The 72,089-nt window shown below is 40.4% G+C and overlaps 2 protein-coding genes across 7 annotated transcripts in view; both read right to left on the bottom strand.

The window, feature by feature from the left end:
- Positions 1-12,661, bottom strand: part of LOC306871403 (DNA ligase 3-like) — a 141,617-nt gene extending 128,956 nt beyond the window's left edge. For 3 of the 6 annotated variants that reach the window (XM_079419297.1, XM_079419298.1, XM_079419302.1), the window contains exons 1-10: positions 11,085-11,653; positions 9,702-10,286; positions 9,471-9,599; positions 6,831-7,043; positions 6,574-6,725; positions 6,316-6,482; positions 6,139-6,216; positions 5,888-6,056; positions 5,348-5,503; positions 5,116-5,247 (exon numbers count right to left, since the gene is read on the bottom strand). In XM_079419297.1, coding sequence (XP_079275423.1) covers positions 5,116-5,247; positions 5,348-5,503; positions 5,888-6,056; positions 6,139-6,216; positions 6,316-6,482; positions 6,574-6,725; positions 6,831-7,043; positions 9,471-9,599; positions 9,702-10,239 — 1,734 coding nt within the window. In that variant the 5' untranslated portion in view covers positions 10,240-10,286; positions 11,085-11,653. Of the gene's footprint in view, positions 1-5,115; positions 5,248-5,347; positions 5,504-5,887; positions 6,057-6,138; positions 6,217-6,315; positions 6,483-6,573; positions 6,726-6,830; positions 7,044-9,470; positions 9,600-9,701; positions 10,287-10,933; positions 11,654-12,515 lie in introns of those variants that run through there. The other 3 variants (XM_079419301.1, XM_079419300.1, XM_079419299.1) reach the window with 2 other exon arrangements.
- Positions 12,662-41,855: 29,194 nt separating this feature from the next.
- On the bottom strand, positions 41,856-43,623 carry LOC306870726 (uncharacterized protein F54H12.2; the record flags this gene model as incomplete). Its single annotated transcript, XM_079418153.1, has 2 exons — positions 41,856-42,742; positions 43,533-43,623. The coding sequence occupies 2 exons, from the start codon at positions 43,621-43,623 to the stop codon at positions 41,856-41,858; spliced, it is 978 nt and encodes a 325-aa protein (XP_079274279.1).
- Between the last annotated feature and the right edge of the window lie 28,466 nt (positions 43,624-72,089).

Here is a 72,089-nt window from a genome sequence, read left to right as displayed (position 1 = left end):
CTGGCTTGGGCCCTAATTATTATAGTTACCAAAGGTTTTAATGATTTATTTTTCCATTAACTAACATGAATATTTTTTTCTAACACAAATGAATAAAGTAAAAAATATATTGTTAATATTTAATGTTATTTGTGAATTAACCAATGTTAAAAAACAACATTATTTAACTGTTGTTAATTTACATCATTAATAAATATATACCATTTAATGTTGATCAAAATCAATTCCAAAATGTGTTAATATATTATTACATTTTAAAGTTTTATCTTTTGAACATGACTATTTTTCTAATATTAAAAATATTTTGTTCATTGTTAGTTCGTTGTAAGTTCATACTATCAATGAAGAATTAACATGCTGTAAAATATATATTTTTCATTGTTAGTTCATGTTAATTAATGCATTCCCTACTGTTAACAAATGAGACTTAATTATAAAGTGTTATCAAAACCTTTAATGCTTTATAAGCATTTTTTAAGGATTTTATTGAGAAGTTTAAACAGACCCTCTCTCTCTCTCTCTCTCCCCCTCCACACTCACTGAACTCACACAGTCAGTCACTCACCCAGTCACCCACCGCACACATTAGAAGCAGTGACAGGAGAACTCTGATAAGTTTTAAATTTTCTCCTCTCCATAGTGTATTGTAAATTCATGAAATTAATCACATATCCTCAGACTGTATTGTTCTGTGTATGTAATTTTTTATGAAGTGTTTGGAAGCTGCTCTTAAAAGATAAAAAAAAAAAAGTTCTCTTTTTTCTGTAACTTTAATAAATTGCCATTAAATCATCGTTCAAGATATCCTAAATCCGTCCACAATTTAGCATCTTCAGTATTTTGGCATCATGAGAAAAAATGTTTGGTGTGATTTCTGTGTTTCTGCTTGAAGGAGTATGAATTTGTTTACAGCCTGTTTAAAAAAAACCCACATTAAAATAAATATAGCCGACTTCCTGTTGGTCGTAACTAATGACTGTAAATTAGAAAGTTGTCCGGATTAATAAGAACAATTTATGTACCGAGTTTGGTGTCTGTAGCTATCATTATATATATATATATATATATAAACATTAATAATTATATACCATTTAATGTTGTTCAATATTAATTCCAAAATGTGTTAATATATTATTAAATTTTAAAGTTTATCTTTTGAACATGACTATTTTTCTAACATTAAAAAGATTAATAAATGCTTTAAAAAAAAATTGTTCTTTGTTAGTTCATACTATCCTGGAAGAATTAACATGCTGTAAAAATATATTTTTCATTGTTAGTTCACGTTAATTAATGCATTTCCTAATGTTAAGAAATGAGACCTTATTATAAAGTGTTATCAAAACCTTTAATGCTTTATAAGCATTTTTTAAGGATTTTATTGAGAAGTTTAAACAGACCCTCTCTCTCTCTCTCTTTCTCTCCCCCTCCCCCTCCACACTCACTAAACTCACACAGTCAGTCACCCACCCAGTCACCCACCGCACACATTAGAAGCACAGAGACAGGAGAACTCTGATAAGTTTGAAAATTTTCTTTTCGCCATAGTGTATTGTAAATTCATGAAATAATCACATATCCTCAGACTGTCTTGTTCTGTGTATGTAATTTTTTATGAAGTGTTTGGAAGCTGCTCTTAAAAGATAAAAAAAAAAAGTGTTCTTTTTTACTGTAACTTTAATAAATTGCCATTAAATCATCGTTCAAGATATCCTAAATCCGTCCGCAATTTAGCATCATCAGTATTTTGGCATCATGACAAAAAATGTTTGGTGTGATTTCCGTGTTTCTGATTGGAGGAGTATGAATTTGTTTACAGCCCGTTTAAAAAAAAAAAACACACATTAAAATAAATATAGCCGACTTCCTGTTGGTCGTAGCTAATGACTGTAAATTAGAAAGTTGTCCGGATTAATAAGAACAATTTATATACCGAGTTTGGTGTCTGTAGCTATCATATATATATATATATATATATATATATATATACAAATTAATAATTATATACCATTTAATGTTGATCAATATTAATTCCAAAATGTGTTAATATATTATTAAATTTTAAAGTTTATCTTTTGAACATGACTATTTTTCTAACATTAAAAAGATTAATAAATGCTTTAAAAAAAATTGCTCTTTGTTATTTCATACTATCATGGAAGAATTAACATGCTGTAAAAATATATTTTTCATTGTTAGTTCACGTTAATTAATGCATTTCCTAATGTTAAGAAATGAGACCTTATTATAAAGTGTTATCAAAATCTTTAATGATTTATAAGCATTTTTTTAAGATTTTAAAAAACAGACCCTCTCTCTCTTTCTCTCTCTCACCCACTGCCTCAATCCACACTCAATCCACACAGTCACTCACACAGTCACTCACAGCCCACCCCCACCCCTCACTCAGCAGCAGTGACAGGGAGCTCTCACTCAGAGGCAGGCTGGCAGGGAGCTCTCACTCAAAAGCAGCTCTGATAGTTTTTAAATTTTCTCCTCCGCATAGTGTATTGTAAATTCATGAAATTAATCCCATAACCTCAGACTGTATTGTTCTGTGTATGTAATTTTTTATGAAGTGTTTGGAAGCTGCTCTTAAAAGATAAAAAAAAAATGTTTTTTCTTGTTTACTGTAACTTTAATAAATTTCCATTAAATCATCGTTCAAGATATCCTAAATCCGTCCGCAATTTAGCATCATCAGTATTTTGGCATCATGAGAAAAAATGTTTGGTGTGATTTCCGTGTTTCTGTTTGGAGGAGTATGAATTTGTTTACAGCCCGTTTAAAAAAAAAACCCACATTAAAATAAATATAGCCGACTTCCTGTTGGTCGTAGCTAATGACTGTAAATTAGAAAGTTGTCCGGATTAATAAGAACAATTTATGTACCGAGTTTGGTGTCTGTAGCTATCATTATATATATATAAACATTAATAATTATATACCATTTAATGTTGATCAATATTAATTCCAAAATGTGTTAATATATTATTACATTTGAAAGTTTATCTTTTGAACATGACTATTTTTCTAACATTAAAAAGATTAATAAATGCTTTAAAAAAATTGTTCTTTGTTAGTTCATACTATCATGGAAGAATTAACATGATGTAAAAATATATTTTTCATTGTTAGTTCACGTTAATTAATGCATTTCCTAATGTTAAGAATTGAGACCTTATTTAATGATTTATAAGCATTTTTTAAAGATTTTAAAAAACAGACCCTCTCTCTCTTTCTCTCTCTCACCCAGCTCCTCAATCCACACAGTCACTCACACAGTCACTCACACCCCACCCCACCCCACCCCTCACTCAGCTGCAGGCTGACAGGGATCTCTCACTCAGAAGCAGTCTAAGAGCTCTCTGATAGTTTTTAAATTTTCTCCTAAGCATAGTGTATTGTAAATTCATGAAATTAATCACATATCCTCAGACTGTATTGTTCTGTGTATGTAATTTTTTATGAAGTGTTTGGAAGCTGCTCTTAAAAGATAAAAAAAAAAAAAATTATCTTTTTTACTGTAACTTTAATAAATTGCCATTAAATCATCGTTCAAGATATCCTAAATCCGTCCGCAATTTAGCATCTTCAGTATTTTGGCATCATGATAAAAAATGTTTGGTGTGATTTCCGTGTTTCTGCTTGGAGGAGTATTAATTTGTTTACAGCCCGTTTTTAAAAAAAACCCACATTAAAATAAATATAGCCGACTTCCTGTTGGTCGTAGCTAATGACTGTAAATTAGAAAATTGTCCGGATTAATAAGAACAATTTATGTACCGAGTTTGGTGTCTGTAGCTAAAACTAACCCCCTCATTTTTGACAAAAGGTGGCGCTATAGAGTGTCTCTTCCACGCCCGTTTATGAGCTTTTTCCAGTGTCTAACTATCATTAATACTGATATGTGTGTTGAGTTTCATGACATTCTAAACATGTTATCTGCCTCAAAATCACCAGAAACGAATTTTCAACTTTGACACGTTGCCATGGCAACATAATTTTAGATATCAATATTCCCTTCACAGTTTTACATCGGCCGTGTTTTGACATTATTCTGGTGAAGTTTGAAGCAAATCGAGGTAAAAGAAGATGCTGAATTCAAAGCATTTTGAAAACGACACACTTCCTGCAGCCAGTTGGTGGCGCTATAACTTTCAGTCATAATAGTCACATCTATCCGATCGGCATCATACAACGAACAAATCACTGAAGTTTGATATACATCATACAATGTATGTGGACGTTATTAGGCATTTCCTGGGTCTCATTTTTCGCCATAACTTCATCGCCTCGCCACGGGCAAACCGTTCGACATATCAAAAATATCTTGTCCCCAATGTCTTGAGATCATGTTCACCTAGTTTGGTGGCAATCGTATGGAAATCCTCAGAGGAGTATATCAAATTCCAGAGCATGCGCTTTTTAAACAGCCCTGAATAGCCGACTTCCTGTTGGGCGGAGCCTATGACATGCTGCGCGGAAGTTGTTCGGCTCAATGAGTTCTATATGTGTACCGAGTTTCATATGAATACGTGCAAGTATGTGTGAGCTATACATCAAGCTTTCTGACAATTTTCCAGGGGGCGCCGTAGAGCCCCTGTGCCACGCCCGGGTCCCAGCCTCAGCGGCGTCCTAATGGCCGCAGGTTCCAACGTGCGTGCCAATTTTCGAGAGTTTTCGGGCACGTTAAGGCCCCCAAAAGTGCCCGGATGATTGAAATAAAAAAAAAAAAAAAAAAAAATAAAAATAAAAAAAAAAATAATAATAATCCTTAGAAGAACAATAGGGCCCTGCGCCTTACTGGCTTGGGCCCTAATAATCCTTAGGGGAACAATAGGGCCCTGCGCCTTACTGGCTTGGGCCCTAATAATCCTTAGAAGAACAATAGGGCCCTGCGCCTTACTGGCTTGGGCCCTAATAATAAAAATCTTACATATGCCAGTTTTTTGAACAGCAGTGTAGTGCATGAGTTTGCATGGATTAATTTTAAATTGTGCCTTTTTTTTTTTTTTCCAAGTCAAGTTACATCAGAATGAGTAAATAATGCCATTTTAGGTATATTTAACTAATCCTTTAAAGAACATCAAAACACATTGCTTTCTGGTTTACCTTGTGTACTCCAAGAGTCCCAAAAGGCAGGGGTTTGCTAGTCTTTGTATCAATAAGAAGAACTTCAGCATCAAGGATCATACTTTGGCCACCAGGAAATGCCTGCGGTATGAAATCTTTAAAATGGGCGACCTATGGGAGAAAATCAAACTCTTTAAAACAGATATTAATGGTTTTAAACAGGTATATAAACATCCCGTGGTATTGATTTTAACAGACTGGAGGTCCTGACCTTGTGTGGGAGTACTGGTTTGAGACTTCGACTGAAGTAGCTGAAGTGATTGCCGTTCTTATGGACCTGCACACGCTCCCCATCATACTTGATCTCAGAATACATCCCATTAGGACATTTCTTCATGGCATACTCAATGGACTTACACGCTTCTGCCTACAAGAATAAAGACATTCAAATAAGCAATAGATAAGCATAATCTTTTGGGGTTTTTTAGTTGTAATTGAAGAATATTGAATTAAACTGACAGCTCATCCAAAAAATTTAATTCTGTCATCATGCCATTTCAAACCTGTCCGACTTTCTTCTGTGGAATATATATTGAGATATATTGAGAAATATATATAGATCTATATACATCTATTTAATAGAGATATTGATACAGTGGTCACCAAAATTGTTTGGCTACTAACATTTTTCAAAACATCCACTTATGTTCCACAGAAGAACGTAATTCATACAGGTTTGGAGCAACATGAGTAAACGACAGAACTTGATTTTTGGGTGAACTATCCCTTTAAGAGCAATAGCGATTCAGACCAGCATTGGCTGTACAGGGGTCATCAGAGACGCCTCCACACTGAGGATCTTTCTGGGCCCTGTCCCATTAGAAGCATCCTGCTGGTTCCGTAGCACCCGGTCAATTACGTCACCCAGGTTACGAGAGGCTTTAAAGGCATCATAGGCATTGGGGTCCACAGCATCCAAACTGATGAGAGAAAATTCATACCGAGTAAGACAGAATAAACACCATTAGGTGCCATTAGGTATAATTTGCTTGCAACACTTACACATGCTTGGCCCCAGAGTTGATTTTCAGATCATGTTTGACCAAACGAATGTAACACTTCAGATCATTTCCGGTGCATCTGGGAATCAAGAAAGACATTAAGTTAACATTCTCAAAATTCAAACATTTGTAATAAGAATTTTATATAATCTAATTCTAAAAATGATTTATTTCTGACTTTTTAGCAATATCCTGCAGCTCTGCCTGCTGATCATCCTCCTTTGTGAGTTGCGACAGACGGCTCAGTGAAGCATCAACCACCTGAATAGTTAGAAGACTCTTGGCTGCTGGAGGGAAAGACTTGCTGTCTTCGAAAAACATCCGCACTGTCTCTGAAACATCACCCTTTATGAAACCGATAAATATCAGTAAAGGAAAAGGTCAAGTATTTCTCAAAATAATCGACTTCTTTTTGTATAAGAAATATGTGACAAACCTGTGCCAAGTCTTGCACCATCTCATCCTGACTGCAATTCAATATACGGCTGAAAAGCTTGACAATTTGTTTGTCATTGAGGTTATACACATTCTTAACCACTCCTGGGAGGAGAAGCTTCACTGTCAGGTACAAATCTCCTTGGAATTTGTCTGTAAAGATGTGGGAGGCATATTAACAGATAACAAAAAAAGATGCTTTTGAATACACTTTTTAATCTACTTGTGTTCATGTTGGCCCATATTTTGCATGCTCACCTCCACCAGAGCCTTTTGTTAAGAAGTCTCTGATGATCTCTGTCTTGGCGTTATAGCTGGACTTCTCTGCAACTAAGGCACAAAGTTTGCGGAACTCCCGCAGTAAGCAGTCTTTGTGGTTGGGATCACATAGCTGAGCTGATAAGGCGCTACTCTGAGTGGGTTTGGCTGGAGATGGTCCAGGACTGGAGGAAGAGGAACCGGCCTTGGTAGCTGTGGACACATGAGTGATAAACTTTGTATTAAATTGGCAGAGCATGACAGTAATACATGATAGATTATAGCTCTATAACATCATAGCTGTCCAAAATTAGCTTTGGTGGGTCAAGCGAATTACTTCCCAGTTGGCAAGACATTTTATAAAATGAAATAATGAGAATGATAATCTGATACTCGAACCATGCAAATTTAAACCAAGATTCACTAACTGTCTATATCAGGGGTTCTCAAAGTCTACATTCAAAGGTCCAAATTTTCATCAGTGTCAAAGGTCCGGAACAATTGGTTATTACAAAACGTGTTTTTAATAAACATACATAACATATAACAAATAAACACTCATTTAAAAAAAAAATAAGGTTCCCTTTGCATTCAAAATACTTTAATAAGTGCAAAAGTGGCAAAACAATTAATTTAAGTGTCAGCAGTAGAAGTCGACCTATAATGTTTTTTCTCTGGCCAATGCCGATATTTAGAAATCAGGGCAGCCTATGGCCGATACATGATGCTGATTTTTTGGGCCGATTTTCTCTTTTTTTCCCTTTATATCAAAAGAGAGTTTGCGTAAATGGTTATTGCAGGGCACAAGATAGTAATAGTATTAGTAGCCTAATTCATAGTAATAATACATGGCTCAAAACTTAAGCACCTTCTCAAAACAGTTCTGAAGAATGCTTTTTTGTTTATGTTTGCTGACAGACACCAGTGTTTCCCGCAGACTAGCAAATGCAAGTTGATTCTCTGCCAGCAGGAGGCGCTGTTGGAGCGTGATATATAGCTGTTTCCCCGGTAACGACTCAAATAAGCGCTACTTTATCAGCCATTACAGGAAAGACCAAATGAAAATTGACATCAAAGCTTTTCTGAAGAAAACGGACGGTTCTTTTAAAAGATACATTCATATAAAAACACCCGCGCAGCATTTTATTTTTGAAACGCGCAGTGCTCAGTTTATTCAACGAAGTATAAGCCTTTTGGAAAATCTATTTGTAGCGGTCAGTTTTGATATTGTGACAAGCCGCCACAAATAAATGTATACACTGGGCACTGCTATAAGACAAATTGTCATAATATAAATGATAGCAAAACAAAACAAAAAAATACAAATATTAGCAGTGAAATGTCGCCCGATTACGTCAAACGTCATACGCTCACTGGATGTCATGATGACAACAAATGTCATGAAGGAAAAGTTTCAATATCTCACCTGCAATTTCGGACCTTCTCCAAAAAGACATAAAAAAATAAGAATAAATAAACAAATGATTTACAAGTTTAACGGGTGTTTATCAAAGTAGGAAATATAATTAGTGTTCTTGAAATATGAAATAGAAGTGGGTCCGGATTGAATTCCCTCCGGGTCCGGATCCGGACCGGAGTCCGGACTTTGAGAAGCACTGGTCTATATGAAGACTTCAGATGCAAAAACCCCATCTGTCCATCTGAGATTTTTCTTTTAAATGTGCATTTTTATCAGGCTCCAATGAAAATAACAAAAATAGGAAATTTTTGAAAATAAGCCATTTAATAACTGACTAATAATTGTTTCTGTCATTAAAGTGAAACTACTGAACCAAAACATAGGAGCCTGATAAAAATCTGCATTTAAATGAAAAAAATCTTAGAAAAAAAAACTTCTGCATCTGAAGTCTTCATATACAGTACTAAGTGACTACAAAATAATTTGTACAGTTTTATTTCTAAAAATAAAGAAAACATATGCATGCATACACACATATATATATATATATATATATATAGAGAGAGAGAGAGAGAGAGAAAATATATTTATATATTTAGATAAAATATATTTAAAATATAATATACAGCACAAAAATACAATATTGCAGGAATCAGTAATATAATTCATTTTCAGCAATATTTATGGCTGGTAAAAGTTCATTTTGGACAATTTATATTATTTTTAAATCTCTACGGTCTCTACAACAACCAAGTTACATAACCATTCACAGGATTGGAGACAATTACGATTTTTTTGTTGTTATTTTTATTTTTTAGTAAATAAATACTTTTATTCAGTATATATGCATTAAATTGATCAAAAGTGACAGTAAAGACTTTATTACTAAAAAATATCTATTTCAAATATTAAGCAGCCAACTGTTTTAACATCGATAAAAAGATGATTCCTGAGCAGCAAATCTACATAATAGAATTATTTCTGAAGGATCTGAAAATTGGCTGCTGGAAATTTGCCATCACAGGAATAAATTACATTTTAAAATATATTTCGACAAAATAGTTTCATAGAATTATTATTTTTATTGTATTGATCAAATAAATAGAGCCTTGGTGAGCATAAAAGACTTTTTGAACCACAGTGTACATTACAAAAAGCAAAAGCAACAAAAAATATCAGAATATATATATATATATAGCGCAACTCTCTTAGTGTTGTACCTGTGAAGCCAGAAAACTTGCGAGGAGCATTGACTGTTGGATCAGCTAGTGGTGCTGACAGCTGCCCACTGTTGTTTAACTTTGCTTGCACTTTCTTCTTTGGGGTTGCATTAGCTTTGGCTGCCAGCTCTGTAAGAAAAGAGAGACTGCTCAGCATATGTCAAGTCTACAGTGACAACTGATGCAAACTAAACAAGGAGTGTAAAGCAAGAGGTAACAACGGCTGGATACCTGAAACATGTTTATTGATTAGTTCTTTATCCTCATCCTGAAGTTCCTCCCATCCCTCCAGCTCTGTGATGTCTTCGATTTTCTTTGTGGTGGCACGTGCTCTCTCAAGCTTTTCAAAGATGCATTTCACGTGGTACCACTCCTTCATTTCTCCAGCAGACTCACTGAATGGGTTTGGCACTATCTTGCCAATCCGGACCAGACCCTTCATGATCTTGTCTTTGCATTTCTTGCAGCCAGCCGTGCCACGTTTGGCATATTCCACACAGTATCTCTGCTCTGCCATGACTGGTCGTCCACTTTGCCACTCAGGCCAAGAAACGTGGAAATAAGAGCTGGAGCTGAGGCTAAACTGGCAAATTCGTGGCACACAGAAAAAGATGCCACTAGATGCAAAGCTCCACGAAAATATAAGAGTCCTCAAGCACTGGAGAGATTGATGATTTGGTGTTGCTCTAAATGAAGTTTCCCTACAAAGTTTTGGCAAAGATGATCTGCTGAGTGTCCTCACTGCCCTGCCAAGCCAAAGACTGGGCATAAAGTTCAGTAAAAGAGAGTTTCCATCTTACACAGCAGAAGTGAATTCTGCAAGAAAATAGAAAATGCTTGTGTTTAAACAGCATTCAGGGGTATTTTTGACAAACTAGAGTTGTGTGGAAATGTTAAGCTTAGTCTGGCAAGTATAGGCTGGGGAGGTGGCAGCTAAATAAATAAAAAATAATAATAATCATAATTGTGTGTATATATATATATATATATATATATATATATATATATATATAAAGCAATAACGTTTTAAGAGAGAAACTTAAAGAAAATAACATCCAACTTCTTTTCTATTGAGCTGCGCTGGAAAACATTTTTAGATGACAGAAAAAAAGAGCAAATGCATAAACATAATTAGCCTATAATATGCAACGGTATAAAAGTGAAATGCTATCCATTCAAATCAATACGTGTTGCAATTTTATTTTGAGCTTCCAGTACTCTCAATACTCAGCCTGATTTCACTTTTTCACTACTAGTGGAGTTACATTTATGTATATGTCTATGTATACACACGTATAACAGTTAAACATAATATAAAACACCTGCAGTCCAGCGCAATATATTGCAGAAGAAATACGAGTTAACTTCAGTTCACTTCAGTATAAAAAAAAAATACTAGAAATGTCATTTTCAAGCAGCATGTGCCGAAATTGTAATTTGATACTGACAGAATTGTCACTTACAAATCTGTTTTTGTGGTTCTGTTTACGTGTCGCTTTGTTGACCAAAGTGGAATTAGCTCCCATGCTAATCTTAGCTGAACTCTGCAGCCGCAGACATAAGACCAGCTAACTGTGAGAGGCTATACACATACTCAACTCAATCACATTTTACCTCAGTTTTCATTGCAAGATGATCCCAGGCTCCTTGCGTAACGATTTTCATTTTTAAAACTATTTAACGTTACTAATGTGTTAGCAAAAAAGAACATGGTTTATGTATTGTGTGCGGTCCCCTTTAAATCACATGAGCGCTTCCTCTTTGTTTGAAAGTGTTTCCTGTGCACCGCATGTTAATTTTTGCAAACATTTATCGACCTGCCTTAGCCACGAATCCAAGGTGACCACTCCCAAACTTATCTTGAGACTTAATAATAATAAACAGGTTGCTAAATAAGGACTAATGTTACAGTTATCTTGTCTCGTCAAGCACGTCGACTCCCATTAATTACTTGTGGTAGCTGTAGACCTTACGCAGCTTTCAAGCTAGAACACCAAACAGCCCAGCTGTTCTGACTATGGGTTGCTAAGTTATATCTTTTCAGACTGATCGGACTTACGGTTTTCTTAAAAATTAAGATCAAAAGTCATAGACTTACATTGACGAAATGTTCAAATGAGCCAAGACTATATTCTAGAGATGGGGAGTCGACTCCAAAAGAGTCGATTCCTCGACTCTCACTAGCCCTAGTGTCGGAATCGACTCCAGGTCAGGAATCGACTCCCAGTGTCGAGTGTTTTTTTCAAGTTCAACACAGCAACAGTTCATTATAACGAAAATATTATAATGAATGTAAAGATACAGAAATCAAAAAATACAGATAAAACAAAAAGATAAAGAAATGAGAGGAAAAAATTAGTAATGCCAGGAAAACAAAGAACAATAATGTATAGATAGTTTTTTTCTGTTGGGTCTGTTTTGCGGCTCAATCAATCATGATGTGGTTCAATACAGTAAATTGGTTGTGATTGGCACAAAACACTGCAGTAGGTTTTACGAACCAATCATGTACCAGTCCTCAGGATGAGAGTGGGACATGCCCATAATTGGCAAGTGGTGTTTGATTGAGTGATACTGTTGAGTGATGACGGTTTTTGAATCCAGTAACGTTAACTTATAATGGCAACCCCGACCTCAACCGTGTGGAAATATTTAAACCAGACCGAAGACAAAACTAAAGTTCGTTGTGATATTTGTAAACGTTGTTATAAGGTTTAGTTGATTAAACATTTTAGTATAGGAAACATTTGTATCCTCGCTCTTGACTCCTCAGGAAGCCTCCTCGTTCCTCGCTCTCCTCCCGGTGGAATTAAAGAATTTAGATGTCCTACATGAGAGCGGAGCTCGATCGGTTTCAGGGTCGTAGGACATACGAGCGAGAAGTGAGGAAACGAGGAAGCATATTGAGACGCACCTTCTGAATCCTGACCCTATTTTAATTCAAAGTAAATGGAGTTGGAGTCGAGGAGTCGATTCCACCGACTCCAAAATTAGGAGTCGGGAGTCGGAGTCGACTCCAAAAAAACCGGAACCGAACACCCCTACTATATTCAAACTCCAACTGTAAAAAATTTAAATCTAAACACATTGAAGCCCATTAGACTCAGGCCCCGTTTACACTAGTGCATTTTCGTTTTAAAACGCATAACTTTTGCTACGGATACGCCTATCGTCATTCACTAGTAATCACCAGTGTTGGGGGGAACGCATTACAAGTAACGCGAGTTACATAATATTACTTATTTTCAAGTAACTAGTAAAGTAACGCATTACTTTTTAATTTACAAGAAAATATCTGAGTTACTTTTTTCCCATTTATTGACCAACAGTGCACTGTGTGTGAACATGTTACTGTAGTTCTAGACTAAATGCGAATGTGCATTAATTTATCCCACTCGCAAAAAAACTAAAATGAATTAAAACAGTGAAATGCAAACTCAGAATATGACGCAAACCTGCAATAATTAAATATGTTAAACAACACAAATGTATCTAATCCCATTTTATTAACCAATGTCTTTGCTGCTGACCTCTGATGATCCAGTTCAACCATACTAATAAGCAAAAATGACTTTAGATAAACTAACAATTGTGCTTCATTGTTCTTTTATTGCTGAAGAGTGTTGAACCTTCTTCTCCTGCATTTTACTTTACAGACGCCAATTTACTTTTCCTTCAGCCTGAGGTTTATTCATGACACTTTTTGGTGTAAAAGGGCTTTTACATTTGCACTAAATACAGCTTCTTGTATTAAAAACAATCAAGCCCTGCTCATATTTAAAAAAGTAATGCAAAAGTAACATATCTGTAATGAGGACTGGAGCGTGACAACAGGGATAAGATCCAAACGCAAGCTTTATTATACAGATCGTGGTCAAGGCAGGCAGGGTCGATCACCAGCAAACAATAATATCCAGGGCAAGGCAAGAGAGTAAACAGAAATACAGGCAATGGTCAAGGCAGGCGGCAAACAATCAGAAACCAGGAGAACAGTCTAGAGTCCAAAACACAGGCTAGGCAAAAACAAGACAATGACAACGCTCAGTAATGTCCAGATACAGCGGAACAAGACTTCGCCAAGGCCTGTTTGGCATGGCCCTCTTTATATGGCTGCCAAACAGGAAGTAACCATAGAAGAAGCAGAGGGAGCAGTAACAGTCAGTACTATGGCAAGAGCTCCCTCTGCTGGTGTGGCGTTACAGTAACGCATTACTTTCCATAAAAAGTAGCTAAGTAACGTAATTAGTTACTTTTTTAGGGAGTAACACAATATTGTAATGCATTACTTTTAAAAGTAGCTTTCCCCAATGGTTACATCCATAAAACAGCTCGTTACTTAGTTACTTTCGATTCCTCAACCCCTACTGATCTGAAGTCCAACAATTTAATAATTTCTAGACTTAATTTAATCATTTTCACAACTCATGAAGTTACCAGTGCAGCAGGCAAGCTTGGAATATGAAAAAGCTTACATTCAGCAGATGGAAATATTTCCATTACATTGATTTTGTCAGGAGAAAATATGATCTGAACACTGTTGCGTAAGTCGTGGCATTACTGATCCTGGTATAAATTGTATAAAATCTTTTTAGAGAACGAAACATTTTCTTATGAACTTATATGATTTCTTTTGATAAAATACATCATTGAATATAATTGTGTATGGGTAACAGAGAAATTAGAGCTACAATTAGCTTCAAGCTACACATGACAATTAATGAGATTAATACAACATTTTTACTAAAACGTTACTATTAATCACCACACAGTGTTTGTAATAACTTCTGACTGCGATCCAATGTGGATTTTGGTCAAATGATGAGGCAGAGATATATTGTTAATGACATTCTAGAAGAACTTTATGGGGGAAGATATGCAATTACAACGTATGTAATGTAACTAATAGTGTAACTAATTACTGTTGCCAGAAGGTAATAAGTAAAGTAATAATATTACTTTTGAAAGGAGTAACTAGTAATGAGTAAATATACAGGTCCTTCTCAAAAAATTAGCATATTGTGATAAAGTTCATTATTTTCTGTAATGTACTGATAAACATTAGACTTTCATATATTTTAGATTCATTACAACACAACTGAAGTAGTTCAAGCCTTTTATTGTTTTAATATTGATGATTTTGGCATGCAGCTCATGAAAACCCAAAATTTCTATCTCAAAAAATTAGCATATTTCATCCGACCAATAAAAGAAAAGTGTTTTTAATACAAAAAAAGTCAACCTTCAAATAATTATGTTCAGTTATGCACTCAATACTTGGTCGGGAATCCTTTTGCAGAAATGACTGCTTCAATGCGGTGTGGCATGGAGGCAATCAGTCTGTGGCACTGCTGAGGTGTTATGGAGGCCCAGGATGCTTCGATAGCGGCCTTAAGCTCATCCAGAGTGTTGGGTCATGCGTCTCTCAACTTTCTCTTCACAATATCCCACAGATTCTCTATGGGGTTCAGGTCAGGAGAGTTGGCAGGCCAATTGAGCACAGTAATACCATGGTCAGTAAACCATTTACCAGTGGTTTTGGCACTGTGAGCAGGTGCCAGGTCGTGCTGAAAAATGAAATCTCCATAAAGCTTTTCAGCAGATGGAAGCATGAAGTGCTCCAAAATCTCCTGATAGCTAGCTGCATTGACCCTGCCCTTGATAAAACACAGTGGACCAACACCAGCATCACTGACTGTGGGTACTTGACACTGGACTTCAGGCATTTTGGCATTTCCCTCTCCCCAGTCTTCCTCCAGACTCTGGCACCTTGATTTCCGAATGACATGCCAAATTTGCTTTCATCCGAAAAAAGTACTTTGGACCACTGAGCAACAGTCCAGTGCTGCTTCTCTGTAGCCCAGGTCAGGCGCTTCTGCCGCTGTTTCTGGTTCAAAAGTGGCTTGACCTGGGGAATGCGGCACCTGTAGTCCATTTCCTGCACACGCCTGTACACGGTGGCTCTGGATGTTTCTACTCCAGACTCGGTCCACTGCTTCCGCAGGTCCCCCAAGGTCTGGAATCGGTCCTTCTCCACAATCTTCCTCAGGGTCCGGTCACCTCTTCTCATTGTGCTGCGTTTTCTGCCACACTTTTTCCTTCCCACAGACTTCCCACTGAGGTGCCTTGATACAGCACTCTGGGAACAGCCTATTCGTTCAGAAATTTCTTTCTGTGTCTTACCCTCTTGCCTGAGGGTGTCAATGATGGCCTTCTGGACAGCAGTCAGGTCGGCAGTCTTACCCATGATTGCGGTTTTGAGTAATGAACCAGGCTGGGAGTTTTTAAAAGCCTCAGGAATCTTTTGCAGGTGTTTAGAGTTAATTAGTTGATTCAGATGATTAGGTTAATAGCTCGTTTAGAGAACCTTTTCATGATATGCTAATTTTTTGAGATTTTTGAGAATTTTGGGTTTTCATGAGCTGTATGCCAAAATCATCAATATTAAAACAATAAAAGGCTTGAACTACTTCAGTTGTGTTGTAATGAATCTAAAATATATGAAAGTCTAATGTTTATCAGTACATTACAGAAAATAATGAACTTTATCACAATATGCTAATTTTTGAGAAGGACCTGTATTAAATTTTTTGAGTAACTAGCCCAACACTGGTAATCACTGTATATTCGAACGATGCCACAGTCCTGCACAGCCGATGGTCTGCAAACCTACAGTATGGTGAATGATGTCAAGTGGACCGTTCCAAGATGACGGCCACATCTACGCGCCTGGAGCGGTTGAATAAGGTGTCTATACATGTCTATGCTAATAACTAGCTAATCATGCAAGCAACGTGCTAGTAACATGCTAATCATGTTAGCAACATGCCAATCGTGCTAGAAACAGGTTAGTAACTCGCTACTCATGCTAGCAACATGCTAGTAACACGCTAATACCTAACTACATAAATTGTTAGAAATTGCAACAATATAAAAATAGAAATACAATACATTTATACATTTAAAATTTTAATTAAAACAATAATATACAAATATGAAAAATGAATAACTACATTTTAAAATAATAAATAGTATAATTGTATATATATATATATATATATATATATATATATATATATTGTGACGAGTCGGCTGCCTCCCCCCTTTCTATCATCACCACCCCGTCCCGTATTCGCCGCCCTTCACCAGGCTCCCGACGGGAGTGGGTGTGTGAGAGAGGAGGGGCGCTGAACACCCAGGGCTGGCGGCGTGTGATGAGGCGCACCTGATGTTAATAGAGCCTCATCACCGCCGCTGTTTAAACGCCGAGCGCGCCTCTCCTCGAGAGACTGGTCTCTTCCCCGTGCATGCACGCTGGTGTCCTCGTGGGTCCAGGAAGGGTGCGTCGAGGAGGACTGCCGCACCCGTTAGGCGGCTGACGGGCCAGGATGCCGGGCCGTCGAGTCCCCCAGAAGCGCCGGGGGCCCAGAAGATGGAAGGAGCCGCGCAAGAGACACCGCCGCCACTCGCTCCCGGCCCCGAGAGGGTAGTGCGTGCGGCCACCGGACTCCGCCCCTTCCCTGGACCCTTCCCTTCTGAACACTACCTTCCTGCACAAGCCCCGCAGCACAACGAGGACACCAGATTCCCCGTTTATTTGGACACTTATTTTCCCCTTTGGACACTTTATTTTACCCTTTATTGTTTAATAAAAACCTCTCCGAGGCTTGACGCCACACCCACTGTGTCTGTCGTTTGCTCCTCCCGCCACAATATATATATATGCAACAGAAATATATTAAATGAATTAAACTATAAATTAAAATTATAATAAACAAAACAAATATATATTATAAAAATAGACAGAAAAACAATAAATGCATTAAACTATACATTACAATTATAGCAAATGAATAAATCATATAAATGAAAAACTTCAAATAATGAATAAAACACAAATATAACAAATACATTAAATTATAAATTAAAATGCCCCATTGGGAATCAGATAAGCCGCTTGCACAATCTGACATGGCTGGGGTTGGAATTGAACTGCGGGTTTCGTCTGGCCAGAGGAGAACTGGCCCCTAGTCTCAGCCTCAGATGCCCACAGAACGTTGGCTAAACGTCTGATGCATATGGCACACTTTTCTGGAAACACTTCAGGAATGTCGAAGTCCTCGTCTGACTGGTTGAATTCAACCGGATTTCCGGGAGACGCGAGTGTCGCGTTTATATTCGGTCCGCCGGGAAACAAAGATGCCGTGGCGGCAAACCCCCTCACAAAAGAGGAAAGCCTTGTGTTTACAAATGTGACGACGAAAGCCTATCAGGGTCAACTAAACGCTGGATTTCCAAAAGTATGTGAAATATTTAATGTTCACGGCATATAATCTTTAAAATAAATCAGAGAATTTCACACACCGGTTTGTTGTATTGGCGACATTTCCACACCCCTAAACGTGACGCTAAATGAAACGAACGATGATTGGTTGTTTGACATGTCGATCAAACGTCCTCATGGGCGGGCCTTGGCCAATGAAAGCGGCCATCTATTCCAGACCTTCAGCGGTCAGTCTGAAGGTCTGGCTACGAGAGACTACTGGCCCCCCAACTGAGCCTGGTTTCTCCCAAGGTTTTTTTCTCCATTCTGTCACAGAGGGAGTTTTGGTTCCTTGCCGCTGTTGCCTCTGGCTTGCTCAGTTGGGGACACTTAATTTCTAGCGATTATCGTCAATTTGATTTCACAGGTACTATTTAAACTAAACTGAGCTAGACAATGACATCTCTGAATTCAATAATGAAATGCCTTTAACTGAAAATTGAGTGTTTAATCTTATCATTATACATTACTGACACTCTATCCTCCAATTTGATACTGTTAAGTGCTTTGACACAATCTGTATTGTTAAAAGTGCTATATAAATAAAGGTGACTCGACTTAATCATGCTAGCAACATGCTAATCATGCTAAAAAAACATGTTAGCAACATGTTTTTCTGATAGACATTGCCTTGAAAACATAAAAACTTTAATCTTTAAAACTATTTTAAAATTCAAACTACTTCAATCTGAAAACCAACTGACTGCAAGCTTTTAAAACTTTTTAAAACTTTCTGGCCAGGCTTTTTCAAGCCAACTTAAAGTTTGTCTACAAACCTTTCAGTTCATCATATCGTTCTAGCGTCGTACTGTTACTATTCCTGCCATATATTTCTTTATTTTTTATTTATGCTCTTTTGTATTCAAGCTAATAAACCTTGATAAAATAAAATCCATAAAACTGTAATTTTAATTTAATGAGGTAATTTTTCAGTTGTATTAATCCTGCCTTTTGCAATGTTGCAATGATGTTATTTATTGCAGTTAGTAGTTTACTATAATTTGGCATTAGCAACTAATGCTTAACAGTATTGCCGTGTTTGTTCCAAAAGTGCAATCACAACAGTAGGCTACAATCATTTTGTGGATTTGAAAAATAAAATAATAAAATGCAGCAGACACAGCAAGACTACACTTTTTCTTCATACCAAGAGATGGCAGTAATTCCATCACAATATACACATTTACATTGTACTGAGATGTACCTCTATGTTAATGTTGACTTTTATCATTATTTTTTCTCATGTTAATAAAAGTTTTATTTTGTAAATGTAAGGATGTGAATGAGACATATTAACAAATCAGACATATTAACACTTATTGCACACACACACACACACACAAATCTGAATCCTCTGTAGGACAATGAGTTGGGAAACATTCATAAAATGCAAAACAGTTTTATGGCAAAATCTGATTTTAGTTCATGTATAAATGAGCCCCATTAATGTTTTGTTTGTTTGTTTTGGTTTGTACTCAGGAAAGTGAATTTAAATTCCTGCTAGATTCAGCATATTCTGACATATTAACCACTGTTGCTGAGCAAAGCTCAAAGCTACTATAATCACATCAGTCCAGGCCAAGTAAGCGCAGGCATTTCAAGGTTTCTACACTAACCACTCCCCTGTGTTTACTAAAATATAAATGCACTTTTGATTCACCACACCACATCTTTATGTGCCATATTTGGCCTAAAGCAGAATTAATTGTGCTCTATTAACATACCATTACAGAGATCAAGGGTTAAGATCATTTCTTGCATTGTATCATGGGAATAGCATCTGTAAATATGAGTTGCTTTCCATATCTAGACCATATTATGTTAATCAGATAACCATGTTATACTGCATCAGTGGTTACGTTAACAAGCTTGTTGAATAACAATCAGTGTCACTGGGTACAAACACCTTATTTTTCAATACAAATTTCATCTAGACAATTCCACTTCAGTCATAATTGTCTCCTTAATGGAATATCTTTTGAAAGTATTTCCATGTGAAAAAAAAATCAAGAAAAATTAAAGTTGATTCACTAAGGAATGACACAGCTTCTTCAGTATAATAATGGGCTGGCTGAGATATCTTATATCTATAATAATCTTTTTTTTTTCCCTTCAAAAATAGCACCACTCCAGTGAATCCTTTATATGTGAGTGAAAGATGACACGGAAATAAAAGATTAGGAAAGAAAGTTTCAAGAGGGAAATATTGATTGGGTTGTAAACAGTCTTAGTTCACTTACGTGCTGGGATGAGGTGAGATGTCTGCAGTACATTTCTCCAACTCAATTAGGGAGTAAAACATGGGTCCCAAAGGACAGACTGAAGGGAAACTAATTGAATGATTCATCAGTTAGTGATGGCTTGTTCACAATTAAAAACAAATTAAATGACAATGAAGCGAAATGATTAAAGAAAGAAAATGGTCTTTTAACAATATAGACCAAAAATGAGGGAGCACATTATTACTTTTTTAATTTTTTTGTTGCTCAATCAAAGATTAACAGGGTAAGATGAAGTCGCGAGAGGCCCCTGAGGTTTTTACATTGCTTTGTGCTTGCAGAGAAACCTGTGGGTCCTCATACGGTAAGGGCTACTAGTTTTATGCTTGCACTCTGTGCACTCTTGTTTTATGCTTGCACTCTGTGCACTCTTGTTTTATGCTGTGCACTCTTGTTTTATGCTTGCACTCTGTGCACTCTTGTTTTAGGCTGTGCACTCTTGTTTTATGCTTGCACTCTGTGCACTCTTGTTTTATGCTGTGCACTCGTTTTATGCTTGCACTCTGTGCACTCTTGTTTTATGCTTGCACTCTTGTTTTATGCTTGCACTCTGTGCACTCTTGTTTTATGCTTGCACTCTGTGCACTCTTGTTTTATGCTGTGCACTCTTGTTTTATGCTTGCACTCTGTGCACTCTTGTTTTAGGCTGTGCACTCTTGTTTTATGCTTGCACTCTGTGCACTCTTGTTTTATGCTGTGCACTCGTTTTATGCTTGCACTCTGTGCACTCTTGTTTTATGCTTGCACTCTTGTTTTATGCTTGCACTCTGTGCACTCTTGTTTTATGCTTGCACTCTGTGCACTCTTGTTTTATGCTGTGTACTCTTGTTTTATGCTTGCACTCTGTGCACTCTTGTTTTATGCTTGCACTCTTGTTTTATGCTTGCACTCTGTGCACTCTTGTTTTATGCTGTGCACTCTTGTTTTATGCTTGCACTCTGTGCACTCTATGAAGCAAAGGGCAGAGGACTCAGGCGGTCTGATAAATGTCCCAAGGGCCTCTGGTGTCCCTGACAGTCTGAAGCTCACTGTGCAAGGTTTTTGGACACTTAAAAGGTTAAAGTAGTTTTTATCAGCTGTTTGGACTCTCATTCTGATGGCACCCATTCATTGCAGTGGATCCATTGGTGAGCAAGTGATGTAACACAAAATTTCTTCAAATCTGTTTTTCAAAACCTAAAACCTAAAAGTATACTTTAAGGGATAGTCATTATTTAGTCACCTTCAAGTTGTTCCAAACCTGTAGTAGTTTCTTTCTTCTGTTGAATGCAAAAGAAGATATGTTGAAGAATGGTAACCAAACAGTTGCTGGTTGTCACGAATCTGGTCTATGAACTTCCGTTTACTTACCACCAGAGGTCACTCCTCCATCACATTGGCCTTCACACCACACAGACTGTTACATTTTACCCTGGACTGCATTTCCCATCATTCATTGCACTAAGTACACACAAGTGTCTCAATCACATGCTCACACCTGAAAACCATGGACTTCTTTTCACAGCGCGCCATGTATTGTTCTGCGTATAGCACTCCCCTAGTGTTAGCTGCCTTATAGAGCCATTCTGTGTTTTCTGTTCAGTTCCTGTATTGTTCTGCGTTTATTACTCTCCTAGTTTTAGCTGCGATACGAAACCTGTTTCTTGTTCTAGTCTGTGTTTCCTGGATTTACCCTTGTCTCGCCATTTGGACTCTGTTTGTACTTTATCTGGACTATCGCTCATGTTCCTGGATTACCCCTGTTGTCAAACCCTCTGGATTATGTTCGCCGATCAAAGACCCATGCTTGCCCTTTGGATTATTCTTGTATCTCGTCTGTGCCATACCTGTTTGCCAATGTTTTGACCCTGGTTGTGTTTTTTGACCAAGTCTTTGTTTAATAAAGCTTGCAAATGGATCTGCACGTCTCGTTCGCTCCATTACAGAGGTAGCCATTTTTTCCATTCAGTCAGTAGCTACCAGCAACAGTTTGGAACAACTTGAGGGTGACTAAATGATGACACAATTTTTCATTTTTGTGCAAACTGTCACTTTAAGCGTTAAGACAGTCATTTAAGTGTGCTTTCTTTACTTAAGTAGCCTTTAATTGCATTAAGATATTATCTGCAAATACATTTTTTTTTAAATATACTTTTAATACTTTATATACTTTTCACATTCACATCTCTACAAGCCAACTTTAGAGGCTCCTGGCAGTTCGAGGTCCACTGTCTTGACCCATAATCCAGCCCGGAATTTTAAAACAGGATGCATTATTTATTTATATGGCATTTGCTTATAAAGAGACAGTATGTCAGAGCAAAAACTCAAAACATTTCCTGTGATATAATCTGTTCTGAAGTGTGCCGCAAATTATATTCATAAAACAAATAAGAGAGTAAGCGCAGACCTGCTCGCTTTGACTGATACATTAGACATGCCTTCAGTCTCTCCCCAGACTAATGAAAATGTGCATTGTAACATTATTATTTCCATTGATTTCTGTCCAACCCAATGTCAGGACATTTAATCTTTTATTTATCACTTTCTCTCACCACCACACCCATCGCTGGCCTCATTTTTCTTTTCACCGTAAATCAATATTGGTCTTGAGAGTTTTCATTCTGTGCTTTTCCTTATACCTGTCTGCTTCTTTGACTCATGTCCCCTTTCCCTCCTTTAACATCTGTTGCCTTCTTTCTTTCTCCCTTTCTCACGGTCTGTGTTTGATTTCCAATTAAGCTGTCTCCAGGCATGACTCCTGCGTGACCTTTAGCGGGCTGCAATTCTGAAGGACACGGGCTGAAGCACAATAAACATCTCTCTTCTGAAAGGTTGTGATGGATGTTTTTCCAGCAGAATGCATGCAACTGCATTTCAATTTAATGCAGGTTAATGCAACTGAATAAAAGGTCACATTTGGGCACATTTCTCACTAATAAATAAAAACTACACAGATGTCAAAATACCACAATTGCTGTACTGCTCATATTACTTAACTTTTTCTTGTCATCAGTAATAGTTTGACAAAGGTGTGCAAATTACTTAGTCGAGATTATCCAAAACAAAAAACTTTAAAATAAACAAATGTTTTCTTACATAGGTACAAGAAAGTGGCCATTTTCAATATAAATATTTGATTATGCAATTTATTTTTAAAAATATGTTCCATGTTGGCTTCACATTCAACATGTTTCAGAAAAAAACAGATGGATGTATTTAAGGCTTTTAGAAGATGCGCTTCTCCAAAGTGATTTACAGAAGTGTTTTCATCTCATATGGGAGCAATGTAATCAACAGATGGCAAGCATGTCATTTGGAACGCTCTGCTAAAGAAGTGCTTCCTGTACAAAATAAAACAAGTACTATAAACTTCTCCTTGTGAAAAAGAAGCACACTTTAGCATACTTAAAGTATAAACATAAACATAATAAAGTACTAAATATAATATAATACACTCTTAGAAAAAAAGGTTCTTTATGAAGGTAGATCAGTAGCTAAACTCGAGAGCTTGTTGACCTGAATGTGAGAACTTGTCATATTAACATTCGTATTTGTAAATTGAAATTTACACTCACAGCTCTGATCTGAAAAGCTGAATCTTTCGATTAAAAAGTGATATTACTCTGCAATGTGCAGTAGAAAATACATATGAAGGATGTTGCATTATTTGTCTACCAGATAATACCTGTATGACAAGATGAATGCTGTGTGTTAAAATCCTGTAAAAGCTAAGGATATTCGATGAAAATAGTTTCCAGTGTTTTACAAATAACTGATACATATGCATAAAAAAACATGTTTCTTTCTGCAGGGCAAGTCGCGATGGCTGGCGTTGTTCATTGGTCAGGCATCGACCAATAAAATGTCTTCATTCGCAGCCCAGCCCCGCCCCCGGCTCTTAGCTCTCACATCTGCATTTACAAGTGCACAAGTGCGTTTTGCTACAGGAATACTGCAAAAGGAGTAGCAAAAGTCAAAGCGCTAAGATTTGAAGTTGTACTGCCAGACCTGAGAGGTTGTAAGTGCTGACTTGAGGTTTTACAGCGAAACTGAAGCAAAGCACAAAAGTACACGTTTGTGTGTGTCATTATGTTTATGTGAATGTCATTCTACACGTGTAACTATTAATCTGCAACTTCGACTCCAAAACACGGGTGTTTTGATTATTGTCTGTGTGTACAAATCGAAAGATTCAGCTTTTCAGATCAGAGCTGTGAGTGTAAATTTCAACTTACAAATACGAATGTTAATATGACAAGTTCTCACTTTCAGATCAACAAGCTCTCGAGTTTAGCTACTGATCTACCTTCATACTCATCCCTCTAAACAGATGCATAAAAGGATCTTTGACATAAACAGCATACAACCTGAACGTGTGTCTATGCGCTGATCAGTTTTGTCCCGTCTGCACAGCGGCGCATTTCAGTACCGCGCCTCTCGAGAGAGTGACCACTAAAAAGCGCGCGAGCGCCACTGTTTAAACTTCAACGGTTCACGGTGCGCTGACTGCGCTCAACGCTCAGGAGAACGACGGTTACATTGGTAAGTGAGAAAATTAATTCATTTTAGCTTATTTTAATTTCTTTTACCTAAACCCTTGTCATTTTTAGTTAGCCTAACATTACACGTTTATTTCAAGAAGTTAAAAGAAGAGAGGTAGTTTATCGCGTTGCCCAGGCCTGCGCAATTCTCCGCCGGGAGGTTTGTCATTTTTAACATGAATCCCTAAAATATCTTGATAAAAACTGTTGTGCATTGACTAATAATGCTGGCGAGAGTTCATGTTATGTAATATTTTATTTGCCCGGTAGATTGTATTGGACCTATAACTAACGTTGTAGGAAAAGGTGAAAAAAGTCTCGGTCAAATCACCGTCAGACTGCCTATAGAGCTTAGCAAACTACGTCACTGTGCATTAAATTATGGGTAGTCGCCGCCATGTTTTAGGTCACGGTCGTCAGCCGTCAGTATTACAAGATAGTAATATTAAAAAGAAAAAACAATGCACCGATCCAAGGAAAAGAAAAATCTTCCATACCAAGAAAAGCTTAATGAAGTGTCAAAGCTGAGGTATTTAGAAAAACAAAAAATAATCAACAGGCTCGATCCGTACGAGCATAAAGAGTGGTCGGACGATCTAAATGAATTACCGCAAGTAACATTCCCAGATGTGTTTTCCTACCTTGTTTGTGGTGTCAGTGCGTACACATCTGAACAATTTAGAAATTATAAATCTCTTGAGGCCCACCTGCAATTTACTAATGGATGGGTGAAGGACCTGCAGATTTTCCACATTAACGAGCAGAAAACTGTTGTTCGCACAAAGGTATGAAAAGAATACTCAACTCACCAATAAATGTCTTTTCATCAGCAGTTTGTTTTTCTGTCTCTCTCTGTATTTATGTATCTGTCTGTCTACATACCTATCTCTACATATCTGCTTATGTCTGTCTATCTGTCTGGCTGTTTATCTATCTGTTTATCTCTCTCTCTCTCTCTCTACATATGTATATATCTCTCTGTCCATCTAGTATCTGTACGTACATGTTTCTGTCCATCCATACATCTATCTGTCTGTCTGTCTGTGTATCTATATAGACAGATAGATACACAGATAGAGAGATAGATAGGAAATGTCGAGAGATAGATAGTTGTGTACATACCTATCTATCTGTCTGCCTGTCTGTCTCTCTGTCTAGTGTGATGCATTAGTTTATTATTAATTTGATACCTTACAGTATTATTTATGTTTTAGGTTTTGCACTCTCAATGCCTTAACGAACATCTGCTCAAGCCATGGGTGGTCCTCAGCTCTAGTGGCCAAGTGGAGTGTGCACACTGCACATGCATGGCTGGCATAGCAGAGTCTTGCACACACGTCGGGGCTGTCCTGTTTAAAATTGAAGCAGCAGTCCGGATACGGGGGACCAAGACTGTCACTGATGTTCCAGCCTACTGGATGATGCCCGCTAATGTCGAGAAGGTCCAAGCAGAGGTGGGCTACAAGATTGACTTCACCTCTGGTGCAGCTAAGAGGGTTGCACTTGACAAGTGTATTAGTGGGGAGAGAGGAATGTCAGGGATACGTACTCGTTCTGTCTCTGTGAGTTCTTGTTCATATGAGCCCACACTTTCAGACCTGTCACCCCTGCTTCAGATTATGCATACTCAAACCAGGGCTGTTTGTCTTTCTGGGATGGAGGAGTACTACCATCTTTATATCGAGCCTGTTAAGCCACATGTAGTGCCAAAGTCCCTACAGCACCTTCGTGACCCAGGAAAGGATGAATGAAACCTACCTGACCTGCTCCAGCATTGCAACACCCTCACACACCTGGTAGCGGTAACAGAGACACAGGCAGCTGCAGTGGAAGCTCGGACAAGAATGCAGCATCGATCACCTGTCTGGTACACATCAAGAGCAGGAAGAATAACAGCTTCCAATATGCATGCCATTCTGTCTGTTAGTGTTGACAAACCAGCTACATCAACTGTGGCAATAGTGTGCTATCCCAAAAAACAGCAACCTCAAGTGCTATCAGATGGGGGATAGACAATGAAGAAACAGCAAGGCAGGCTTATGTCTCACAGAAAGCACCCCATCACCTGAACCTAAAAGTGGAGCAATGTGGATTTATCATAAATGCATTATTTCCTGAGGTTGGGGCATCACCTGACGGCCTCATACACTGCACATGTTGTGGGAAAGGCTGTCTGGAAATCAAATGCACATTTAAGCACAGCAACAGCTCCATCCTGCCGGCTTGTTCAGATGACAGCACTTTCTGTCTCCAGGTAACTGATGGGACATTACACTTAAAAGGCACACACAAGTACTACAGTCAAGTACAAACACAGATCTTTGTTACCGGATCAAACTTTTGTGATTTTGTTGTGTGGATAGCAAAAGACTGTGCTATGGTTCGGGTCTTTCCGGATACACAATACTGGAGAACAGTTCTAAAGAAGGCACAGGACTTCTTCCACAAGGTTTCACTACCTGAGTTTGTGTCTTGTTGCTATACTCGACAAGCCTTCACAAAGACACCTAATTCATCAGAGTTGCAGCCATATCACACAAAAAGAGCAGGAACACAGGCACATGACAACAGAAAAATCCAGAAGACCTGGATGACATGGTGGCTTGTGACAATGACAGCTGTGCCATTCAGTGGTTCCACCTCAGTTGTGTGGGACTGAAGCAGGCACCGTCAGAAAGTGAGCCATGGCTTTGTACCTCCTGTACATCTTGACGCATTGGAGCCCAAGTGTTTTTGTACTTTAATTCAGTACTTGTTTTTTACTTATTGCATTGTTGACCGTGTTCTTGATACTTGAAGTTTACACTGCTGTTACACCCTACACCTGTTGTATCTATCTATCTATCTATCTATCTATCTATCTATCTATCTATCTATCTATCTATCTATCTATCTATCTATCTATCTATCTATCTATCTATCTATCTATCTATCTATCTATCTATCTATCTATCTATCTATCTATCTATCTATCTATCGGACTTGAAGTTTACAGCACTATTACATCTTACACCTGTTGTATTTGCACTATAGTATAACTGAACTTTTCTGTTCAATAGCTATTTATTTGCCTTTTTTACCTACTGCAGTTACCTGTGTTCTTGATACTTAAAGTTTTCAGCACTGTTACATCTTACGTTGTATTTGCACTACAGTAGAGCTGAACTTTTCAATTTTATTTATTCCTATGTTACTGTGAACTGTACACATTTACATCAATGTGTTATACACAAATAAAGGGATACAGAAATGTTCGTGTTTTTCCATTTATTACTGCAATGTGGTATGCAATATGCAAAACAGATAATGCATGTTTAACTGAAGGCTGTAAAACATTCAAAAGTATAAATTATATGTTTGTGTATAAGTACACATACATGTGTATATTTTATACATGTGTTATATCTATATCTACAGTATATATATATATATATATATATATATATATATATATATATATATATATATATATATATTTTGTGACGGGGTGGAAGAATCACGCGACAAGGAGAGCTCAAATAAAAACCCCGGAGGGTGGATTTATTAATAATACTAGTGCTGAGTGGAGTGTGGATCGCTGAGGTAGCGCGGTGCTCTCCATGCGTGATTTCCCTCGGTGCGGTGAGTCGGTGCTGTGCTCGTGGCAGGGCTGGATCGGTCACACGCTGGTATTTGAAATCAGCAAGAGATAGCACGTTAATTCTCAGCTTTGTGGAGACCAGTCTCACTATGTGTTAGCCTCACGCGGCTTATATGGCCGCGGGCAAATGGGCCACAGGTGTGGCCGATCCAGCCGTGATGAGCGAGTGCAGGTGTCCCACTTCTTTCTCCAGGGCAACGCTGATGAGTGCTCGGGACACTCGTCACACTCCCCCCCCTAAGCGTTGTCCTGGTCCTGGAGGAAACATAAGGCAGCAATAAGGGGGAAACTGGGGGTGGGTGGGGAGTGACCCCTGACAGACCTGCGAAGGCTGACCAGATCCGAGAGAGTCCGTCCGCGTTGGCGTTGGAGGCTCCGGCTCGGTGGCGGACGACAAAGCAGAAATCCTGGAGCACGAGGAACCACTGCGTCACCCTGGCGTTGGTGTCCTTGGCCCTGGCCATCCATTGAAGGGGCGCGTGGTCTGTGAGGAGGGTGAACTTACGGCCCAGCAGGTAATAACGCAGCTCCAGGACTGCCCACTTTATGGCCAGAGCCTCTTTCTCGACCGTGGCGTAGTTCTTCTCGGCTTTCGTCAGCTTCCTGCTAATATACAAGACAGGATGTTCCTCACCTTCCTGGACTTGGGACAGGACGGCTCCCAAGCCTGTCTCGGACGCGTCCGTCTGCAGCAGGAAGGGGCAGCCGAAGTCGGGGGCGTGTAGGACCGGCTCCTCCATCAGGGCACGCTTGATCCGCTGAAAAGCCTCCTCTGTCTCTGAACTCTAGGCGACGCGCTCAGGCTGCCCCTTCCTGGTCAGGTCTGTCAGGGGGGCAGCTAGAGAGGAGACGTCAGGGATGAAGCAGCGATAATAACCCGCCAACCCTAAGAACGTACCTGAGTCTTCGTGCCGGGTCTTGGGGCGGCGCGGACGGCCTCCACCTTCTTCTTCCACAAGCCACCATGTCATCCTTCTCCCGCGGCTTGATGAGGCCCCATCCAAGGTACTTTGCCTCAAAGAGGGCCAGGTGACACTTGTGAGGGTTGGCGGTGAGTCCAGCCCTTTGAAGATCCGTAAACACCCTCCGCAGATGGTCTAGGTGGTCTTCCCAACGCTCAGAATGAGTGACAACATCATTCAAGTATTCTGCCGCGTACTGTTGGTGTGGCCGAAGGATGATGACCATTATCCTTTGGAACGTGGCCGGCGCTCCGTGCAGGCCGAAGGGAAGGGTCCGATACTGCCAGTGGTCACTTGGGGTTGAAAAGGCGGTTTTCGGTTTGGCACTTTCGGAGAGTGGTACCTGCCAGTAGCCCTTTGTCAGGTCCAGGGTGGAAATATACCGGGCCCTTCCCAGGCGATCCAGGAGTTCATCCACCCGGGGCATTGGGTACCCGTCAAATTCAGAGACTTCGTTGAGGTGCCGAAAGTCGTTACAGAAGCGGAGGGTGCCATCTGGCTTCGGGACCAGAACAATTGGGCTGGACCATGGGCTGCGTGATGGTTCAATCACCCCTAACTTCAACATCTGCTGAATTTCTTCCTCAATAGCCTGCCGACGAGCCTCTGGGATACGGTAGGGCCGCTGCTTTACGACGACGACCGGTGGTGTCTTGATGTCGTGATGTACAAGGCGGGTTTGCCCGGGGACTGTAGAGAACACATCCGAGAACTGACTGACCAGGTGTTGCAGCTCAGCCTTCTGTGCCGCCGACAGACCAGGGTTGGTGCCCACCAGAACGGGTTCCACGGAGGCAAGGGCAACGGTCTGTTCTCTGGTCCCCACCCATCTCTTCAGCAGATTTACGTGATACAGCTGCTCGGGGCTCCGTCTTCCAGGTTGCCGTACATGGTATGTTACTGGCCCCACTTTCTCTACCACCATATACGGCCCCTGCCAGGTGGCCAGGAATTTGCAGGCTGCGGTGGGGACCAACACCATAACCCGGTCGCCTGTCTGGAATTCCCGAGCCTGAGCTGCACGGTTATAGTGGCACTGTTGAGCCTGCTGGGCTTTTGCCAGGTGTTCCCGGACTAATGGCATGACGCGGTCGATCCGTTGCCTCATCTCTGCGACATGCTCGACCAGGGACCGGTGTTGGGTGGGCTGTTGGTATTCCCACGCCTCCGCGAGGTTGCCGACCGAAGAGGATCTCAAACGGTGTAAAGCCTGTGGACGCTTGGGGAACCTCCCGTATGCCGAACAGGACGTAGGGCAGCATCTGGTCCCAGTCGCATTTGTCTTCTGCTGCCACCCGTCATAGCATTTGCTTAAGGGTCTGGTTAAAACGTTCGACGAGTCCGTCCGTTTGGGGGTGGTATACGGTCGTCCGCAGCTGCTTTACCCAGAGCAGGCGGCAGAGGTCAGCCATTAGTCGGGACATGAACGGTGTTCCCTGATCAGTCAAGATCGCCGTCGGTATGCCGACTCGGCTGAACAGCAGGAGGAGCTCATGGGTGATGTTCTTCGCTGTGGCTTTCCTGAGAGGAACGGCTTCGGAGTACCGGGTGGCGTAGTCAACTACGACGAGGATGTGTTCGTGTCCCCGGGCCGACTTCGGCAACGGCCCTACCAGATCCATCCCGATGCGCTCAAAGGGCACCTCTATGATGGGCAGCAGAATGAGCGGCGTGGGGGGAGGTGTCTGGGGTGATGTCTTCTGGCAGACGGGAAGCGCTTCACTTCGGCCTCCAGGCCGGGCCAATGGAACCGGTCCTGAATGCGCTGGGTGGTATTAGCCGCACCGAGGTGTCCGGCCAATGGATGCGAGTGTGCCAACTGCAGGACCGTCTCCGTCTTTGAGCGCGGTACCACTAACAGCTTTTTTTCCTCCCCCCTCCGCTGGGCGACACAATAGAGCAGGCCGTTCTCTACAACGAAGTGGGGGAGAGGATGAGGTTTTGGCCGTGTGTCCTTGCCCTCTAACACACAGACCTGTGTCCAAAAGTGTTTCAATCGTTCATCCTCCCGCTGGGCACGACCAAATGATCCCCCTCCCGTAACCTGTTGGTAGACATCATAGAAGAAGTTAGTGCTATGGGAAGGGGATTCACCATCTCTCCCACTGTCGGAGGCCAAGAGAACGGGGTGGCGGCTGGTCCTCATCGATGGGCGCCGTCCACGGCGACCCCCTCTAGGGCTGGCAGGCTGTGTGGCGGCGGTTAACAGGGCATCAAAGCCCGGCCAGTCTCGGCCCAGCAACACGGGTACTGGCAAACCCTTAACAAGCCCCACCTCTACGGGCCAGGATCCCGGGGCTGCGGAGATGGTGACGCGCCGAGCGGGCACCTGTCGCGTGTCCCCATGCACACAGGTGATCTGAATTATGGTCTTGGTCTCACTGCGGGGAGGCAGGATCTCCTCCTTGATGAGACTGAGCTGCCGGAATCAAGCACTGCCTTGAATGGCCGGCCGTTAATCTTCAACTTGGCCTCTGGGGCTTCCCTAGGCACCTCCTGGTGCACCACACAACCCGCCATCCAAGCCTGAGCCTTGGGAGAAGAGGGCGCTGTTGGGATGGACTCATCTTGGGGCTCGGGGGCCGCCGTCCTGTCTATTTGCCGTGAGATGCCCTCCGGCACGCGCTGCTCTGGAGCACCCTCCGGGGAAAAGGCGGTACTCGCTCCCCAGCCTCCCGTCGATAGGCCGCCTCGGCCAGCTCGATTGCCTCTACTAGCTCCAACGTGGTGGTGGGGTTACGCATGCCGACGGCCTGGCGGTAAGTGCGGGGCAAGGCGCGGAGGAGGCGATCGATGACCACGCGTTCCGTTACCTGGGCAGCCGTAGGCGCTCCATCCATCAGCCAGTGCTGGGCTAGGCGAGTCAGTTCCGCGGCTTGAGCACGTGCGGGACGTCGAGGCTGGTATGCCCAGTCATGGAAACACTGGGCCGCGCACACTGGAGACAGCCCCACGCGGGTTAAAATTTCTCTCTTCACGTCTTCATATTTCTCTGCCATCGCTGTAGGGAGGCTGAAGAAGGCACGTTGTGCCTCACCGGTGGGAAGAGGGGCCAGTGCGCGGGCCCAGTCGTCCGGGTCCTATCCCTCCGTGGTGGCAGTGTTTTCAAACATCTGCAGGTAAACCTCGACATCATCGTGGGAGGTCATTTTCGGCAACATCTGAGTGGCTTGTATCCGCGGGTCCGGCAACGGAACGCGCTGGTGGGCGGCCGTGCGGAGAGCTGTGATTTCCTGATCAGCCTGGCTCTGTCGTGTGGCAAGATGCTCCACAATCTGGTGCTGTCACAGGTTGTAACCGCCGGTCTGGAAGAGACGACAAAAAAAAGGCGTGAGGGTGCAGAGTTCACTTGTCGGCAAAAACTTCCACTTAATCTGCCCGCATTCTCCACCACTGTGACGGGGTGGAAGAATCACGTGACAAGGAGAGCTCAAATAAATACCCCGGAGGGTGGATTTATTAATTATAATGGTGCTGAGTGGAGTGTGGATTGCTGAGGTAGTGCGGTGCTCTCCGTGCGTAATTTCCCTCGGTGCGGTGAGTCGGTGCTGTGCTCGTGGCAGGGTTGGATCGGACCACACGACAAGGAGAGCTCAAACAATTACCCCAGAGGGTGGATTTATTTACAAATAAGTGCTGGGGAAGTGCAAGGTAGAGTGGTGGTGGTGATTGGCGTGCTCTCCGGTGTGAGTCCGTGGCGAGATGGACCGGCTCTGTGCTCTGTGCAGGCTGGGTCGATTAGTCGCTCGTTTCTGTGGACGCAAAAGAGAGTACAGTGTGTTAGCCCTTGTGTGTTTCGGAGATGAGTCTCCCTTAGTGTGAGGCTCACGTGGCTTATCTGGCCGCGGCCAAATCAGGGACAGGTGCGATCGCTCCGGCCTTAATGAGCGAGCGGAGGTGTTCCTTGTGCGTTTCCAGGGCAATGCTGATAGATCGCCGGGATGCTAGTCACAGCATATACATAATATATACATATAAATACACACAAAACATGAACATTTCTACACAGAATCGTTTCTGTTGGATGACATTCCTTGAGAGCAATCGATTTGACAGCATTCATTTCTTAGTTTATGGTTTCATAACAACGCTGGGGCACATATTAGTCAAGACACAGCATATAGTCACAATCTTGTCCAGGAACGTCATGTCCTCATTTCTACATGGGAGTGCCATGCTGATTGGAACAATTCAATTCAGTATGGTGTACTTTGTGCGTACACATCCAATCACCCTCTTCACATGCACCCTGAGGTGAGCTATCCGGCGTGTTTCCTCCACATCTTTTGCATCCAGCTGGCTGCGTCCTCTTGTGAAAGCTGGTGTTTTCACTTCTGCACACATGAATCCAACACTGTCTCTGATGTCAAAGCCGCGATCTGCCAGCACCAAGTCCCCAGGTAACAGTTGATTAAGAAGTCCACTATTCTCGGTCACATGCTTGTCACTGACACAACCTCCCCACCCTTTGGAAATGAAAGATATAGATCCTAGTGGCGTAATGCCAATGAGGTACTTTAGGGTGTGATGGAAGAAGCTGTGTCAGCACACCCATCAGAAGCACAAAACACGGAAGTCCAGTGTAATACCTGACCTTCGCATCATCATCTTTAAAGGAATCCTCTTCCATGTTCTTTTCAGCAAGCTCTTTCTTGAGTCTCCGGTTCTCCTCTAACAAGCGGTTAATTTCAGCACGCCTACAGCTACAAAGATGGCATTCCAGCTGTTCTGCAGTGTTGTCATTTGGCCCTGCGTCTTCCATCTGTGGACCGTCATCTGCTGTTGCAGCTTCATCCTGGCCAGCTACATGTAGTGCTGCGGGTGCAGCGTCATCCTCAGTGATAATTTTTTGCCTCCTTTTACATCGGTTAAACCGCCCACACTCCGTTGCTTGGACTTCTGTGTGCCCAAGATGCAGCGATGGAACCCTGTCTGGATCACACTCTAGCATTTCATAGGCTGGTTTACCTAAAATAAAAGTTACATAACTAATTTATTTAAGTAGTTATGTAGTTATTCAAGTAATTTGTAGTGCAAATGTAGCAACAACTCCACGCCATATTTACATGCCTTGCTTTAACAACAAAATCAGTCAGATGTGTTTTGTTTTTAACTTACCTTTGTGGAAATGCAGTGAACAAACAAACATGTGAGAGAGAGAGTAGTATACATTATGTCAAAATGATTGATTTTATTACCCTCATAAAAATTCCACCCCCCTCCCATAACTGGACACCTGTTTGGACACCTGTTTTGTACACCCCCCCCCCCCCAGCCCCTGTCTAAGCGGCCATCTTATTGACCTTATAGTGAACTTAAGAATTTATGACAATGTGTTTGTGTGTGTGTGTGTGTGGGGCCGATGTTATGTGGTTTAAACTTTAAATGGTGAATTTGTGTTAAATGGGGTAAAGGGAAGTTTTTATTAAAGTGTTTTCACATACATATCAAGAAAAAACATCAAACATGTACGTAAAACGTACAAAGACTGTTTATTTCCCTACAAGTGGAGACTAGTGTTGTTAAAACAGGAAAAACGTAGAAAATAAAACAAAAAAGCATTAGATACACTATCTTTCCTATCTTAAAACTAGTTCGTTTGACAAAGTTAAATAGAAGAAGTGAGCGCGTTCGTTTATCAAAACCTACGTTGCGGTTTTTAAAAAGTTTTGAGTTTATAACAGATACAAAGTTAAATAATATAGAATCCTACCATGGTACGCCTGTTTTTCCCCTACAAGTGGAGACTAGTGTTGTTAAAACAGTTTTAGGAAAAACTAAAACAAACAAAAAAGCATTAGATACACTATTTTTCCTATCATTAGAATTTAAAACTAGTTCGTTTGACAAAGTTAAATAAATAGAAGAGTTGCGAACGCGTTAGTTAAAACAATAAGATATTTATCAAAATCTATGTCTTGCTTTTTAAAAAAAAGTTTGACTTTATAACAGATACAAAGTTAAATAATATAGAGACGACTTCTCTTACCGTGGTGTGAAATGAAAAATATCAGACCGTTAAACAACAGTATAAGATACCTGTAAAAATCTTCTGACATTACAATTGAAAAGCTAGCTTTTGTCCCAACTTAGAAAAGTTAAACAAATGTCTATCTTACGCAGTGTCCGTTTAGACAACCTCTCCCTTCTGTGTCAAAACTGAGAATGAGCTTTGGAGCACTGCGGTCAGACCACACCCACAAACCGCCCTCTAACGCTGTAAGGAGAGACCGGTCTGAAGATTTGCGTGTTAAAAGAATTAAAGTAATGTTTTAACATTAGAACAAAGTTATTTTTATAAATATTTTACATTTCTCAATGAATGAAACCGTTCACTATTCACCATAAAGCTTTTCACTTTAAAAGGTTACACAAATTTTCTTCTAAACAAACGCCCCACAGGGAAAAAAATGTTGTTTGTTTGTCTTATTTTATTTAAGCGTCTTAATTCCTATAATAGACCTTTGATTTTTGTCAAGCTTCTGCCGTGGTATAACCCAGACATTTTTCGTTTTAAAAATGAGGTTACACAAGTTTTCTTTTAAACATTCACCTCTAACCCACAGGAAAGTGTTGTTTTATTTTATTTTATTTTAGTTATTCACACTTAACACCTTTTATTTATTTACTCTTTGATATTGTCAATCTTAAAACTTCTAGGATGCTGTGTCGGTTAAAATACACATGTGCGAGAAGAAACTGAAATGATAGCAAATGTTTTGGGTTTTCAGTCATAATTAGAGGGGGGTAACCTTTTTTTTTTCTACAACATCTTACGAATGTAAATGTTTTGTCTCACGCAGAGCGAGCAAATGAGAAACTGCGTTGCGCGTCTGGCCGCATGACCACTGAAACGGTGTTATCTGATCAACGTTGTAAAATATCTAAAGTTTCTGGGGATTCAACTCATTTGCAATCTAATGAGTTTTGAGGGGCTCTGGCGTCATAAACTTCGTTAGAACGTGGTTCATTGATTAAAACAGATGGTCTTTCTAACATGTTCAGCGATCAAAGGATATCCACTTTAAGCATTTATGAGGCACAGCTGCGTGTGTGTCTGTGCGCCTCTGTCGAAGGTTTAGGCAAAAGTTCGCGACCCGGTCAAAGGAAGCTTTTCATGACACACATCTGGTGAAGTTAGATGTAGTTGAGAATTGTGTATTTATAATGAATTTATAATCTATTCGAATACGGCTTTAAACTAACGTTTAGGATGTGATGAGATAGTCAAAGAAGGCGATAACCACAAACTTAAATACAGGTCCCCAAAGATGATGGTTTTAATAAGACGCTGTAGGAAAACAATCTTTAATTTACTTCATTTTACCTAGTTTTATTTCTTCCCAACTTAAGAATTAAATCAGTCCCTGCTTCAAATGTGCATTTGAACGGATGGGTTACATCATACGAGTTCAATAAACAGATATTCTGAGATTTGATTTTGATGGTTAAAACCTCTCGTCGAATTTAAACACTTCTAGATAAGGGAAGAACAGCCTCTACACGCGAGAGGGTCTACGATAACACGAACTAATTATCTTGTAAAGAAAAAAAGAAAGATCTAAAATCCGTTTCAACCCATCTCCAACAGAGTTCAGTAAACTGATGAAGACCAGACGGATAACTGCGGCTGATGAATTTGAGCGGGAGGGTTTTGATGAGATTTATAACAAAAGTCAGAATCTTTTTTTTTTTTTTACGATAACGGTTTACGATACAATTGCAGAAAACGCCCACTCCCTGAAATGTTAAAAACCATGGTCTATTACATCTTCATTATCTGTAAACTCTGTTTCTCACACGACAACAAAATACCTCAACGACCTAAGGGACAATGGCTAACAATTACGACGGTAAGTCTGTGTTTTGTTCACAGATGATATTTATGATGATATTTTGTTTAAAATGAATATTTTAATGCATATTTGTTTAACACTATGTTATTATCTTCAGATACTTTTGAGAATATCGAATTTGACGAGGGTTTGGAACAAATCCTTGAAGATATATGTCTTTACATTTGCCTATTGAACAGTTTAACATCTAATAACCGTCCATAATAGGGTAATAACAATCCTTATCATTTATACAGTTGATGAAACACAACTATTTGTTCGTGGTGACGACGTAGGAGTTAATGGTGAGTTATACAGATTTTTTTTTTCTTAACATCTTAAAAAGTTCCAGGCTCTCAAACGGTCTCTGATGATTTGACAGCCGAAGGGGATGATGACGTCTTGGTCGCGGTAGAGGAGGTTGTGGTGAGAACGGACTTACGTCACGAACCAGATAACGTCACACAGCCCGACCCCTCCCACGGTGACCGTTCAACAGAAAGAGTTCACACGCTTACCGACTGTGAGAGTGGACACAGGACAGAGACCGGTTCTCCCAGGCAGCGAATATATGGTTGCGGTCAAGGTGTAAAACGCCTGAGATTGTTGCCGTTTCAACCCTAACGAGTTAAATCCTGTATCAAAAATACCTTATGGTGTACTCAGAAGACAGTCTGATAATAAAATGGAGGTCTTACGTAAGACTTACAATCTCAAAGTTCGTACTATATGGGAATGTCAGTGGGAGAAAGCCAAACAAAACGACCCTGATGTTATGGCTTTTATGAGTAATTACACAGCTCCTGAACGACTGAACCCTCGGGAATCGCTTTTTGGTGGCCGGACCAACGCCCTGAAACTTTATCATAAAACCGCAGAGGGCGAACGTGTTTCATATCTGGACTTTACGTCGCTGTATCCTTTTGTACAGTCGCGTAAAACTTACCCGATCGGTCATCCTGAAATAATGTTAAAAGATTTTGAACCGATCGAGTCGTATTTCGGACTTATTAAATGTACTGTACCACCCCCACATAAACTGCTACATCCTCTCATCCCCTTCAAATCATCACAGGGAAAACTATTGTTTGCTCTGTGTCGCACATGCGCAGAGCAGCAACTACAGGAGCGCTGTCAACACAGAGAAGAAGAGCGCGCGTTTTCAGGGGTTTGGATGAGCGTAGAACTCACACACGCTGTAGTTAAAGGATATAAGGTTGTCAAAATTGTGGAAGTGTGGCATTTTCCGCAGACCTCAGACACTTTATTCGCCGATTACGTTAAGACGTTTCTCAAATTCAAACAAGAGGCTTCAGGTTTTCCTCCGCACGTGGTGACAGATGACGAAAAACAGTCCTACGTCAAAGCGTATTTTGAGAAGGAGGGCGTTCATCTGGACATCGACAAAATCGCCCTTAACCCCGTGCGTAGATCTATAAATAAATATTTGTTAAATGCTCTTTGGGGGAGATTCGGGCTTAGGTGTAATTTACCAACAAGTGAACTTTTAACTGAACCTGAAGATTTCAGCCGTTATATATTTGGTAACAGTCATGACATTAAACATTTCTCATTCGTGTTGGACACAGTGGCCCTGGTCCAATGGTGTTGTGCAGAGGCGGACCCCGCCCCCGCGAACGATGTTAACGTGTTTATCGCTTCATTCACCACCGCTTACGGTCGTTTGGAATTATACGATCTTATGGACAGATTAGGATCTCGCGTTTTTTACGTAGATACAGACAGCGTTATCTTTTCAACAAAAGAAGGCGAATGGATGCCTCAAACAGGATCATAGGCGAGCTGACTAACGAGCTTGACGTAGATGACAGCATCGCGGAATTCGCCGTGACCGGACCAAAATCGTACGGTTTTAAAACTGCAAAAAATAAAGTCACCCTTAAAGCTAAAGGTGTGACCTTGCATTTTTCGAACGCCCAAATCGTTACCTTAGAAAGCATGGTTTGTCTGGTACATGGTTATGTGACATCACGTGACACGACCCACCTGCTCACACGGACAGAGACCATTGTACGTGATAAAAGGAAATTCACATAGCATAATAGATCAGTTTTGAAAAGGTTCAAAGTGGTTTATGACAAACGGGTTCTTTTGACCGACTACACAACTTTACCTTACGGATATTAACAACATGTCTGGATCACACCATGTGTATGTTGAAGAAAGTTTTGATTTTCGTTTTCAATTTCCTTTTTACGCAGTGATCTCCGGGCCCTCCGGCAGCGGAAAGACTGTCTTTGTAAAAAATTTGTTGTGTAATGCAGATAAGCTGATTGATGTAAAATTGGATAATATTGTGTTTTTATACAGCTGTTGGCAACCTTTGTATGATGAACTCTTGTCATTGTTTGATATTAAATTTATTGAAGGTATTCCAAAATCTTTAATGGATGAAAATTTATTACCTCCTAATAAGAAATCTATTTTATTTTGTGATGATTTAATGGAATTAGCATATTCGAACGATGAGCTCTCACGAGCATTCACGAAATATGTCCATCATAAATCATTTTCCATTATATTGATAACTCAGAATCTGTTTTTTCAAGGTAAAACCAGCAGAACTATTAAACTGAACACACACTATATTATTTTGTACAAAAGCCCGAGAGATTCCATGCAAATAATGGTTTTAGGTCGTCAGATTTTTCCAGGGAATACCAAATATTTTATGGAATGTTATCAGGATGCAACCAATCAACCCTTTGGTTTCCTTTTGATCGACTTTAAAGCTAAAACGCCCGAGCGCTTTCGTCTCAGATCAGGTCTGTTTTCAGATCACCAGGTGGTGTACGTGCAGAAAAGAAGGCGGTAAACTTTGGTGAAAATAAGAAAGAAAATGAGCGACAGGCTTTGTAAAAATCTACCTCTTTTAAAACTGTTATATAAAGCCTCACCAAGGCAGCGACGTGTCATTTTACATACGGCGTCGGATCAACTGATTTTATCCTTGTGCGAGATAGCTCTTAACGTGCTCCGCGGTACCATACCTCTAAACACTGCGCAGTTCCGAAGATTAAAAAAGAGAAAAGATGAAATCAAATACGCAGCGAATAAAAAGATTAGCGTCATAAGAAAAAAACGACTGATTAATCAGAGAGGCGGTTTTCTCGTACCCCTGTTAAGCGTGGCCATACCATTTATCACAAGTTTAATAACGTCCAGACAACATTAGGAATGGAATATGCTGAAAAGCATTACGTGATTCCTCAGAACCAGTTGGATAAATTAAGGTCCGGGAATATTCGCGAGACGATCCAACAAGTTGTGGAGAACAATTTGGACGAGGCTATAAGACAAATATTGCAAAGGAGCGATTTAGATCCAGACGGGAAAGCTAAACTTTATGCCAATGTTCTGCAGAGGTATTTAACTATAGTAAAACAGGGCGATTTGGAGAGCGGTAGTTTAACTCTCACGCTCCCGAAACAGGACACCGTACGTCCCGATGCACCTGCTGACGCACCTGTCACACCGACTACTAACGCACCTCCCCCACCGTCTAATAACGGTGATGGAGAGGATCAAATCGTCGACGAGATCTTAAACAACGTACCACGCAGGAGTTTAAAAAACATTAAATTCATTTTGAATAAAATGTCTAATGCTAAGCAGTTGTCTTCATGGACAGAATCTGGAGAGTTTGTGTTTAAAGGACGTGTAATCTCCGGATCACACATATTGGACTTGGTTAAAAGTATAACAGCTCCTCATACGATCCGTGATGAATACAGACCTCGCGGTTGGAACGAATTTCTGGACGCCTTTGCCCTTTTAAATATACCATTTTCAACTATAAGCAATACGCAAGTTAAACGTGCTGTCGAGACCCTGAAAAGAAAATCACCCACACAGACCCACCAGATGTCGCCAAAGACACCCTCCCCGTTGAAACAACTGAGAGGTAAAAAGAAGCCTGCGGTTACGTCACAACCTAATACCCCCATCGGACCCGCTTTTAATTCGTCAGCTCTTGATGCTACCGCCTGGTTGTCTTTTTAACATAATTTCTTTGTAAACATGTTTGAAATGTTTGTATTAAACCTGCGCTGAATTATCAACATGACTGATTACGTATGTCTTTTATTTATACACACACGCACGCACACACACACACACACACACACACACACACACACACACACACACACACACACAGATACATTTGTGATTACATCTTTTTATTTATTAATCACATCTTTCATTTATACAGTACGTGTGTTAATACATTGTCTTTTAGTTATTAAACATGAAATTATAGAAACGTTCTAGATGGTTTACAGAGATTTACAGATCTGGACACACTGATTGCAGTTAAATGTCTCACAGAGTCTAGGTTTCAGTCTCTTTACAAAACGAACAACCATGTCATCATTTTTAATCGAATCATCATAATACATTTTAACAATATTTTCATAATCGACCCCTTTTGACATGTGATACAGAAAAAACACACAGTGTTGTCCGCAGGCGTCTGATGCAATGTTTTGAACCTGTTTGTTAGAGTATCGTACGCAAATAGAATTGTTTTTTAAAAAGTCTTGGACGGTCTTTGGAAAACGCTGATCTTTAGGGTTTCCACCGAAGCTGTCAAAAAAACAGCTAATGCGATCGTTGTTTATGTAGATGGCTACCCAGTGTTGACCCGGTTCTGTGGACGGATCCGTGTTAAAAATAAGCATGGCAGGTAAATTCTTTAAAGGTGATTTGGGGAGGTGATCGCACGGAAGCACTCCTAAAAAATACGTGTTGTGTGCGATTTTATCCATGACTGCCGTTAGTTGAACCGTATTCATTTCAACGTCTCAGTAATAATCGACCAGCACCTGTCTTCGATTGGATATTTCGACGATCGAATCAAAAATCGCATATACGATGATGGTTATGGATTGTCTGAGAGGTTGTCTGAATCGGGCTTCCAGTCTAATGTTTCCTGACCTGATTAGAGAGACGTGATTCGAACAATCTTCATCGGGTGCTAAATTAAACCCGTAGAGGGTGTATCCGTTGAGAAAATCCTGACGATCTATCGCCAGAGGATGATTTTTAAGATGTCTACCGGTAGATAATACCAGTTGATAAAAGTCCCTCACGGCAGATCCTCTCTCATACTCCGGTTGCAGGGGTTTGGATGGGATTTGGACACCGTCACGATATAAAGCCAAAAATTCCAGATTAAAATGTTTAAAAGCAAAGGGGTTTTTGTCGTATGCACCTGAAAAAGCAGAATTTTCCGTCATTGCTAAAATGATGGATTTCGGCAGCGTTCCGAGAAAAAGATTTTCTTGATTAGACACGCGAGATCCTACAGGGATAGAGAAATTCTTCAGACACACACGTTCTATAGGGTATTTAGCGGTGGTCGATAAAAGAGCTTGCGCGTGTCCTAGCCGTACACCCGGCGAAACCGAAACTTTTTTCACAAAAAGAGATGCTGATATAATATTGAGTTTATAAGCGGTAGCGTCATCACGCATCAGACAGAACTCGTCTTTACCTCGCGTCATCCGTATTTTTATATCTACACCGTTCAACATTAATTTTTCTTGAAAGAATATGTCGCTATGGATGGGTGCTAGTAACTCTACAACGTTGCTAGCGTTGGTAAACGCGGCTCGCTTCATTAAACCCGCATTCTCTCCAGCAGGGTCTGTAGCGTCCATGTGACCCGCTGTATCTCTGTAAAACAATCCTGCTGAAAAGACGCTTTCGAGGGTATCTTTTCCGAAATTTATCAACGCTTCGATCAAACACCTATAAGGATAAGTGCTAGAGCTCTGCGTTATCAGACGATCGCCTAGAGAAACGTCCACCTGCGAGAATATACAGGCGCCGGGGTAATTTATTAACCCGACGGGCGCACCATCTGCAATATCGCTGCCGTCCGGCCTGGTTATTTTGATCCGTGTATATAACAGAGTGTTATTTAGATCGACGTAATCTTCGCCTGTCCCCGCAATAAAAAATTCTAGCGGCGATGAATCCGTTATCGCGGATAGCGGTGGTATTTCGACGTATGTATTTTTTTCGATAGACGTCTGAGTCATAGGTACGGTAAATAAATCCAACTCGGATTTAATACACTCCTCCGACATGTTGTGAAATAGAGACATGGTTTAGAAAATAGTATTGAGCGGTCTTTTGCGCCGGACAGTTTTCTTTACACGTTTCGCACGAGAACGTCTTAAGTGTTTTGCGACCGTACGTTTCTTACTAGCGGGTTTACCCTTCTTCACCCGGCCACTCCCCCCTACGCATACGCACTCCGGGCGGTTTAAAAGACCCGCGTGACATAACCATTAATCCGTTACCGTTTTGGACGTCGTTGTTATTATCGTTATACGATCTCGATAGAGCTGTGGTTACTACGTCGCTAGCTATATTTCTCGCAGCGGCTTTTAGATGCGGTTTTGCTATACTAAAACCTCTTTTCAACAGAGGTAGCGCTGTTCTGAAAAGTGCTTTGAAAATACCGCCTATACCGGAACCGTACATGACAGAGCCGCCGGCGTAGCCGGGTAATCCGTTACCCGTTTGGTTACGGTAGTAAGCGATATAGCGTTCGGGATCCATAGTCGTATAGTTTCGTTAAACAAAACAAAAAACAACTATTTCACAGGTCTAAAGTGGAGTTTAGCCACAACTTTACCGTAAGTGAAACGGACGTGTTTGTTCTGATCGTCTTTGACTTTGATGCAAATGTCTGTAATATTAGACTTATTCACAGCCATATCACCCTGCAGCCCAAGACCGGTTGCCCACTGAAGCTAAGCAGGGCTGAGCCTGGTCAGTACCTGGATGGGAGACCTCCGGTGAAAACTAGGTTGCTGTTGGAAGAGGTGTTAGTGAGGCCAGCAGGGGGTGCTCACCCTGCGGTCTGTGTGGGTCCTAACGCCCCGGTATAGTGACGGGGACACTATACTGTCAAAAAGCACCGTCTTTCGGATGAGACGTTAAACCGAGGTCCTGACTCTCTGTGGTCATTAAAAATCCCATGGCACTTCTCGTAAAGAGTAGGGGTGTAACCCCGGTGTCCTGGCCAAATTCCCTCCACTGGCCCTTGTCTATCATGGCCTCCTAATAATCCCTATACACTTGATTGGCTCTATCACTCTCTCTCCTCTCCACCTGTAGCTGGTGTGTGGTGAGCGCACTGGCGCCGTTGTCCTGTGGCTGCCGTCGCATCATCCAAGTGGATGCTGCACACTGGTGGTGGTTGAGGAGAGACCCCCCCCACATGATTGTAAAGCGCTTTGGGTGTACAGCAATACACAATAAAGCGCTATATAAATGCATCATTCATTCATTCATTCATTCACAGGTGCGTAATGCGGCTTATCGAATCTAACACTAATGATGTCGTTAGCCGCACCCTCTATATGTACAGTTCTCAGTAGCGGTACATACGAATCACCGACTGATTGATATTCAATCATGTCTGTGTATATATACATGCTATAAAACCCTCCTCTTATGTCGGCCTGATGCGGGGCGTACGTCACGACAGGTACGATCTTTGCGAGGTTGATTTACAGAACCTAGTGATGTGGCAGGTTTTAAACCTAAAATAATAGCCAACTTTCCATAAAATATCAAAGATGTGGTCGTCGGTGCTTTTAGAAATATCCTGTTTTTGACGTGATCGTAACCGAGGGTCACTCTAGGAGGTAGATTCGCATTTATTTCTCTAACCAGAAACAACACATCCTCATAATATCCCGGTTTTAAGGTATTACACACTTTAGATATGTTTTGAAGGTTTTTTTCTTTAATATAGATAATCATGCCCTCAGTCTCTTCGTGATGATCCTCATCATACCCCAGTATACCGGGTGTCGTGTTGATAACAAACGCCGCATCCTCCTCATTAAACGTATACCAGCATATAGGATAATAAAATTCGATCAACCCCACCTCCCAATGGCCTTTGAGGTTCATACTTCTGGCAAGTCTTGTTTTGTAATTAGAAATACGGTTGTCAGGATACACATCCATTGACGCGTTGCAAGGAAGCGTAACGTAAAATCCACCTTCGCTCATGATATAGATTTTCACGAATGATGCTCATGATCGTCTCGTTGTTACTTTAAGGATTTTTCTGTATGTCCAAGATGTCCCGTTCTGCCAACCACGACGAAGATTTAGTCGGCCATCCCCACCATTTCACGAGACAGAACACCTGTTTTCCTCTCTTTTTTCGATCTAAAATCTTTTCTATTTTAAACGATTTATCTTGATTCGCAATAATTTTTGTAATTCTTTTTCATAAAAACATCCTTCGATAATATCACCGTCATAGTCTTGTAGCCTATACACCGGTGGTGTGCGGGGTATACAGGCTGCTATAGTGAAAAACTCTTCCGTGTAATTCTGCGCATACCCCTTAGAAAACACATTTCTGACTTTAGACACTCTAACCACATTGCCGATTTTATACCTAAAGACAGGTGCGTCTTAACGCATGCTTCCGTACAGATTATTAAACACCTCCGCTTCGTTTTCTTTATGAACGTCCAGAGGTCGCATTTTAATACTTTTGTGATAACTCGCGTTATACCCATCTATAAGATCTTGTAAGATGTCATAATAACGCTTTGAATTGACAGCTGTTAAAAATCGTGACATTCTTCCGCGAAGCCTTCGATTAAAACGTTCAATCACAGACGCCTTAATGTCACTCGCCGTAGCAAAATGATGTATGTTATGCTTTTTCATCAATTGTTGGAAATGTTTGTTAAAAAATTCGGTGCCTTTATCAGTTTGTAATTTTTGCGGTATGCGGTTTTCTTTGAGTATAGATTCGAACGCTTTGGTAACCTCCTTCCCCGTCTTATTTTTCAGCGGACGAGCCCATGCGTACTTACTAAAGATATCTATACACGTTAGTAAAAAAATTATATTATCGTTTTCTTTCGAATAAGCAGACATATCAACCAGGTCTGCTTGAAACTGCGCATCTTTTCCGTACACCACTACCCTATTGCGCTTGTATTTGACAGGTGCGGTTCTGTGTAACGTATAGGCGTCCTGAGATGCTAACCAATCCGTCACTTCTTTATCCTTCAGAGTTACTCCGTATTCCTGTAACACTCCGCGTTTTAACCGTGCTTTACCCCCCAAAGATCCTGGATCTGAAGGATTGTAGTACACTTTTTTCATTAATTCAGACATCTTACTCCACTGTTTTTCAGAAAATAATGACAAACGCTGTTAGTGTCAAGGATTTTTATTTACAACAGTTGTAGAAGTCATAATCAAACATTAAATATGATTGGTTACACAACATCTAGATATTGAAGGAATTTCGCACACATTACAATATTTTTCTCAATCATATATTCGGTTAATACATCGATAATTTCACACACATCCGTTGCTTCTTTTCTTGACAAGGTCATCACACACACATCGGTTACATAAGTACAAAGACACAAAATGTTACCAATTTTAAGACTTTCTTCATATTCAGACATATTTTCAAGAATGTTTTTAACAGTCGTGTGGATATCATAACCCTTTGCAATACATTGACGCAGCATAATGTTCCACTCGCCCGACATACACCGTACAATGCTCATTTGATTTTTTAATTTCATTAAACGTTTATTATCCACATAACAATCAGTCTCATCATCGATAATCTTATACAATAAATGTATTATTTCTCTCTTAATGTGTCGTTTAAATAAGAGTTTTGTCAGACAGGCTGTGTTGCAGAGGTTTCCCATGTTCCCAGTTAGTCGGAACCTGCCGGAGCACTTTTCTTCCAGTTGTCAACAGCGTCGTAAACAGCCTGTTCACAGGTTTCGTTCACAAGCGTTGTCCTGAGTTCAGCCAATCCTCCGACTATGAACATTTCATCCCTGAGCTCGCACAGAACAGCATCGACAACACCCTGAATCCTTTGGAGGTGTGGGGATAAACCAAACAGTTTCAATGTTCGGGCCAGAATGTGTTTTAGGTCAGGTTTGCACACTTTATCCCTTAGTTCTTCAAAACAGCTGAGAAAATAGTACGCAGGAGCCTCATAGAGACATGAATGTTGCGTTTGCGATGGATGATCCGTCGTACAGCCATAACAATCTTTCTTTAACTGTCTGTCTACCAGATGTTCCAGAATGATCCCGACAACAGCTTTAATGATTTTATGACCGGTTACACCGATACATCCGTCGACGTTGTCCGAGACGTTATCAGAGCTTGTAGCATCGTCCGACGTAGATTGAGACGGTCCGTACTTCGCCAAGAATGCGAGGTTATGGTATCCCAGTTCTTTACAAAATTTGTCCAACCAGACGATGTTATCCGTAGACGTCCATGCGGCACACGCATTGTCATCGCCTACAGAACTAGCTGAGGTTGAAACGTTTTCTTGGGACATGTTGCTACCGTTAGCGATCGAAGCTTATTTCCTCTGAGTCCTGCTGGGGAGGTCTGTATTTAATGGTTATAGAATGTGGGCGGTGCTACGTGAGCGCCTCTCCGACTGGTCACACACCATTCAGGGTGAAACAATTTCACTTTTATGTTGTTGTATCTTTCAAACGCGTCGCACCACTTAAACAATTTGTCAATCTTTCCGAATATGTCTTCTAATGCAGGCACATCTTTCCATTGAAACAAGAATTTAATGCTATAGTATTTGAGATGATCCTCTTCAGATATCGGCCAAACACGTTCGGGCAGACCTTCTGTGGTATCGCTACAAAGTATGTAGATGTAATCATTGCTGTGTTTATTAACTTGATCCCCTAACACTCTGTAACGCATTCCAGGCGTAACACCGTTCCATTCCCCTATGAATAGAGGGTCATCGCATCCGTCTTTTAAATCACGCCAAACGTGGTTGTAAAATAAACACCAGTCTTTTACTGTGAAAAACAGTTCGGGGTCATCGCTGGTGTCGTACGTGAATCTTTCATCGGCGTCCACGGTGCTCAGCCTGACCTCCCTGTTGGTCTTGTCAAAGTTGTAACCGCATATGCGATTACCAGATAAATGAAACTCACGCTTAACGTCATCCAAAGGTTCGTGGAGGAAATTGGTCAAACACGGACCGTGTTTCATCTTCCTAGGTGCTAGAGTGAGATCATCCATAGCATCCACGACGGACTTCTCGGGGGTTTTAGGTATTGATGCCTCAGCCATTGTAGAATAATTTTCTGTTTTTCCAAATTCGCAAAACCTACGTACGTATTTTATGTCTAGGTGAAGATAAGTTATCCTCAATACCGGTTTTTAAACACAGCGTTACAACAGGGGGGGCTATCGCTACACCCGCATTAGGGCGGTGATGTAGGTGTGGCCTGACAGCGGTCAGGAGCTCATTCTGAGTTTTGACACAGAAGGGAGAGGTTGTTTAAACGGACACTGCGTAAGATAGACATTTGTTTAACTTTTCTAAGTTGGGACAAAAGCTAGGTTTTCAATTGTAATGTCAGAAGATTTTTACAGGTATCTTATACTGTTGTTTAACGGTCTGATATTTTTTATTTCACACCACGGTAAGAGAAGTCGTCTCTATATTATTTAACTTTGTATCTGTTATAAAGTCAAACTTTTAAAAAAAAAAGCAAGACATAGATTTTGATAAATATCTTATTGTTTTAACTAACGCGTCCGATTCTTTTTTGTTATAGATAAACGAACGCGCTCGCAACTCTTCTATTTATTTAACTTTGTCAAACGAACTAGTTTTAAATTCTAATGATAGGAAAAATAGTGTATCTAATGCTTTTTTGTTTGTTTTAGTTTTTCCTAAAACTGTTTTAACAACACTAGTCTCCACTTGTAGGGGAAAAACACGCGTACCATGGTAGGATTCTATATTATTTAACTTTGTATCTGTTATAAACTCAAAACTTTTTAAAAACCACAACGTAGGTTTTGATAAACGAACGCGCTCACTTCTTCTATTTAACTTTGTCAAACGAACTGTTTTTAAATTCTAATGATAGGAAAGATAGTGTATCTAATGCTTTTTTGTTTTATTTTCTACGTTTTTCCTGTTTTAACAACACTAGTCTCCACTTGTAGGGAAATAAACAGTCTTTGTACATTTTACGTACTTGTTTGATGTTTTTTCTTGATATGTATGTGAAAACACTTTAATAAAAACTTCCCTTTACCCCATTTAACACAGTTTCATCATTTAAAGTTTAAACCACATAACATTGGCCCCACACACACACACACACAAACACATTGTCATAAATTCTTAAGTTCACTATAAGGTCAATAAGATGGCCGCTTAGACGGGGCTAGGGGGTGTACAAAACAGGTGTCCAAACAGGTGTCCAGTTATGGGAGGGGGGTGGAATTTTTATGAGGGTAATAAATCAATAATTCTGACATAACGTATACTACTCTCTCTCTTATTTGGTTTGTTTCCTGTCCTTGTTAAATGTAATTAGTTTATTCTTGTCCAGAGGTGTTCGTTAATTATCCCTGATATTTATAGTCCTGCCGTTTCAATGTAATGTCGTCTGGTCTACTCGTTACTCCCCGGTGTTCCTGTCAGTGTCTGCCTTGCCTTGTCCTGCCCTGATGTCGACATTAAAGTCTATTGTTTGAGTTTATGTCCTCGTCTGCGTGTCCTTGATCCTCCCTGCTGTGTGCACCGTGACAAGATGTAGCCTATTTTCATTATTACTTCTAGTCTTTGAAATACTGCCTAATGTACCGAAAATGATTTATGGTAAACTAAAATATATGTCTTATGTCATCTCTATTGAAACTTGCTTTTCATGTGTTTAAATATGTTTGTAATGACACAAATGCAATGATGAAGTTAGAATCTAGTAGCGATCGTTTAAATTTAAATGTATTACAGTATAATAGAACACAATATGGTTAAAAATATACTCAGGTATGCTAAATATGTGCTACGTGTAAGTCTTAACAGTGTGATTAAGATTATTAAAACAGTGTTTAAAATGAACTTTAAAGTAAAATTTTGGTAACACTTTATTTTAAGGACCAATTCTCAGTATTAACTAGTTGCTTATTACTAGCATATTGACTGTTTATTAGTACTTATAAACCACATATCAATGCCTTATTCTGCATGACCATATGTTAGATCCCTTAATCCAACCCCATACCTAAACTTAACAACTACCTAACTATTAATAAGCAACAAATTAGGCGTTTATTGAGGGAAAATAGTGAATGTGTTCCCTATTCTAAAGTGTTACTAAAATTTTTAATTTCACATAATTACAAAGTATAATTTTTTAAAATTGTGCTTACAGCAAGTGTGTTAAGAGACACATTAACACTAGAAATCCCAGAGTTTTTTACCCCTCCTTTAGCCAAGTGGATGCTAACTGGCTAGTCTTTTGGCTATCATTAGCATCAATTCATGTGTAAATGTGGTCATTACCTGAGCAATCTGCAGGGGTTGGGGGTGTGTGTGTGAATGGTTGCTGGTGGCTTGTTTGTATGTGTGGGGGAGGGAGGGCTGCTAAAAGCAGAGAACTTCATTGACCATGTCTCACATTGGCATAGCCAAGTCAGCAGTCTTCTCCATTATTGTTGTTTCAGCGAAGAGATACCCAGAATTTATACTGTAGGGATGGTCATTATTTGAAACTCAAATGTAAATATTCTAATATTTTGAGATACTGATTTTTGACTTTCATCAGCTGTAAGCTATAATCAAACAAAAAACAAAAAAAAAACTTTTGAAATGTTTTACTTTACATGCAATGAATCTAAAACATATGAAAGTTTAACTTTTTGAAATAACTTACAAGAAAAAATGAACTTTTTCACAACATTCTAATTTATTGAGATGCACCTGTATATTTAACCGTGGTAATATTTTAATCCCGGTTTGTACTAAACTCATCTGGTGGGTTTGCTGCCAAAAAGCTCTTTTTTCAGTTTCTTCTGACCATAGAAGCCAGTGCCATTTGAAGTTCCAATCGTGTCTGACAACTGAATTTGTTGGAGTTTGTTTTTGGATGAGTGAGGAGAATTTTCCTTGAAACCCTCCCGAACATGTAGGTGATGTAGGGGATGTTTAAATGTTGTTTTTAGGTTTCTGACCCAAAGACTCAACTAATCTTTACAATTTTACAGCTGTGTCCTCTTCCAGGCAGATTTTTAACATCTTTAGTTGATTGGAAAGAATTTTTCAATGCTTTAACTAATTTCTTATTCTGCACATCAGAATTATATTCTTAGGTTTTACTCCTTGTGATGGATGATTAAGGGAATTTGGCCTTTGTGTTCCTCATATTTATAATCCTGTGGAACAGGAAGTCATGGCTGGACAATATCATACTCTTAGTCACCCTGGTGTGCTAAAAAATATAAATATGAATGGGAATATATGCACATACACGTACATATATAGCTACATATACGCGTGTGTGTGTTATATTACACAATTCAAGATAAGGGGGCAGGGAGGGCTGCTAAAAGCAGAGAACTTGATTGACCATGTCTCACATCGCTGTCACTTGCGCATAAACTCCTTAGCCGGAAAACCACCATCCTCGGCACAGTCAACAAGATTCGCCGGGAAATCCCTCAATCCGCTAGACACACAGATCGCAATGAATTCACCACTCAGGTATGTTGCAGGTCTTTTGTGGTTCTATGTTTATGTGTTTCTAATTTTTAGAATCAACACCGCCAAGTGTGTCATTGTGTGTAAAAGTGCTATGAAAATAACAATTTATCTTATTTATTAGGTGTTTTCAACCACTGCTGCTACGCTGACGGCGTATGCGCCCAAACGGAAGAAGACCGTCTACATTCTTAGCAGCATGCACAGCGTGATTCAGACTGATAATACCACCAAAAGGAAGCCAAACACTGTCACCCTTTACAACACCACAAAGTGCGACGTGTACTCACTCACTTTTTAATATCATTTGTAAATGTGTACAAATGGTTGGTTTCTTTTTTATTTTATTTTGTACTGTTTTTATCAATAAATCTCAGCAACAAAGGAAAAAAAAAAACATGTGTGTTGATTTCTCCCTAAGATGGCAAAGTGAAACACCAGTTTCCTTGAAGTGGCTCAGCATGGCCCCACATTGTTTACATAACAAAAGCAACTGTTCACAGCCAATTAAGGATATTAGCCTAAAGCCTTCCAGCCCATCGGCTGTCCTGCGGGTTTTATAGGTAGAAAAGCCAAATGGCTGCTCTCTGGGACTTCTAGTGTTAATGAAAGTGTATGTTTTTAAAGTGGCCTTTTATCTTATTAATATTACAGTATCTGCAAGTACAGTTTTACATTTTGAAGTACACTACTAATGCACATAATCATAATTATGGTATCTTCGAGGTTAATATTTTAAATTAGTGTTCATTTTTATAGATATTTTATATATTTTTATTTATATTTAGATATTTTTTATTTTAATTTTTTACTTTAAAAAAAGTCTGTATAGCTTTTATCTAAAATAACTAGGCAACTAGCTAAAATACATTTTCCCCTACTTTAATTTTATATGAGTCTAGAGTGTGAAAAGGAGATGCCGTGGTGGTCAGTTGACAAGTCACAGACATCAGCATGTATTGGATGCAGGAGATTTCTTGACCACTGATTGCCTTGTGTTGTGAAGTTGATTCTTAGAATCAACAGGAATAGAGAGTGTAGCAGAGGTGTGAGGTGGGAGTACTCGAGAAGGTTGAAAATCAGGTGGGCTGCAGCATTCAAGATGAGCTTGCAGTAGATTTGAGATGCAGTAGTCAAGGCAAAGGACCAGTAGTGTATCTGGTAAGAAATGATATGTTTTGCAGGAGGAATCAGGATGTTTGACTGTGGTTATAGCCTATGCAGGGTGCAAATGACAGGTTGCTGTCAAATGTGACACTAAGGTTCTTGGCTTGCTGTGTGGGTGAAATGGTTAAGTTGTCTCTTGAATTGACAAGGTCTAGCTGAGAATGATTCTTTATGAACATCCAGGGGTGCAATGAACTGCTTTCCAAGACATGGGCCCCCTCCATTCAGATTAACTTTTTTTCTTTTGATATGAAGAGTTTGTAGATACAAAATATATAATTTTAGAGAAAATTCTGTAGATTCATTGCTAATTTATATTGCATCAATGCAAGTAGACTCTTCCAAAAGCGGGGTACGCAGTAGAAGAACCATTCTGGGTTCCCCCTCAAAAAAACGTTTTTTTTTTTTTTTTTCTTAGTGTGAAGATTTTAATAACTCGAAGAAGCGTTTTTTTGTCCAATGGAAATGTTTTATGATAGTAAAAATGTCTTCATGGAGCCATCAATGCCAAAAAGTTTGCTGCAAATAAGAGCCTCTCATATTTCATCTATTGAAATATTTTACATTCTGCCAACGATAAAATTGTGCTAGATTATGTTTTGTGAGGGAGGGGCCTTTGGGCTCTTTTATGAAAATTATTGTCTATGATTACTGCTAGTGATTTTTAAGTTGAAATAGTGTAAAATGCATAACAGTGACTACAAAATATGTATTTTAGGTATGAAAGTGGCATATGCTGAGTTTTGATATTTGGATGGGGTCATTTCATACAGAAACAGCAAAATCTAAACAGTGAGAGAATGGATTCAGATCACGATGTCAAGTTTTTGTGAAATGCCTTTTTTTCTGGTCTGTGTGGGTGTTAGATTTGAAATGCTATGATCAGTCTAGGTTTGTAATATTTTCTAAAGAAAATGGGAGTGATGCTTGCCTGTGTAAAACTGTCACAATGTTAAAGAAATGTAGTAGGACATTGCTAAAGTGGTTGCTGTCAAAGCAACCTCTATAATAGGCCTCAGGTCTCTCCTTCAGTGTAAGTCTATGGGATCTTTTGCCCATTTTATCTTCAAACAGATGAAAATCCACCAATCGCTTAGAAAAGCACACCTCTTTCTCACCAAGCTGTAGGATTTGAGGTATTATTCATGTCTGTAGTACAAATGGTGCGGGAGGAGTTGTGTGTCAAAGTTTAATAGGTGTTTGGAGAAATCTGCAACCTAAAGAATGAGCAATAATAAAAGGGATGATGATGGATTTTGACCACTTGCCATCCACTTGTCCTTGGACGATGGTGGGAAATAAAGACCTCATCTGGTTGAAATATAAGCCCTGAGTCACAGGAAGTCTTTTAGAGATCCACAAGCAGCTTGAGAAGTCGCAGTCATTATCTATAGATTGAACTTCATTTCTCTTGTTTGGAGTGTGATATTAGCCCTTCATATATGCAAAGTGATTAAATGTCCCTGTGAACAAAAGTGAAGAGTGGTTATGGGATATACAGAAGGGCTGTAATTGATGAGGGCTCTTTTATATGATTGCTGTCAAAGCTGCTGGATGTCACAAGTGTTTCTGAGAGGCTGCAGTTACAGAATGTAAGGCGCTATAATTGATGATGCTATAATTACTAGGGCTTTTAACTGATTAAAAATCTTTCAATTTCATATATAAATATTCTCTGAGAAAATCCACAAGATGAAGATAATTCAAAGACATTACATTAATGTGGCAGAAAAAGCATTAAATAGTCAAGTGTTGAGCCTAGACAGTACCTCAAGTGTGCTTAAAAATGTGTTTTTTTAAATGTATTAAAAATGACCATGAACTCACATATTGTTACAGAACGGAGGACACAGGCAGTTAGTAGGTTCAGTTATGTTTATTGAACTACCGAAAGGAAGAGAGGTAAGCAGTGGTGATGAAGCCAGAACCCGGAGCTGGCAATCAGGGAATTGACTGTGGTTCTCTTGATCTCTACTTGCAGGGTTTCACGGGGGATCCAGAGACGATCGGCGGCCACACACCCACACCACAGGCTTTGGGACAAGAACACGGAGATCTTGGAGCAGACTCAGAACAGGATCCTGGGAACAGGGAAGTATACACAGAGAAAGGTAAGTAGCTTAGCAGCAATGGTGCAAAGGCTTTGGGTCAGCGGTGGAAGTCCTCTTCTCACGAACGAGACCGGACATCAAGTGTTGGGTGGTGTGTGGCTTTATAGGAGGAGGTAACGAGGGACATGATGAGGAGCAGGCTGGACGGGACTGGACGGGACCAGCGGGAACTCAGGTGGGCTGGACGGGACCAGCGGGGACTCAGGTGGGCTGGACGGGACCAGCGGGGACTCAGGTGGGCTGGACGGGACCAGCGGGGACTCAGGTGGGCTGGACGGGACCAGCGGGGACTCAGGTGGGCTGGAAAGCGGAGTGGCTGGTGTGCTGTTATCTGGAGAAGGCACGTCCTCCATGTCGCCAACTAAAAGGGATGACCCAGCAATCTGTAAGGCCACGTTCAGGTACTAAGCCAAAGACCAGTTGGGATCTCCATGGGGCATAGCCATTAGAATTTCTTCATCCAGTCCTACTCTAAAACCCTCCATTAGAGTGAGGTCACTGCAGCGGGCCTGATAACTGGAGGCAAGAAATTACTCCACATACTCCTCCACACACCTGCTCCTCTGGAAAATAAATTGAACGCCACCTCCACTAAGATTGTCCTCCTCCGTGGGAACCATGTTTATAGAGGCTAACTCAAACCTCATCCTCGGTAGCGGGTCAGGGTTGGTCGTGAACGGCGGCGAGCTTGGGTTTGCCGCGGCTGGTGACGCAAATTTCGTGGCGAGCGGCGGCTGGCTTGGGGCAGCGGCAGTCTTAGGTTCTGGGCTAAGGACTGGGTCTGTTCTAGGAGCTGAGCACAGGGGACGGGAGACAGACTTCAATGCTGATCGAACAGACACAACAACAGGATCTCGTACCTTCGATCTCATGCCAGCGCTGGTAGAAACCCCCTTACGGGCTTGCGGGATCACCAAGGAAGGTGGGCTGCCGCCGTCACTAGGGGAGGACTCGGGAGGCGCTCCGACTCGGGATCGAAGATCCTCCAGACACCGGATGGCCGTTTCTTTCCAACTTAATTTGGAGGTGTCTGGGAGCTTTGTGCGACGATGGTACGTGATCCCGAGCCGGAACAGGGTCTTGAGCTCATGATCTTCTAGGGAGCTGGAGAGGGCGAGAGGAACGACTGCCCGAGCAAAATCTAGGGGATTGGGAGTAGCGTCAGCCAGAGAGAGAAATCGGGCTCGTTCCTCCATTAGTTTTCAGTGTGGGTCCGGTCTTCTGTTACAGAACGGAGGACACAGGCAGTTAGCAGGTTCAGTTATGTTTATTGAACTACCGAAAGGAAGAGAGGTAAGCAGTGGTGATGAAGCCAGAACGCGGAGCTGGCAATCAGGGAATTGACTGTGGTTCTCTTGATCTCTACTTGCAGGGTTTCACGGGGGATCCAGAGACGATCGGCGGCCACACACCTACACCACAGGCTTTGGGACAAGAACACGGAGATCTTGGAGCAGACTCAGAACAGGATCCTGGGAACAGGGAAGTATACACAGAGAAAGGTAAGTAGCTTAGCAGCAATGGTGCAAAGGCTTTGGGTCAGCGGTGGAAGTCCTCTTCTCACGAACGAGACCGGACATCAAGTGTTGGGTGGTGTGTGGCTTTATAGGAGGAGGTAACGAGGGACATGATGAGGAGCAGGTGTGCGTAATTAGTGACAGGTGGAAACAGGTGCGTGGGTAACGTGACTGGTGAAAGATAGGCAGATCCGTAACACATATATGCACAATTTAAAAATTTAATTTAAAAGAATATATTAAATACAACGCAAATATTCTAATAAAGCAATAGAAATATTATTATAATAATTAAAATACACTTTTGGTGAATTGCTTTCTAAACGTCTGATTTCTGTGTGATCATTGTGAGTTTAGCACTGTAGATGTGAACATAAGCAAAATTTCCAGTTCTCTGCCATCTCTTTCCACACTGACAGCCACTCTCAGTTGTTGCATGAGAAAGTCTCTTGACATCCTGCTGATGATTACATCATCACTAGCGACCAAAGTAGATATAACAGATATTGACTATACTGTCTGAACAAATGGGTCTGATTAAATCACTTTCCAAAATGGTTTAGATATTTGAAAACAAAATAGCATTTATATGCAGTGTAAACATAACCTTAACGGCTGTTCACCCTGGGATCTGTTCTGTTTGAGCTGCTTTTAAATTGGACACTGTACATATGCACCAGATGGTCTTCTTCAGATTACTGCGTCACATCTTGTTGGGTTTTTCTTTGGCAATTTAAGCCATAAGTGCTATGTTTTTTAGATGCAGTGTCAAAGGCTATTGGCTCTTTTAAAGGAATACTCCACTTTTTTTGGAAATAGGCTCATTTTACAACTCTCCTAGAGTTAAACAGTTGAGTTTTACCGTTTTTGAATCCATTCAGCCGATCTCTGGGTCTGGCGGTAGCACTTTTAGCTTAGTTTAGCATAGATCATTGAATCGGATTAGACTATTAGCATTTGGTCATCAAAAATGACCATATATATATATATATATATATATATATATATATATATATAGAGCTGGGTACTACTTTCAGGCGCTGCGTAATATCACTGTGCCTGATGCACCCACGGTACGGCAGCAAAGTTCCTTGATTATTATGCCGGAATGAGAGTATAGTTCCTAGTCATATCGGACTAGAAAACCAAACTTTTAATTTTCCGTCGGTCTTAGTACACGATGTAACTACATAAGAGTTAAGCTTTAAACAGGAAAATTATCGAACCTCTTTGGTAATTCTTGAGCGAGATGCTAATGGTCTAATCTGATTCAATGATCTATGCTAAGCTAAGCTAAAAGTGCTACCGCCAGACCCGGAGATCGGCTGAATGGATTCAAAAACGGTAAAACTCAACTGTTTAACTCTAGGGGAGTTGTAAAATGAGCCTATTTCCAAAAAAAGTGGAGTGTTCCTTTAACTGACAGGTGGAACTTCCATTCCTACAGCCATAGCAATTGTGAATGTAACATTGTTTTTAGGTAACCGTTCAATAGACAACTAGGTATTACTGAATAACTTACACTGTAGATATAATATTGCCAGTATATTGTGCTCCATCTAATAAAACTGTCTGTTGTTGAACGTTGTTGTTGTTGAACAAATAGGTTGAATGAATGTTTCAATGACTCAGTCACGAAGGTGGTCACATGATGCAGAACCAGTCGCTTAAAAGGTGGAGATAGACACCCAACCACACCCTAACCCTACCCTTTACCCTATCGCTAAATATAACTCCACCCATTAGTTCCACAGAGGTGGAGCTGGAGGTCATTTGGCTCTGCAGTGAGCAGTACTGTTTTTTTGTTTTTTTTTGTTTTTTGTGGATTCATGTGAACGAGGATCATTTTGACAACTTTGTCATCTGTATGTGAAACTTTTCAAAACTTTTCAGTTTGTAATACAATCATTGTTATACAAACCCGATTCCAAAAAAGTTGGGACACTGTACAAATTACAAATAAAAAAGGAATGCAATAATTTATAAATCTCATAAACTTATATTTTATTCACAATAGAATATAGATAACATATCAAATGTTGAAAGTGAGACATTTTGAAATGTCATGCCAAATATTGGCTCATTTTGGATTTCATGAGAGCTACACATTCCAAAAAAGTTGGGACAGGTAGCAATAAGAGGCCGGAAAAGTTAAATGTATGTATAAGGAACAGCTGGAGGACCAATTTGCAACTTATTAGGTCAATTGGCAACATGATTGGGTATAAAAAGAGCCTCTCAGAGTGGCAGTGTCTCTCAGAAGTCAAGATGGCAAGAGGATCACCAATTCCTCCAATGCTGTGGCGAAAAATAGTGGAGCAATATCAGAAAGGAGTTTCTCAGAGAAAAACTGCAAAGAGTTTGAAGTTATCATCATCTACAGTGCATAATATCATCCAAAGATTCAAAGAATCTGGAACAATCTCTGTGCGTAAGGGTCAAGGCCGGAAAACCATACTGGATACCTGTGATCTTCGGGTCCTTAGACGGCACTGCATCACATACAGGAATGCTACTGTAATGGAAATTATAACATGGGCTCAGGAATACTTCCAGAAAACATTGTCGGTGAACACAATCCACCGTGCCATTTGCCGTTGCCGGCTAAAACTCTATAGGTCAAAAAAGAAGCCATATCTAAACATGATCCTGAAATGCAGGCGTTTTCTCTGGGCCAAGGCTTATTTAAAATGGACTGTGGCAAAGTGGAAAACTGTTCTGTGGTCAGACGAATCAAAATTTGAAGTTCTTTTTGGAAAATTGGGACGCCATGTCATCCGGACTAAAGAGGACAAGGACAACCCAAGTTGTTATCAGCGCTCAGTTCAGAAGCCTGCATCTCTGATGGTATGGGGTTGCATGAGTGCGTGTGGCATGGGCAGCTTACACATCTGGAAAGGCACCATCAATGCTGAAAGGTATATCCAAGTTCTAGAACAACATATGCTCCCATCCAGACGTTGTCTCTTTCAGGGAAGACCTTGCATTTTCCAACATGACAATGCCAGACCACATACTGCATCAATTACAACATCATGGCTGCGTAGAAGGAGGATCCGGGTACTGAAATGGCCAGCCTGCAGTCCAGATCTTTCACCCATAGAAAACATTTGGCACATCATAAAGAGGAAGACGCGACAAAGAAGACCTAAGACAGTTGAGCAACTAGAAGCCTGTATTAGACAAGAATGGGACAACATTCCTATTCATAAACTTGAGCAACTTGTCTCCTCAGTCCCCAGACGTTTGCAGACTGTTATAAAAAGAAGAGGGGTTGCCACACAGTGGTAAACATGGCCTTGTCCCAACTTTTTTGAGATGTGTTGATGCCATGAAATTTAAAATAAACGTATTTTTCCCTTAAAATTATAAATTTTCTCAGTTTAAACATTTGATATGTCATCTATGTTGTATTCTGAATAAAATATTGAAATTTGAAACTTCCACATCATTGCATTCTGTTTTTATTCACAATTTGTACAGTGTCCCAACTTTTTGGGAATCGGGTTTGTATAAATGTACCCTAAATATGCCCACTTGTCCATTTATGTACATAATAACTATAAAATCACATCTTAGTAAGATGTCAACTTAAACTGTTTTAATTTTTTTTTTTAACAATTGTACATTTGTATTATTATTAAAACTTTATTATACATACAAATGATATTGTTAGATATTCAAGTTAAAACCCAATATTTGCATTCAAAAGTGTAATCCTATTGTCATCGGTGCACAGTATATCTTGGGATAGTCTGGGCTGCAAAGAATCCATCAGTTGTATCCGTCTGATTAAATGTCTGCATTTAGCTTCAAATTTGTCTTCAAATTCTTTGATGACAGTATTTTATAAAAATGCATTCCGAAAGGCACAACAATACTTATTCCATGGATTTTACCTGTTTCCCTCCACTTGTTACCAGTGGTTTTCTGCCACCTCAATGTGAGCGCAGCTGCAAGTGACGTGAATGTGACGTCTACTCCAAATTGGTCTACTGAAATGTGCAATGTGTTACTGCTGTTGCTGATCCGTCGTCTAGTACCAAAGACTATAGAGATACAAAGATGGTTCACTCATATACTTTTATATGGGAGAAACTGCAACGCTCAATATGGAGGACTTAATAGTCCCGCCTTCTAAATGAAAGAGTCAATTGGTAAAGTCCTTGCATCACTGCAGCAGCCGTCAGAAGCTCTGGTTACCACAGTCATAAGCACATTATAACTGTGCATGCGCATTGGCTGGTCTAGCCTGAAAAATATGATTTTTTTAATGCTATTTGAGCATAAGAAACTACATTGGCTGTTCATTTCAGACTTTGTTGCTGATTTGAAATATGTAATTTAATTGCGAGTTCAGCGAGCAGTTTTTGAGATTTCAGGATCCCCCCATTCATTTAGATAGGACGTAGTCTTGTTTGAGCTGCCTGGAGGCATAGCAAATATGACTGCCGAGAGAACAGACTTTCTTTGAAAGGAACTTTGGTAGTACGCACACAACAGCTACTAGATGGTACCCCAGACATTCATGCAGTTTGAGAAGAGCAGCGATCCGATTTAAAAAAAAAAATCATGCAGTTTGCACCCAGCATTAGTATGCCACGGCCTTTAGGTACCATATTTACAGTTCCTTGCTATTGTTCTTCATCTGTACATTTAACGGCTGCTTAGGCTGATTACAATCACAGTTGTCCCAGCAGGAGGGTTCTACTCTTTTAAATAAAATATTTAAATCGTTTAAGTATTTAATGATCTGTTTATGGCGCTGCACAGTTTGTCCTTAGTTCACATCTGTAATTTACACAACCCCCCCAAGAGCAGAATAGCTGTCCTCCAGGTCAGGGGCGGGAATCATTTCACAGAAAGCACTCATGGACAATCACCAGGCCTACTCAACAGTGACGGCAGATTTACCCGCTAAACTTACTTCACCATGATGGAAAGCAAAGGTGGCGCTGCATGGAGAAAAACAATAAAATGGAGGGAGATAAATGAGCATGTGCAGAGGCGAGAAAGACTGTAGTGCGTGTTAATGATTGGAGATGAAAATAAGATTAGCGGGCTCGTGTGCGAGAGAGAGAGCGAGTACGTGGGTGAAATTGAGCAAGTCGGGCCACGACTGCTAAAGAGAGGCAAAACAGAGAGAATGCGGAAAGGAGATTGCGTGTTAGCGACGACACATGATACGCAGATAGGCTGAGATTACTGAAAAGGCAATGTGGAAAAACAGAAGCAGGTAATGAGAAAAGGACAGATAAGAGTGGGTATCACTGAGAGAGAGAATACTGTTGTTAAAGCGGACCAGGATGAGATTGCTCCGTGCAGAGCACACAAACACTTGATTATTGCTCAAATTGTGAGAGGTGCTGTGTCAGCTCAGAGAAGAAAGAGAAGAAAAGCCAGGTCTGATATAGGGGAGAGAATGGGCAGCTCTAGAATTGGACATGCTGAGAGAAAGCACTTGACTGGCACCTAGAGAGATTGTTTTTTTGTACTGGTCTCCGTGCTTTTGTTCTCGACTCTTTTAGTTTTTTTGAATGTTAGGCCTACCTGTTGTTTACTATTTAAATATGTTCATCTAATGTCTCCCCCTGATTTCTTTACGAAACATGGGTTCTTTCATTATGACAATATGACAAAAGGCTGCCACAAACACTGTTGCATGCTGAGCAGGGTCAGTTTCTGTTAATACCACAAGAGAGCACTCAATTGCTGTGGAATAAATACACCCGACTCCATATGCAGAGAATCGGAGAGGATGGAAACAGCTACACAATGTACATCACATTTTTTTTTTAATTAAACCAAGAAAAAACTGAAATGGTTGTGATTTTGTTTGTGAACATTTCATGCAAAGATATATTATGACAAAATGAATAAGAAGTATTTAACACGTTTGTGATATTGAGCATGTAAACTCATTTGCACACAAGGTCAAATTTTCTCGCCTCCATTGAAGCTGCTCTTTGGATCATTCATTTGTGAAATATGCTTGTAGCATTTTATCTCAAAGATGTTTGCTGTTCATTTAGTTAAAGATGAATACTATCAGTTTTTTTGTATTTCAAATGAAATATGCAATGATGAAATGATATTGAAGTGATTGTTTCAAATATGTGCATGGATCATCAGGCTTTAATTCATGTCACGTACAAACTTCAATCTATGCCAAGTGCTGCCATCGTCAAGGAAAAGGAGAGAAAAAACAAATGCTGTTCATTTTTAAATTCCATTTCACAGTTGATGGAAACTCTGGACTGCAAAATTTCAGCAGATGAAAAAAGTTAATAATAATAATAAAAAAATTCTGTTTTCTCTGCACTTTTTTTTTGCCCACACGGTTTTTGTCCTACATGTAATTATTATAATTATTATTATTTCCGGAATTATTTTATTTTTATTTATTTCCTGACCCCCCCCCCCCCCCCCCCCATCAGTTCATTTATCATTGAATATTAAAATTAAAAAGTGATTAAAAAAAAATATATATATATGTATATATATATATATACATCTATCTTTCTCTCCACCTACTAGTTTGTACTTATTTGAACAATGACTGAGACTTGGTGTTACGAGCACTTCCTCTGTCTGACTGCCTCTTCAAGATGAATCGCTTTTTGTATTCCCCAATTGTAAGTCGCTTTGGATAAAAGCGTCTGCCAAATGACTAAATGTAAATGTAAATGTAAATGTATATATATATATATATATATATATATATATATATATTTTTTTTTTTTTTTTTTTTCTTAAATAGAAACTTAGGAAGCATGTATTTTTCAATTTGTATTACATTGCATTATATTAGAAAAATGCAAAACTGAAGTAGGTCTCACTGGAACATTTGGATCCTCTAATTTGAAAAAAGACACCGTAATGAGCACAAAACAGCACTAAGAGAGGATATCACATCATTACTTCAGATATATATATTTTTTTCCCTAGTTTGGTATGTACCAACACGCCTCTTCACCCCTATATTCCACACCCCGCCTTCCCATTACTGTCACGTGACACTCAATAACTCTTGTCCATCCCCAGGATTTGACAGCAATCTTGTCAGAGTGCACTCAGCAGCAGAGTGAAAGCCCTTCTGTATTGCACAACCTCATTCACTTGGGGACCATTCTTGGGGACGTTCACTCAGCCTGTGGACAGAGTAATCAGGACAGATTGTACATGCTGTGATGGAGGGCCAGAAAATACAGAAAACAACTGCTGTGTGGTTGAAAGGAGACGTAGCTTGGCTATGCACAAAAAGATTTAGTGAGCAGCCACATGTGTCTCAGCCTGCACATCTGAGGAAATGCGCAACACTTGGAAAAAAGCTAGCTTTGAATTAAATTTACGCCATCATTAGCATTCATGGTACAATTTCAGGCTATAGCATGTAACCTACTGAATAAATGCTATATTAGAGATTAGGAAATGCTAGAAACAAAGCTTTTTAAAACTCTGAATGAACTGAACCAATTGCCTTTCACTTTTTGTTTTTTAGATAATATGCACACTTTCTGCTGGAAGTGCTATGAACAGCAGCTATGCCAATTATTCTACAGTAAATAATGTGAATACGTCAGACAAAAGCAACCTTTCTTTGTGAAGATTTTGGATATATATTGGAAAATATATGGGGATAACCTTTAAAATATAATGCAATATTTTAAATAATACATTTCCGTATATCTATAGTGTTGATTTTTTTCAGTATACTGCAATACTGTATATGCATGGGCCATATATGCCTATAGTAACACATGAAATTTATATAGCAATTAAGACAAAAAACTGCACTATATATTGACATATAATAGCGTACTCTGAATCACTACTTCAAACCAAATGATTCACAAAGGTTCTAAAGTTTCACAAAGCAGTGTTTCGAAAACGCCCATCACTATGCTATATAAAAGACACTTCTGATCTGAGATCGGCTCGTGAGATTGTGAGCACCAGACATAAACATACTGAATGACAGGGGTGAGTTTCTATTATGTGTGATGTGAAGTCAGCCACAGCCCATCAGCTTCAATGCCACATGAGCAGATAAGTTAGTCCCTGAGGACACACATTATGCATCTATCAAATCCACCATGAACATAGAGAAGTTCTCCACACTGAAAGTCAAATGAAGCATGGTGTTGAAGCCCCCCCCCTTTTGTTTTGCACATTATTCTCTTTAACAAACACAGTCTTTGGGAAGACTAACAGCCAGGATGAAAATCTGACTGTACAGCCATTTTCTGCCACACTTAGACCGTAATGCTCCACATGTTTCCTCACAGCTGGATAAAAAATTATTCTGGGAAAAAAACCCAACCCAAACAACACAGCAGCAAAAATCACACCTCTACAAGCCAGGCTTTTTACTTCTTTCTAAAAATCGACCCCCAAGAGAGAGACCATTTCCTGAGCTGGGCAAAAAATGGTACGTTAAGAATCATCCACCCATTAAATTGGTTTCCGGCAAAGAATCGTTTGATTATGAACTGAACGTGACGTGTGTACGTGTGTGTCTGTGTGTGTGTGTTTTATACATTTGTGCCAATTCGTTTTCTATATTATGTCAGTACTGAGTGAATGTTGTCACCTTTGGTGATTGTGGCCTAATCCCCGTTGTTCTTCCCCCCACAACCCGAGAATCCCATTTGATGCGTAATCTTGTTCATCTGTTAATCCTAATCTCTATGGTATCAACGGCAAGAAAAAAAAACACAATACAAATCAAACAAACACACAATAGCATTGTGATTCATTTGTCAGTTGTTTCACAAGCAAACAGGAGATGAGTAGCAGATCTTGGCTGCCAAGTACACTGATATGTCTTTTATGGAGCCACCTGCTGCTCTATCTTTGTGCACATCTCACCTAACACCTTGTTCAGCAGGCTTGGAGCCCAATTATACAATCCAATTTATCTTCTAAAGGCTTTTTGAGAAATTTGATCCATTATTCCCTTTTTTGCTTGATATAGAGACAATTGGGATTAATTCTGGATTTGTTAAATATTACCTTTTCAGTCCTGGGAGTATGTATGTTCTTTTTATTTTTATGGTCTTTTGTGCTTCAGTAACAAAGTTCTGACTATATAGTCAGTGCTACAGTATATGTTGCTATTTTTATCTAAAAGTAAAGTATACAAATTGTCATTAACTAAAATATAAATGTTTGATGAACCATGAACTTGATACCACTTAGGTGTAGGTAGTATGCATTTGCTGAAAACATAAATTTAAGGAAGGAACAGTATACTTATTGAAATCATGTATGGGTAAGGTTAGGGACAGTTTTTGGTATAACTGGGTTTAAGGTTGGGTGAAGGTTTGGGGTCAACAGTTATATTACAGATTTTATTAATTAGCAATGTAATTTACAACCAAGTAAAATGTAAAAACATATAGGCCTATATGTAACGAGGAGTCAGTGACGTTAGGATCCACGTGCAGCTTTATTAAAACAGAATGCAAGTCAAACAGGCAGAGTTCAATCAAGGGCTTCAAACACAACGTAGATAAGGCAGAATCAAAGTCAGAGTTCAGGCTAGAGATCAGGGCAGGCGGCAAACACACAGGATAATCAAATGACAAGGCAGATTGAATCAGAATAGGCAGGCGGCAGAGAATCAGAGTTCAGTAAACAGTCCAGGTCATACACGGGGAATCACACATGGAATAATCACTCGGAAACGTTTGCATGGCAAGACAAGACTTCGCAATGAGGAAGCTGGGAGAACAGTTTAAGTAGTTGAGAGTCAATGGGAAACACCGGTGAGTGAAATCAGCCACAGGTATGGGGCATGTGGGAAATAAAGTCCAATGATGGTTAGTACTCAGGTGACGGTGTCGTCTGGTGGTGAGCGGAGGGAGCCACAGAGGCAGAATTCGTGACAGAGCCCCTCCCCTGTGAGCGGCTCCTGACGCGAGGAGGCAAACGACGCCGGGGTCTTCCTCGAGGTCTTGGGGCAGGCCTGTCCGGATGGTTTCTATGGAAATCAGTAGTGAGTGAAGGGTCGAGAATATCATCAGCATTGATCCAGGACCGCTCCTCCAGACCGTATCCCTCCCAGTCCATGAGATACTGGAGGAACCTGTCCCGACGACGAGAGTCCAGGATTTCATGGACCTGGTAAGCCTCCTGGCCGTCGATGATGATGGGAAGAGCTCTCTGGTCACCAGCCTCCTCTAGGACCTCCTCTCCTCTCGGACCACCAGCGGGGCTTGAGCAAGGAGACATAAAAAGTGGGTGAGATACGATAATGGGCAGGTAAGGCTAATCTAAAAGAAACTGGAGTGATTTGTCTAATGATTTTGAAAGGACCCACGTACCTGTGACTGAGCTTCTTGCAGGCTAACAGGAGCCGTATGTCATGGGTGGACAACCAAACCCATTGCCCTGGTTGATAGTTGGGATTGGCTCGTTGATGACGATTGGCCTGTACTCTGGTGCGACGAACTGCTCTTTGTAGATGGACATGAGCATTGTTCCACGTCTCCTCATGAGTTGACTGCAGGTAAGTCCGAGGGTTCTCCAGACCACGGGAACAATGGGGGTTGGAAGCCTAGGATGCATTGGAAGGGGTTGAGACCTGTAGATGGCTTGCGGAGTGAATTTTGAGCATACTCGGCCCATAGCAGATAGCGACTCCAGTCGGACTGATTTTTCTGGCAGTATGAGTGAAGGAAGCGGGTGAGTTCTTGGTTCAATCTTTCCACTTGACCGTTGGCTTGAGGATGGTATCCGGAGGTGAGGCTAACATTAATGTTCAGTTGTTGACAGAAGGCGGACCAGACGCGGGAGGTGAACTGCGGACCCCGATCAGAGACTACATCCTCCGGTAGACCATAGAACCTAAACACATTATTGCAGAGAACTTCAGCAGTTTCAAGGGCAGTGGGGAGTTTGGGAAGTGGTATCAGCCTGCAGGCTTTGGAGAAACGATCAATTACCGTGAGAATGGTAGTGTGGCCCTGAGAGGATGGTAAGTCGGTCACGAAGGGATGGGTAATGGATGAAAATGACCGGCTGGTAATTGATGCGGGGATTTGGATGTATTGCAGATGGTGCAGTTTTGAATGAACATGGTGTCAGTTCGAAGAGAGGGCCACCAGAACTTATTGTTGAGGAGTTGTAATGTGGCCGCTATAACTGGATGGCCTGAACTAGGGTTAGTGTGTACCAGTTGCATTACTCACTGTCTTAGGGCCTGTGGAATGTACGTGAGGTTGGGTGGAGTTTCAGCCGGTGGTTGCTCGGTGACCTGGGCTTCGGTGATTTCGGTCATGATGTCCCACTGCACGGGTGCGAGAATGATAGTGGATGGATTGATGGGTTCTTGATCTGGAGATAGGAGGTCAGACTCATGAAGTCGAGAGAGAGCATCCGCCTTGGTATTTTGATAACCTGGACGATAAGTAACTTTGAAATCGAATCTGGTGAAGAAGAGTGACCATCTGGCTTGTCGATGGTTGAGTCGTTTGGCTGATTTCAGATACTCTAGGTTACGGTGATCAATGAGAACAGTGAACGGATGCTTAGCCCCCTCCAGCCAGTGCCGCCACTCCTCAAATGCTGCCTTCATTGCGAGGAGTTCGCGGTTGTCAACGTCATAAATAACCTCTGTAGAGTTTAATTTACGGGAGAAGAATGCACAGGGGAAAAGTTTGGGAGGTTCACCCTGGCGTTGTGAAAGCACTGCCCCAATGCCTGTGCTGGAAGCATCTACTTCTACAACGAATTCACATTCGGGAACGGGATGGTGCAGGATGGGAGCGGTCGTGAATTTCTCTCTTAGTGAACAGAACGCTGCTATAGCCGCCGAAGACCAGGTGAGACGTTGGGTTCCCTTTTTGATGGACGTCATGGGGGCAGCGATTGTGCTGAAGTTACGGATGAACCGTTGATAGAAGTTGGCAAATCCTAAGAAGCGTTGTATTTTCTTGAGAGTGGTAGGCTGGGGCCAGTGAACTACCGCCTTTACCTTCTCGTCCATGGCGACCCCTCCAGAGCTGATCACATACCCGGGGAAGGAGATGGTCTCTTGGTGGAACTCGCATTTCTCTGCCTTGGCGTACAGTTGGTGTTGTATGAGACGTTTCAGGACTGCTCTCATGTGTTTAACATGTTCTTCATAAGTTTCGGAGTAAATCAGGATGCCATCAATGTAAACAATTACCCATTGGTTCAGCATGTCTCTGAAAACGTCATTAATGAAAGCCTGAAACACTGAAGGACTATTGGACAGGCCGAACGGCATAAGATATTCGTAGTGCCCCATCGTGGTGGAGAATGCAGTCTTCCATTCGTCCCCTTCACTAATGTGAATGAGATTGTAGGCACAACGAAGGTCCAGTTTGGTGAAATATTTTGCTTGTCTGAGTTGTTCGAGAGCCACAGGGACGAGTGGTAGAGGATAACGGAACTTGGTTGTGATGTCATTGAGGGATCGGTAGTCGATACAGGGACAAAGACCTCCATCTTTCTTCTTAAAGAAGAATCCTGCTGTTCCGGGTGACGTGGAGGGACGGATGAAACCTTTGGCGAGCTCCTCCTGAATGTAGGATTTCATAGCCTCTGCTTCGGGTTGTGACAGCAGAAAGACTCTGCCCTTGGGAGGTTGTGATACTGGGAGGAGATCTATGGCACAGTCGCTGGCTCGGTGAGGAGGTAAGTGTGATGCTTTCACTTTGCTGAAGGCCTCGGCTAGATCCTGATAGACACTGGGAAGTGGGTCTTTTAAGGAAGTCTCGCTCCTCCTCTTGACGGGCATGCTGTGAAGACAGTTATGAAGACAGAAGTCTGACCATTGAATGATTTGTCTCTTAGTCCATGAGATAGAGGGGTTATGCTGCTCCAGCCATGGAAGGCCGAGGATGACGGGATTTTGTGGTGATTGGAAGACAAACAGGTGGATGGTTTCAGTGTGGAGTGCTCAACTGCAGATCTTCAGTGGCGAGTTTGATGCAACCGGAGCCCAGAGGTCGGCCATGTAGCGCTGCGACTGCCAAGTGAGTCATAGGGAACAAGGGGAATATTATTATCCTTAGCGAATGATACATCGATGAAGGAAATAAAGTCCAGTGATGGTTAGTACTCAGGTGATGGTGCCCTCTGGTGGTGAGCGGAGGGAGCCACAGAGGCTGAATTCGTGACACTATACAAGAAGACCATTGTATCAAATGATTAGTTTAAATTAGTTGTTTAAGTTAGTTGCTAAAGGCGCTTAATATAAAGTGGGTCCAAAAACTAAACCTAAACCTAAAAAAAAACAAAAACTAAAAAAAATCAATGAGAGCTAAATAGAATTAAACCATTTTAAAAACAATTTTACTACATTAAAATGGAAACTGAAAAAAGAAAATGAAATCTATGCTTGCTTGCAATTTATTATGATTTTTTGATGACTTGATTATGATTATGATGCTGATTATTATTGATACAGTTAAGGCTTTTCAGACATTTCAGAAGTCCTGCCTTGTCAAACTTAAAATAAACCTAAAAGCTGGCCTGTATGACTCAATCCCCCAGTTGAAATATTAGTGCCTCAAGATGTTGATGAATAATTTTAAAATACTTATTTATATTGTTTGGGCATTTTATGTTTTATGACATGTTATGAAAAATCAATCTAAGAAATTGTATAAAAATATATACATTTTAAGCAAACATTCATGTAAATACACATTCTAAACCAGTATGACTAATGAGAATGTATTTTTACAATATAGGTAAGCATACTGACACCTACTGGCATGGATGCAGCACCATGCAGAAAGAAATGTTTTCAGTCATGATGCCATTGTAAACTGCTCTATTCACAGTTAACCATGATTAAATCATTTTCTAAGTAAAAAAGTATCTCATAGCAAGGCAGTAAGAAGACAGAGTGAATAGAACACAGCTGGTCACATTATGTGACCCACTCCAAGTATTTTCAGGATATTGTTATCATTGCAGTCTTGTCTTGACTGTGTGATTTGTTCACTTTTCTAAAACTATTATTAATTTCTTTATACATAAACTTTTTTAATGGGAAAATTTACTAACTTCACTTTTAAAATGTCAGTTTGTTAAAACAAAAGCTGCACCCTTGCAGTTAAATGGGTTGAATTTTGTCCCCAGCTGTTCTTTAAATGGTAATAACCCACAGTTCACTAAAATTACTTCTGGTTATGACTATTTCACTTATAAAACAAAAAACAAATCTCCCTTTTTCCTCCTGTGAGAGCCAGTGGCCTTTACAGTCACAAAGAGCATGTGTTATAAAAGAACCACGTCCTCACTCATTCTCTCTTATTTTAACTACTGTCTCTATTGTATTTAAAGTGAGGGGCTGGAACATCAAGCAGCACTCCACCCCTCCTCTGCACTTTCTGTAAGGACTCCAGGGTTCATTAGGTGGCAAATCGTCCTTTCAATAATCAGCCAATGTAGCTCACTCTCCCATTTTGAAAACCTTCATCTCATTAAATTCATGGTATGCTCATTTGAGTTCTGTACAGACAAAAAAGATGTAAGTGAAAGAAATGGTGAGTAGTAATTAAAGAGCTGACAGGGATCCTTCTTGGGTCCACTAGCACTCCTGCTACCTTTGAAGCCTCCCACTCCACCATCCAAATCAGACTGTCTCAGACCCCCGGCTGCTGCTACCACTAGAGACTCTCACTCAACCGCCCTTTCATTTTTTGGCCTTATTTTTTAGCAGTTTAGAACAGTGGCAATAGAGAAAAGACTGGAAATTTTGAGGATGAGAAGAAAGAATGAAATCAGCACATGACGCAAGCCAGATTGAAACCTAAATTTCCCATATGATCACCATAGTTCGATAAAACACTAGGCAACGGCTCCAAGACTGACCTTGGCTTTGGTTTATAAGTATGATGATCTAATGAATCTTTCATAACAGTCCGAATTCATACGAATATTGATTTACATAAACTTATGATTAAAGGAGAATGTGCCTTTATTGTGATCCTATAGAATGCTGCAGCCAGGGATGACATAATTTTGGAAGCCAACTCAGAAATTATTTTTAGCACTTTTGTTTCTGTCATCTTGAAGTCAACAGTTTTTTGGGGTTTTTTTAATGTGTTTTTGGTAAAAAAAAAGATCTGCAAATAACAAGCTCAATTTATTTAATTGTTTTCTTCCATGACAAATACATCAATAATATCCCCTTATGATTTTTAAGGCATTTTACATGTTTGTTAAGTGCCTAAATGGGACTACAGAAGTTGTTGGAGACATTAATCGTCATAACGTTGAAGAGGTAAACTCATCATGGATGTGTTTTTGCAGTCTTGTAATGTTTATGGCTGTGCTCTTTGAATCTAGTCTAACTCAAAGTTTCAGGAAAAATGTTTTTAAATAAAGACTGAAAGTACTGATGGAAGCTTAGTGGTCTTTGAAGTGATGTGTCTGTGGTGTAGTTTGTTTATAGCCTACGCTTAGCTTTTAACTTCTGCCGACTGTATTTAGGCTACAAAATCAATGCTTATTGTATTTGTATACAATGATGATTTGTATATAATGCTGAACAAAACATGTTTGAATCATAAACGTTTGTTGGTCACGTTTGTTGAAGTTTATTATCTGCAATAATCCAAAAGCCAGTGGAAAAAACCTACTGGCTTTTTGTCAAGAGAACCCGAGCAATGCTAACTTTCA

This window comes from Barbus barbus (assembly GCF_936440315.1).
Source record: "Barbus barbus genome assembly, chromosome: 6".
NCBI classification, from domain to species: domain Eukaryota; kingdom Metazoa; phylum Chordata; class Actinopteri; order Cypriniformes; family Cyprinidae; genus Barbus; species Barbus barbus.
The sequence above is the reverse complement of the archived record's forward strand: the minus strand, read 5'-3'. Positions and strand labels throughout refer to the sequence as shown.